The 72,089-nt window shown below is 45.6% G+C and overlaps 2 pseudogenes; both read left to right on the top strand.

Annotated features, from left to right (window-relative positions):
• The first annotated feature begins 23,611 nt into the window (after positions 1-23,611).
• LOC118078136 (GTPase-activating protein and VPS9 domain-containing protein 1-like) lies at positions 23,612-54,826 on the top strand (annotated as a pseudogene).
• LOC132591462 (GTPase-activating protein and VPS9 domain-containing protein 1-like) lies at positions 54,825-69,348 on the top strand (annotated as a pseudogene).
• Positions 69,349-72,089: the final 2,741 nt, after the last annotated feature.

The following is a 72,089-nucleotide window of genomic DNA, read 5'->3' as shown; positions in this document are numbered from 1 at the left end:
GAAAGTGGAAAGTTTAAAAGCACTTTTATACCACTTTTGCACTCATTGCTTTCCCCAAAGAATCCTGGGAGCTGCAGTTTACCACTCATAGAGCTATAATTTCCAAAGCAAATTTCCATCATCCAAAGCAGGATCTGAGCACAAGAGCAACTCCTCTCCCCTCCCGCGGTTTCCAGAAACTGGCATTCAGAAGCATTGGAGGCAGAGGGTCGCCTTGGTGGCTAGCAGCTGTCGATAGTCCTCTCCAACATTAAGCAGCCTGCAAGAATAATAATAATAATAATAATAATAATAATAATAATAATAATAATATTTTTTTATTTATACCCCACCCATCTGGCTGGGTTTCCCCAGCCACTCTGGGCGGCTTCCAACAGAAAAATAAAACACAGTAATCTATTAAACATTAAAAGCCTCCCTGAACAGGGCTGCCTTCAGATGTCTTCTAAAAGTCTGGTAGTTGTTTTCCTCTTTGACATCTGTTGGGAGAGCATTCCACAGGGCAGGTGCCACCACCGAGAAGGCCCTCTGCCTAGTTCCCTGCAACTTGGCTTCTCGCAATGAGGGAACCGCCAGAAGGCCCTCAGTGCTGGACCTCAGTGTCCGGCAGAATGATGGAGGTGGAGACACTTTTTCAGGTATACTGGACCGAGGCCATTTAGGGCTTTAAAGGTCAGCACCAACACTTTGAATTGTGCTCGGAAACGTACTGGGAGCCAATGTAGATCTTTCAAGACCGGTAGACAAGCCTCTTGCAAGCAGCACATTGAAACTCCTCTGATAGTTCAAACGCTGCCTTATCAGCTTTTTTTTTTTTGCAGGGGGGGGGGGGTTGGCTTCGCCTGGAAGTGGCAGTTATGTTTCCTAAGCAGAACAAATATTTATCTTGCTGTGGATGTTTCCAAACTTCATGCTGGTGGATCACCAAAGAGCGCCCAGATGTGGATTCCAGGAAATATGCAAATCCCACCAAACAAAGGAAGGAAGGACAACAATACAATCACGGGTTGGGGGGGGGGCATGGAGAACGAAGGAAAAAAGAGAAGACTAAAAAAAGAAGCCAGAAAAAGTTCCACTTAGGACCACATATTTTAAGACATGATTCAAAGCAAGTGTAACTCTAAACCACTTAACTTTGGATGACTAATCCAGGATCCAATAAAAGGGCTCAATAATTGGTAAAAATTATCCTCTCCTAGAGGATTTTTTTCCGGCATGAACAAACATTGGCCAATTCTGCATTTTCTCTCTCTTTCCGATAGAGTCGCATCATGTAGACCTGCGTGTCTATTTATTTCGTGGCCCTTTTCATGCTAACGAGCGTTTTGCGAAATTAATCAATGACAATGCTCCGCTGACAGGCCCTCCAGATTAATTGCAATGGTTAATCGTCCCCCTCTTGCAGCCCCCGCCCCAAGAAACTCTTGCCTCTTTTCCGGGAAGGCGGGCGATTTTGAAGATTAATGGTATTTTCTTTCCATTATATCTGGCAATCAAGCCATCCTTTTTCCATGCAAGAAAAGAACGTGGAATCGGAACCACCAGGAAAGTGTCATAAATTATGTAAACACCATTCATGTATGATTTACTCTCCAGAAGAAATGCGGACCTTGCAGCCCACAATGTGGGGAGTGAAGGGAAGGATCCGCCCCTGTCTCCATAGGGACTGGGGGCAGGGAGCAGAAAGAGATTGTTTCTGGTGACTGGAAAACATCATTTTGGGAAAGAATCATAGAATTATTGCTGGTGTTTAGTCGTTTAGTCGTGTCCGACTCTTCGTGACCCCATGGACCAGAGCACGCCAGGCACTCCTGTCTTCCACTGCCTCCCGCAGTTTGGTCAAACTCATGTTCGTAGCTTCGAGAACACTGTCCAACCATCTAATCCTCTGCCGTCCCCTTCTCCTTGTGCCCTCAATCTTTCCCAACATCAGGGTCTTTCCCAGGGAGTCTTCTCTTCTCATGAGGTGGCCAAAGTATTGGAGCCTCAGCTTCACGATCTGTCCTTCCAGTGAGCACTCAGGGCTGATTTCCTTCAGAATGAATAGGTTTGATCTTCTTGCAGTCCATGGGACTCTCAAGAGTCTCCTCCAGCACCATAATTCAAAAGCATCAATTCTTCGGCAATCAGCCTTCTTTATGGTCGAGCTCTCACTTCCATACATCACTACTGGGAAAACCAGTTTAATTATCTTCAAATATCTCAAGGGTTGTCACATGGAAGATGGAGCAAGCTTGTTTTCTCCTCTGGAGAGTAGGTCTCAAACCCATAGCTTCAAGTTGCAAGAAAGGAGATTCCAGCTCAACATCAGGAAGAATTTTCTGACAGTAAGATCAGTTTGACAGTGGAACGGTCTCCAATGAGATGTGGTGGACTCTCCTTCCTTGGAGGTTTCGAAGCAGATGTTGGATGACCATCTGGCAGTTATGTTTTAGTTGAGATTCATGCATTGCAGGGGGTTGGAGTGGATGACCCTTGGGGTCCCTTCCAGCTCCACAATTCCCCGATTCTCTTAATCATGCCCAGCATTCATTTCCAGTCGTGTTGCCGGTTTCCCTTCTTGAGAGAAGGATCTAGTGAGTAAATGATGGCCAGGGTCATCCTTTATTTGAGCAGATTTTGTGTAGAAAAACAGGAAGCATGATTAATAGGCGAGTGATTGCTTTAATAAATCAAGTCCCCATTTCCCCATATTGAAATGTGAGTCCAATTCAGACGCAGAAATCACAGAGACACAAGCCGGAGAGGCCTGGCCTTGGGGCGGCCTCCTTGATCTGCAGCTGCACCCGATGTCAGCTGCCTCAAGGAGCCACTCCAGCTCTTCCCCCTTGCGCCGTCACAAAGGGCGTGGGGCAGATGATCGGGGGGGGGGGGGGGGGGACACCTGAGCAAAAGGACCTTCCGTAGCCAAGAGCCAGGAATGGGAGGCTGTGGCAGCCTCCTTTCCCAGGGCCAAAGCAATGCCTTTTGTGGGGGGGGGGGAGGAAAGGTGCCAAAGAGGTCCTCTCCCTGGTTCCCCACATCTTCTGCCATTCTTTCCCTCAATCTAGTGCTGTCTTGCAACCATTTTAATGCTGTGAACCACCCTGAGATCTTTGGTTGAATGGTGGTATGCAAATTTAATTAATAATAATTATGTTTTAAATGGTGCGTCGTCTTGCTAGGAGTACTGTCCTGACTCCCAGCTGCTGAAGAGCAAAGACTGGACAAAGATCTCTTTGCAAAAGCTGCCTTCAACTCTCTGAAGGGCTGTCACAGGGAAGGTGGAGCAGGCTGGTTTTCTGTTGCTCCAGAGGGGACATGGACCCCAACCTGAGGAAGAGCTTTCTGGTGGTAAGAGCTGTTCAGTGGTGAAACAGACTCTCTGGGAGGGGGCTGGCTTCTCCTTCCTTGCAGGTTTCACAGTGGAGGTTTTGCATTGCAGGGGGTTGGACTGGATGACCCTTGGTAATCAAGCCTTTGTTCCTCCCCAGTCTACCTGCAGATTCATCAGTGAGGCGCTCTGAGCTGGTTGCTCCATCTTTGCCTCATGGGCCTCACAGCCTCTTTCCTGTTCCTAGACCAATAGTTCAGAAACTTCTACCACTAAGCTACCTTTTACTGCTTGTGCAACTTTTCTGACTGTTGTATGGAAAATAAAAAAATTCCTTCAGTAGCACCTTAAAGACCAACTAAGTTTTTATTTTGGTATGAGCTTTCGTGTGCATGCACACTAGAACTGTTGTATGGAAGAGGAGGAGGAGGAGGAGGAGGAGGAGGAGGAGGAGGAGGAGGAGGAGGAGGAGGAGTTTGGCTTTGATATCCCGCTTTATCACTACCCGAAGGAGTCTCAAAGCGGCTAACAATCTCCTTTTCCCTTCCTCCCCCACAACAAACACTCTGTGAGGTGAGTGGGGCTGAGAGACTTCAAAGAAGTGTGACTAGCCCAAGGTCACCCAGCAGCTGCATGTGGAGGAGCAGAGATGCGAACCCGGTTCCCCAGATTACGAGACTCTTAACCACTACACCAGCACATGAATCTGACCTTTGGAGAATTTGTAAGTAAACCATTTGTTAACTTGCTTAGCATGTGATCTTTCCCTATGCTGGCAAAAAAAGGAAAACTTTGGAAGGAACTTTTAATGGGGATGATTTTGGAGTTCCCTTGGGCATATATTAATGGTCTAACTTCTATACTTCCTATACTTCCATGCTGTACTTTGCCACCTATTTGGTGATTTTAAATCTTTTCTGGGGTTCTCTCGCCAAAGAGTATTTGCCCCTAAACTTGGATATTGGCACCCAAGGGATCTCTTCTCTCTCGTTTTGAAACCGCATGGGGTCTCTCCCATCTCTCCCATTCTATGGTTCTGTGGAATCTGGCTGGGATTTAGCTGCCTTGTGAAGTCCTCTTCTCCGGGATTTTCTGCCTTCAAGGTTCCTGTCAGGAATTTGTTTTTTACTGGAGGATGTGCTTGGTCACGATCCTGGCTGCTAGGCAGAGAGCAAGGGCAACCTTCCCTTGCCATCTTCCTGGGGAGGGGGCACCTGCCAGCAGTGGGCAGGTCCAGAGGGCAGCAAATGAGAACCTGGGCTCCACCACACTTCTGTCTGTTCCACGATTTCTAGGGTCAGATGTGTTTTTCTTTTGGCCCATTGCTTTCCCCAGGAAAAGTCACATGTTATTGCTGAATTGGAAGAAATGTCAATCAGGTTTGATGCAGATTGTCCATTGTTCTGATTTAGCAGTCAACAGAGGGTTTTCCTGGGGCAAGTGGAAGCACAAAAGAAAAACCTCTCCGACTCACGTCTAGACATGGGCGTAGCCAGGATCAAATCTAGGGGGGGGGGGGGCAGGCCATGGTCGTCCAGGTTGTGACATTTCAGCACGGAAAAGGCAAAATGAAACCAAAATTTTATTATATATAATTGCGTGCCGAGCAGGGTGGATAAAAATCAATTATTATTTTTTTAAGAATCCCAAAAATCGGATTTTTTTTATTTAAATTGGAATTTTTTTAATAAAATGCTTTTTGAGGAAAATATATTGCCATCCAAAGGTTGTTCCATCATGAAATAAAGATTAGTTTTTTAATTATGTAGAATAAGGTTGTATATGTTTAATTTTTGGGGTTAATAAATTCCATTAGCAAGAATGCAAGTAAAATGGAGACGCTGAGATTGTAAGCACAGCACTCACCCTGTCATTGAACAGATTGTTACATACTATTTACCCCAACAACACTCAGCCCCCCCCCAATCACATTGTCTCTCTCACTCTTAGACCCACCCCTTGCGTGCCAAGACCCCCCAGAAAATCCCCCCCAATAACTCAGGCAGACACATTATTTTAGGTTTTGTTTTTTGGCATAATTTTGGCCACAACTTTATTCAAATTACAAATTAATTTGAGTGTTGGCCTTAGACTTTGGTTAATCTTCTGGCCCACGGTGGGACAGGACCAGCTCTGACTTCCTGCAATAGGAAAGTCAAGTAAACACCCCATGGTGGTGGAGATAGCTGAGTCCAGGCCATCTCCCCCACCAGAAATGTTCCCCAAGGCTCGTGCTCCGTATTGGCCCCAGCCCCGCACCATTGCGGCGGTGTAAGGACTAGAGCCCCGAAGCCCCAGGATTCCTTTAACGGAATACTTCTATAAGAGCAACCACTGAGGGGCATGCACCTCCATGCGATACCCCTCCCAAACTCATCAACCAAAACCTAACCTGCCAACCTAACAAGTTGTGACTATTGCTAAGCAGTAGGCAAAAAACCAAATGGCAACAGCCAATCAGCCAAATGGAAAAAATTCCTACTGGCCCCTGAATACAGCGGGCAGCACCATAGCAAGGTCACTCTAAACCTGCAAAGAAAAATGAGGTGGGCGGGAGGGAGATTCAAATCACCTAGCCAGGAGTGACAAGGATCAGGAAGACGCTGACTATTTAAGCAATCACCCTGTCAATCAAGGAATGGATACATACACTTTACCCCAGCAACACTCAGCCCTCCAATCATCTTCTCACTTTAAGTTTAGACCCACCCCTTAACACACACACAGTCTTTTCCGCTGGGTCCTGCCGCAACCCCCATTATTCCCTATGGGGTTAATGAGCTTTAACACACACACACAGGGTTTTTTCTGTATGGCCCACGCCCAGTAAAACGCACAAACTAGGGGGGGGGGTTGACACTTAGAATGCCCCTGCAGCAGAGACTGGGCTAATGCTAAGGTAAGCAGCACTGTTCCACATATTTAGAAAACAAGGGGGGGGGATCATGGAGATCATGGAAGAAGCATTCACAGGAAGTACACAGCCTTGAGATCTATCAGCAAAGGGCAGCATTAAAATTCAATTAGAAAAATTAATGAAATAAAAAGAACAGAAATGATGGGAAATGATATAAGGTGGAGAAGATTTCAATGGGTGGGAATGACTGCAATCCTCAACACAAGTCCTACTGAAGAGGACATAAATAATGTCCTTTTATTTACTGGCAAATCCAACAGTGAATGCTAACTAATGCCTCACATTCAACTAAAATACTGATGAAGCGTCATGCATACATCACTGAAGGGGTGTAGCCCAAGACCACCACCACCCCAGCCACGTCACACCTACAGCATAGAAAGGGGCGGTCTAGTCACACCTACAGCATAGAAAGGGGCGGTCTAGTCACACCTACAGCATAGAAAGGGGCGGTCTACCGCAGAAATCTGAGTACCTTGTTTATCTCAGTTACCTGCTAATGTTGGATTACCAGGGGGCCTGGCCAGTCTTTTGAAATGATAAATACTTAATTCCTGAGCCAGAACACAGACTCACACCCTATTCATATATTAAATCTGCCCTAAAATGTGCCCTTAAGGCAGGATCTGTGAGCAGAGAGACAAAGGGGAGGTTCCCCCCCCCATTTCCTCCCTCCCCATAGGGAAACATTTGGTCAGTTTGGGAGTCAAAATGGTTTCCAGGCCTGTCTTCCTGTACTGTTTGCTTGGTACATTTATGAACATTGATTAGGCTAATCAAGCACCAATATTTCCTGCAACCATCAAATAAATTGCCACCCTATTTGTTATATAATTATTACTTTACTTCAAATCAGGCACCAAACCCTGTCCGCAAATGAACTGAAATAACAAGCCTCTACCACGGATATAAATTCAAATTGCTAACCAACTCAGATTAAATTACCTTATTCTACTAACAAATCAAAGATAATTCACCTCTGCTCACCAGTGCACTAATGTTTTTTTGCTCTGATTAACATGAGCCAAGCTCAGGTCTAAAGGGGGGGGGGGGTGACCAAATTCAGAAAAAAAGAACACTACCGGGCCAAATTATGGGATAATTGATGCCCAAGTTTTTTATCTATGTAAATTATTTAACAGTATCAACTATTTATCTATCAACTTCAAATCCAGACTGGAAAACAGTTTATTTATTTTAAACCCCCGTAGGCCTCTAGAAAGAGTTCAACAGGTAAAACTTCCCACATGGTGCACATGTGGCACCAACAAAATGGTGGCTATCAGGGTGCCCTAGCAACCATAAGCAGCAAGACAAGCAGGCAATGAGGCAGGCAGAAGTACTAAATAAACACAGCCAGGAAATGCACAGAATTAACTCTGCCATAATTAACACAGCCAGCTCACTTCTTTTTATTTATCCTCCTCTTATAGGCTGTTAATGATTCAGGTAAGCAACACTGTTCCACATATTAAGAAAACAAGAAAACAGAAGCCGCACAAGGGGGAGGGGATCATGGAGATCATGGAAGAAGCATTCACATATTATTTACTGGCAAATCCACACTGTGATGAACTCCTGCCTGGAAACCAATGTCCCCACTGTGGAAGGGCATGTGGATCCAGAATTGGCCTCCACAGTCACATACGGACCCATTGTTAAAATCGTGTTTATGGAAGACACTCGGCTACGAGTGATCGCCAAAGAAGAAGAAGATTAACTTATGTCTCTAACCTTGCTCTCCTGCAAGGAGCTCAAGGCGGGCGACATTGCCTCCTCACCCCCAATTCCTCCTCTCAACAACCCTGCAAGGTAGGCCAGTCTGAGAGGAGGGGGTGTCCAAAGGCTGACCACTGAACTTCATGTCTGAGTGGGGCTTTGAACCCAGGTCTCCTCGCTCCTAATTCAACCCTCTAACCAAGACACAGCACTGTTTGGGGGGGACACAGAAACCCTCTTGCAAGGCAACCCTGCAAAAAGAAAAAAATCCACTTGGCTACCTGAGCGCATGGATGGAGCAAGGGTGGATGCGCTTGGCAATTGATTCCTTGGGGCTCAAGTTTCTGGGGGGGGGGCAGCTTCAAAAACACACACACAAACACCCCCCAACCCTCTGCAGCTCCCCCTCCCTCACATCCCCTGGGTCCAGCCCAGGGGCATATGCGGGGGGGGGGCAGACTTCTGGCTCTTGGTTTCAATAGACTCAAGAAGCAAACATTAAGTAGTACAGCATTACATTTCCAGAGATAAGGTTTGTAAATGAAATACAGTATAATCTCAGTGAAATCATAGAATCATAGAGTTGGAAGAGACCACAAGGGCCATCCAGTCCAACCCCCTGCCAAGCAGGAAACACCATCAAAGCATTCCCCCAACCCCCAAATGAACTTCAAGAGCTGGGCATTTTAGGCAATGAGACTTCCTGGACCAGCTCTGCACGGTTCAAGTAAAGCACAATACTTTACTTAAAGGCCAGGGATCCAACAGAAGAGTTTCCTGAACACCATGAACCTCCTTCCTCCCCGGTCCCCCAGAGGCTGCCTGCCTGCCTAGCCTGGGGCTTGTGTCTCAGTCTCAGTTCATGGCCGCAAACGCCCCCTCCTGCAACCCCCTCCCTCCCTCGGCCAGGCTCTGTTTTCCAGGGCTAGCAGCAGTGGCGGCAAAGCCCCCCCCCCAGCACATGTGGCTCAGACTCACCTGGTGGAGGCCGACAAGGCAGGGTCCGGTGAGGTCTGGAGCTCTGGAGGCGCACAGCAAGGCAAGCGCCGCTTTGCCGGTGACCGGTCTGCAAGCGGCAAGGCAGGCAGGGAGCTCTGGAGCTCTGGAGGCAGGGAGCTCTGGAGCTCTGGAGGCGCCCGCAGGCAAGGCAAGGCAGGCAAGGCAAGGAAAAGCGCGAGCGGAAAGGAAGACTCTCCGCTCGCGCGCTAGTTTAAAAGTGGTCCGGCCACGCCCCCCCACCTCCAGCCACCCGATTGGCTGGCTGGCGGTGACGTGGCCGGGATCACCTTTTCTCTCCTCCTCAGCTCCTCCATCTTCTTTTCCCCCTCCGTGTTCGGCAGGGGAAAGCCTAGACTAGAGCATAGGACTGCCCCCTCCCCTTGGGGGGGCGTGGCCAACGTCCACGCTCCCCAAGGGGAGGGGGCAGTCCTATGCTCTAGGCTTTGCTTTCCCCTGCCGAACACGGAGGGGAAAAGAAGACGGAGGCTGCAGTCCTCCGTCTTCTTTTCCCCCTCCGTGTTCGGCAGGGGAAAGCCTACAGCATAGGACTGTCCCCTCCCCTTGGGGGGGCGTGGCCAACATCCACGCTCCCCAAAGGGAGGGGGCAGTCCTATGCTCTAGGCCAGGGGTCTGCAACCTGTGGCTCCGGAGCCGCATGTGGCTCTTTTACACCTTTGCTGCGGCTCTGGAGCGGATACGAGGGGAGGAGGCGTCCGAGCCATGCGCCGCCTGAGCCATGCGGTGGCGCCCGCCACGCCCGCCAGACACTCGCGCGGCGCCCGCCGGAGTCCACATCTCCGCTGTGCGCGTGCGCTGTGCAAAATGGACGCAAGGTGACGTTAGCAGCCCGGGGAGCGTGGTCGGCCCCCTCCCTGCATCAGCCCCTCCCCGCCGCATTTCTGCAGCCAATAGGCTCACGGGGGGGCGAGGGCGGAGTTATTAGTTTTTTAAAACAGGTGCGCTTCTTCCCGCCCAACAGCAGAAAAGGCTTGCGGGCTCGGAGCGCATGTTTGCTGCTGCTGCTCCTGCCTGCGGCCTGCCTGTGGCCTCCTGCCGGCCTGGTCAGGAGATTGAGGTAGATGTATTAATCAATGCGTTGATTCAATATGAGGAAATTTTATAAGTTCACTTGATGGGAGCAACACACATGAAACCATACAGGTGTCCTAATAAGGGAGTCAGAGTTTTGCCCATTCCCAGCAATCAAAGCAGCCCAAACTCATAAGGCAGTGGTTGCTGGTGCCCATTCCCAGTAATCAAGGCAGCCCAAACTCAAAGTTATTTTTATAATGACGAGGATGACGTTGGGCCCTCATTATTAATTATTATTTACATCAGGCACTGATTATGATTTATGGTACACTGGGGCCCTGATTAATTTTCTATGGCATTTTGGGGCATTGATTATTGGGCATAGCAAATTTTGCTATGGGGCCCTTGCTATGGGGCCCTTTCTAATTACGTCCCTGTTTTGCGGCTCCCAGTTTATTTTTTTTCTTCGTAAACGGGTCCAAGTGGCTCTTTTTGTCTTAAAGGTTGCAGACCCCTGCTCTAGGCTTTGCTTTCCCCTGCCGAACACGGAGGGGAAAAGACGACGGAGGAGGCAAGGAGAAGAAAAAAGCGCGCACTCTCCTTTTGGGGGGCCAGGGCGCGGGCGCGTACCGCCCTCCGGTACCCCGCTGCTCTAGGGGGGGGGCAATTGCCCCCCCCTGCCCCCCTGTCTACGCCCTTGCGTCTAGAAATCACAGGAAGCGTGGATAAAGCCCTCTCTGTCCTCCGTATGAACAACCAAGAAGCTTCCTCTGGATGCCCCAGACAAAGCAGCTTGGGGAACAGAAAATCAGGAGGAACTGCCAAGGCAGGCTGGCCCCAGAGAGACTTTGCCAGGAGGAGAAGGCCTCTCTGGGCACGACAAGATCCAGGAGAAGCCAGCAGGGGCTCCCAGGTTCTGTGTGCCCCCCATACCATGGCAGCGGGAGTGCATCTCCCTGGGCAGCTCTTGGCTCTGTTCAAGCCCAGGGGCTTCTGTCTGCAGCTGCCACCTTGGAGGCTGCCAGCCTTAGAATCATAGAATCATAGAGTTGGAAGAGACCACCAGGGCCATCCAGTCCAACCCCATGCCAAGCAGGAAACACCATCAAAGCATTCTTGACATATGCCTGTCAAGCCTCTGCTTAAAGACCTCCAAAGAAGGAGACTCCACCACACTCCTTGGCAGCAAATTCCACTGCCAAACAATCTTTCTCCCTCCTCCATATGACATCCTTTCATATATTTGAACATGGCTATCATATCACCCCTTAACCTTCTCTTCTCCAGGCTAAACATACCCAGCTCCCTAAGCCGTTCCTCATAAGGCATCGTTTCCAGGCCTTTGACCATTTTGGTTGCCCTCTTCTGGACACGTTCCAGCTTGCCAGTATCCTTCTTGAACTGTGGTGCCCAGAACTGGACACAGTACTCCAGGTGAGGTCTGACCAGAGCAGAATACAGTGCTCCTATTACTTCCCTTGATCTAGATGCACAGTACTCCTATCGATGCAGCCCAGAATTGCATTGGCTTTTTTAGCTGCTGCATCACACTGCTTGTCCACCTGGTGATGGGTCCGTTTCAAGGAAATGGATCGCGGCATTCCCAGCCCATCAGTACCGGAGCAGGGAGGCTCTGCTGGCAAATGGAATGGTTGGCAGGCTCAGATGAGTTTGACGGTGCAGATTTGGAGGACGGTGGGGGGATCAGACTCAGGAATAGCAAAGCTATTCAGCCCCTGTGGATATTTTTGCTACAAACGGGCCTGATCTGCACCTTCCTGCCAGGTGAATAGACCATAGCATCCATCCATCAGCTTTTCCCCTTCCCCCATGCACAGACATGTTGGGCCTTTCTCCAAGGGTTGATATACTTCCTGATATCCCGGGAGCTGTTCTCTGCAAAAGAGCTCTTGATAGACTTGCCAGTTCAATGCTGACTGCAGATAAAAAGTGCCCCCCCGGGGGGAGGGGGTTTCATACAACCATTGTCTAAGTTAAGGTGCATCCTTAACTTCTGGGCAGCGAATGGAAATGAGGGGGTGGGATAGAGTGGCTTGCCCTATTTTTGATACAGCTTTTGGCCTTTGCAGCCAGATGACATCAGAAAGCCAGAGAGATCCATGATGGTCCCTTTGAGGTTCTAGGGGACCTCCTGCGTTGCAAGCTTGAGTTGGACCCAGCAGTTGCACAGTGCTCTTGCCTCATGTTCAAGCCAAGCTATGCCCCTAGGAGTGTAGGAAGCTGCTCTTCTACTGTGTCCCATCTTCTGCATTGACTACCAGCAGCTCTCCAGGGTTTCAGGCACAGTTCTCTCCCGGCCCTACCTGGAGGTGTGTGGGTGTGCCAATCATCTACTGTGGCTTCTGTAGCTTGTGGTCTGGTAGACGGAACTCTGACTTAGCTATTCAACGTCTTAGCTCTGATCTCCTATTTGAACAGAACTTACCAAGTGGCTGCATATAAGTGACCCTCTCTTTCTCTGTTCCTCCTCTGAAAAAAAAGAGAATTAGAGAGACACTTACCTGTTTTATTGTGCAGATTAATACCATATAAGCTGTCAGGCAATCCAATGTTACTATGCAGTTACAGACCCATTCAAAAACAAAAGAAACCCCCAAACCATATAACTTCTAGCATAAAATTTGATATAGTTCATACGTGTATATGAAACAGAGAAAAGAAAGCAGCCCAAACAACACTTAACTGTCAATATTTTCATGAAGGTTTGTTGTGGGAAATGAGTATCTATAAACTGTTTCTGTTATTGTTTTATTCATATCAGCCAATAAGCAAGCTAAATAACACTCAAAAGACCTTCCTGGATATTTTAGTGAGACAGGAATAAATCTGCTTTGCTCATCTCTTTAAAAATGGCAAAAAGAATACTTATTAGGATTTATATCGCTCCATCCCCATGGAGGGCAGAATTGTTCATTGTAAGAAAACCCCAATAGGCAGTTAAGGCAATTAAATTTGGTCCTAGAGAAGATCAGCCAATATTTGGGAACAGTAACATGATCCATATATTTGGCACAACCCTTGAAGCAGTCAGTGGACAAATCAAGATAAATTGGGGAGCAGGTTTTATAAGCAGCAGCCATGGAGAAATTTGCCTCAATATCTTGAGCCTGAAGTTTAAGAATACGTTTTGCCCAGTAGTGGTACTGAGTAGGGGAAAAAATCAACAAAGGTCTAATAACAAATTTATTGATTTGTTGTTGCTAGAAATAATATGTGGCAATTATGCGGTAACGTTATCTTATATGGGTTATCCAGTCCCAGCTGATATTTGTCCATACCTCTGAGTTACTTTTAAAAGACAGCTGAAGAAAAATCTAGAGAATTTAGCCACAGGTGCATTTTTCTGGAAGAAAAGTACCATTCTGAAATTTTTATACTTTGAAAACGGGGAAGTGCAACCGAAAAGGAAAAGTTAGCAACCAACCACTTCCCTCTGTTTCTGTGCCCATTCCAGCTCTGTTGCTGTAACTGCTCTTCCTGCCTCTATCATGCTATTTGGTCTCCATGAGCCTGTTCTTTTATACAGCTTTGCCATTTCAGCCAAGGCAGCCCTTTCTCTCAACGTGTTTGGAGAGCACTCATTCTTAAATCTTCCTGTCTGTATTGGAACTAAAACCTAACGGTTTTAACGACAGCCTCTAATCATTCAGGGGTAAAATAAACAGAGTTTGAATCCCTTTGGGGGTTCCCCCCTCCCTTTTAAAGGGTTTGCCTGGTTCTAAAACAACATTAGAGTTCAAGCAATCCCCCCTTGCGGAGGGTCTTACGCAAGTTGGGGCTACTGCAGAGAAGGCCCTTTTACCTGGTGGTCCTCTCACCATAAGTTTGCTGGCAGAGGTTTCCAGAAAAGGCCCTCCAATGATAATCTCATGGCACTTGTGGGTACACAGTGAGATGGTCGGGGGGTGGGGGTGGGGGTCCCCTGTTTTGCTAGTGACCTTTTGCAACCTTGTTGGACTGGTCTTTAGAGTAAGCTGAAACTTACCTCTCTGTAACTGTCCTTCCCTCTTCCCACCCGCTCTAAGGCACAAACACCCCTGGAGCAAGAAATCTTTAATATTCTACACAAAGGAAAGCAGCCAGTGAAGGACCCACTGCTGACACCACAGGAGAAGTCCTCACTGCAGGCCATGAGTCTGGAGGAGGTGAGTCTAGATCTAACTGTTTCTGTCCCATTCTCCATCTCTTCCTCCCCCCACCCTTCCTGGATCCCACACTGCCTTGCTCTTTTACAGTCAGCCCTCCTCTCCATTTGTGTGCATTTCAGGCACAGTTGTGACGTATGCAGCGCCAGAGGGCTCGAGTCCTGCAGTCCTACTACGAGGCTAAGGCACGACGTCAGCGGAAGATCAAGAGCAAAAGGTAAGCAGTTGTTGTAGAGCAGCGGCTGAGAACCTACAGTCCCATTAGTTCTGATAAAGGTAACCTTGACCATTAGGTCCAGTCGCGGAAGACTCTGGGGTTGCGCGCTCATCTCGCTCTATAGACCAAGGGAGCTGACGTTTGTCTGCAGACAGCTTCCAGGTCATGTGGCCAGCATGACTAAGCCGCTTCTGGCAAACCAGAGCAGCGCATGGAAACACCGTTTACCTTCCCGCCGGAGCGGTCCCTATTTATCTACTTGCACTTTGACGTGCTTTCGAACTGCTAGGTTGGCAGGAGCTGGGACCGAGCAACGGGAGCTCACCCCATTGCAGGGATTTGAACCGCCAACCTTCTGATCAGCAAGCCCTAGGCTCAGTGGTTTAGACACAAAACTGTCCCCGCCCCCCAAGCACAGTTACCTGCTCCATACCGGATATCAAATTTTACATTGGGGGTTGGGGCAAATAAAGGCATGGCTGTGGAATAACAATTGGGAAGCTGCAAAGTATGCTCCCAGTTTTTCCTCTTCCAAGAAAGGCTTGCTGTTAGTGCTGATCAGATGATTGGTCACGACAGCAAGGCTTGCAGGGATTGGCTGCACTACAGAGTTCTTGAAGAACTCCTTCGTTCAACTGATCACTGCCCAAAGCAGGCATTGCTGTAAGTGCTGATCAGCTGAATTAAGTTGGAGAAAATTTGTGAACAGCCATCCAACCCACCTTCACCCTTTAAGTTGGCTGCCGAAAAGAAATGATGGATGGGGAAAAAAGTCCTCTTCTCACTTTTGTGGACAAGCCCTGTTCAGTTTCTGCATAGTTCCTTGCAGCCCACAAAGGACTAGGCATCTTGCAACTTGCTACACTGGGCTCCTTTGGGCGGGAAGGGCAAGACATAAATGTAATTTTAAAATAAATAAATAATAAATAACGTTTAGAGTATGTTAGAATGAGGAATTCTAAAACAGATTAAAATCCCTGTGCGTGCAGAATGAAAACATGCAGCCCCATGCATGGTATCTCTGTTCCCCAACAGGTGTGGGCTCTGTTTGTTTATTTTTGACACTTTTCTTCCAATGATCTCTTGAGAAGATGGTGTACATTGCTCTCCCTCCCCCCCCTCTCTCAACGTCCCCATGCCCATTTTATCTTTATCCTGTGAGGTGTGTAAGGCAGAGACAGTAACTCAATCAGGATGACCCATTGAAACGTTTGAAAACCGAGGCACGGCTTCCCATTGGTTTCAAGAGCTTCTTCCACTCAGTGGAAGCTGCGTTGCACATTCGGGTTCCGAAAAACGTTCAAAAACGGAAGCATTTACTTCCAGGTTTTCGGTGTTCAAGAACTGAAACGTACGACAGCAGAGGCATTCGGGAACCGAGGTTCCACTGTATAACCAAAGGGACATTATTATGCTTTCACTTTTGAATTAATCACAGTTCCCTGTTAAGTCCGAACTTGAGGAACTGTGGTTATGTGTCTTCAACATGCTGGTTTATTTTTTAATAAGCAGCAGATAAAACAAATTTCTGTTCCACAAGTACAGACATAACAGGGAACTGTCCAGAGCTTACAAGCAGGTGATTTCAACCTCTTTTCACATAAAAGAAGTGGGAGAGGAAGGGACAGCAGCAGTACACTGACACTAATAGAATCATAGAAATTAAGAGTTTGAAGGAACCATGAGGGTAATCTAGTCCAACCACCTGCAACACAGGACTCTTGCCAAACATGGGGCTTGAACCCACAACCCTGAGATCAAGAGTCTCTTGTTATACAAGTGTATTATTATCTGATCAGCCCTCCAGGTGGTGTTGGACTGTGGCTCCCATTATCTGTAAGCATTGGTTTTGCTAACTGGGGGGTGATGGGAATTGGAGTCCATCAGTATTGGGCGGGGGGAACGTTGGGGTAGGCTGCAATATGACAAAGCATGCTTTGTCATTTAGTTTGAATCATGCCAGCATGTCTCAAGCAGACAGCTTGTGTACTACAGGAATGTATTCAAGGACCAAACTGCTCCAGAGAATTCTTGCAAGCAAGCTGAGTCACATGCTGCTGGGAAAGGGAAGAAAGTGTTTAAAAATCCAAACACCAGAGTTCCTGGACAGTCTTCTGGGCAGAGAAATTCTTTCCTGCTCCAAATCCCTGCACTGAGTCAGACTCCGTAAGCAGAAGCAATTCAGCAATCTCCTCAAATGAGCTTTCATTGGATGCGGTTAAGTGCCACTCAGCAGTATCTTGCTCCTCGTTGGTTAAGGATGCAAAGTGGGGAGGAGACTCATTTGTCTGTTCTCTACGTTCAATGTACACCTGTCTTTTGGCTCCAGCAGGGCCTTCAAGAAAGCTTACAGCACTTTCTGTAAAACAATTGCATTTCCAATTGAACATCACAGTCACTCGTCCTGTGTTAGTTACCTACTGTCTGGAAATCCTGTGAGACTCCTTGTCCACCTCCCTGCTGATCTTTTTCTCCCTTGCAGCTAGAGATGGGCAAAGACCAGCGACAGGTGATCCAGGAGGCCTTTGCAAGTGACAACATCGTTGCCGACTTTATGAAAGAAAAGCGTCGGGCAGAACAGAACAGCAAACCGAAAGTTATCGATCTGGTGCTTCCAGGCTGGGGCGAGTGGGGAGGTGCAGGACTATGGCCGAGTAAGATGAAGAAGAGACGGTATGTTCAGGGCGGAAGCTTAGTGGTCTGTCACTGCCAGCTGTTACCTGCTTCACCTCCCTTCTTCCTTTTCTTTTTTGCCCTCTAGGTTCCTTATCAAACCAGCAGCTGGGCCCCCAAGGAAGGACAGGCACCTGCCCAATGTTATCCTGAGTGAAAAGCGCAATATTTTAGCAGCGGTGCATCAGGTGAGTTTATCACTCTGGCCTGGGAGGCTGCCGTTCACGCTTTCACCTGCAGAAACAATGTGGGGGAAAGAAGATGCAGTATAAATGTTTTTGGATTCATAGAATTCTAAGATGTTAGAACTGACTTATTATTATTATTATTATTACTGCTGCTGCTGCTGCTACTACTACTACTACTATTATAGAGTTGGAAGGGACCTCAAGGGTCGTCTAGTAAAACTCCCTGCAATGCAGGAATGTAATTACAGTCAAACCGCTTCTTACGTCCGCCTCCGCTTGCGTCCATTTCGCCCAACGTCCGCAGCAAACCCGGAAGCAACCGGCAGGTTTGCCACTGTTTGCACATGCGCAGAAGCAGCAGTCGCCATTTGCACATGCGCAAAAGTGGACAATCGCTGCCGGTGCACAACGGCGCCTCTCCCAGCGAGCCCTTTCGATCTCCGGAACGGATTATGGTCGCAGGTAGAGTCCACTTAAACTCTGAATTTAACTGAGGAAAGACCATAGCTCAGTCAGGAGAGCATTTGCTCTGCAGGCAGAAAGTCCCAGCTTCCATCCCCTTCATTGCCAGTTTAAAAGGATGAAGTGATGGTAAAGATGTCTGTGTGGATTGCTGAGAAGTAGACAGTTCTGGGACAGGTGGATAAATAGTCCAACCTGTTGTGAGGCAAATTCCTATGTACTTGATTGGGTATGTACAGGCAACACCCTCTTTGCATGGGGGTTGTGTTCTGGGTTATTGCACGCGTCAGAAGTTGTGCATAAGACCGTTCTGCCCTGTTCTAGGGCCAAAAGCAGCACGCATGTGGCCAGACGACAACCAGATGTGCAGAAAATGGTTACTGCCTGTACTATGTACCTGATAGCAATTATTTTCTTTTGGTATTTTTATAAGGATTGTTTTATCTGCCTGAAGGTTGATAGAGCAGGTTGCAACTACAAGATAATAAAATGCAAGCAGCTCCCCAAGGCTTTGTGCACGTGCCCCCTCACTCCCAGGAAGTGCCTGCTTAGCTGTGTGTTCCTAGCCTTCCAATTTCAGGGTGCCATTAAACTACTTCTTCACTACACTGCAGGTGAACCAGCTGCCCTTCCCCTTTGAGAACAGCAAGCAATTTGAACGCAGCATCCAAGCACCCATGGGCCCCACTTGGAACACTCAGCGTGCTTTTCAGCGTCTGACAGCTCCTCACATTGTCACCCAGCCTGGCCACATCATCCGGCCCATCAGTGCCGAGGACAGTGAGCTGCTCTGCAAAGCGGAAAATGCAAAAGCCATGGGAAGGAAGCCGGATTTGGCACTGTCGTTGTCACCCCACAATCATCACCCACGCCATGCATCCAAGAGGAAGGCTCGGCGGAGCTAAGTCTACAGGGGCTCTGCCATACACACCAGACTCCTTGGGCTAACTGGCGTTGTTGTCTTCTTATTTTCTTCAGTCAGTTTTATTGATTTTCTGTATACACCACAGAAACACATACAACAAATGTCTTCGTTTCCCATCCCTCCCTCCCTCCGTTTATTCCCATGGAACAAATCAGTTTATTAAATTCTGCCAGAGTCCATTGAGTGAATCAGGTGGATGCCATTCATCAGGGTTATCATTTTGAAAACCCGATGAAAGGATGACAAGTTTCAGTAAAGTCATCCATGTCTTCTGTGCTGTTCAGTGTTTGTACTCTCCTTGTTCGTTTTTCCAGTAAGGCAAATTGTCTGTGCATCTTGCTTCCACACAGAATTCTGTAAATGATCCAGTCTCTTCCATTTCTGTGCCACCAAGTGGAAAGTGAATCAATTAACTATTTGTATAAAATCATGGGACAGTAGAGTTTGAAGGGCTCTCTGAGGGTGACCTAGTCTAACCCCCTGCAATGCAGGAATCTTGACAGGTGGTTCCTCGTCCAATTTGAAACCATACCAGACCCTGCTCAGCTTTACAAATGTGTTAGTAGTTTTATTGCTGCAATTGAAATTAAGCTGTTCTTCCCTAGAAATGGTTAACAGTCCTAAACTCGATGTGCATTCTGCATGTTGCCCCTTGATGTGGCTCCCCCCGAACACCTTTTGCCAAAAAGGATGTACATAAGTCACATGTGGAACATTGTACCAATTGTATTGCAAGCTTTAAAACACAAGTATGATAATGATTTATTACCCTGTTTCTCATATTTTAAGACATACCCATAAAATAAGCCATAGCAGAATTTTTAAGCATTCAAGGAATATAAGCCATACCCTGAAAATAAGACATAGTGATAGGCGCAGCAGCAATGCCGGCCGCAGCAGGAGGAGGAGGAAAAAATAAGACATCCCTTGAAAATAAGCCATAGTGTGTTTTTTTGAGGAAAAAATAAATATAAGACATGTCTTATAATATGAGAAACACGGTAATATGGCTGCATGTTTATTAATATGGCTGCATGTTAGTGGTGTCAGATGCCATTTATGTAACACCTTAAATGTAATCACTCATATGAGTTGAGACTGATGCTAAGGGTTTTTTTGGCCCATAAATTATTCCAATTCATGTCTTCACTTTTTATGCTAAATCAGTTTCCCACAGCCATTTTACAGGAACATGCCCAATTGTTAATTTGCTGGGTATTTTGAAGAGCATAGGTTTGTATTGTATATTATCATTCTAATTGCATTTTGTAGATGAGCCACATCATTATTTTTACCAACATTATGGAAGTGTTGGTAAAAAACTGTCAATCTCAGGTCTTTTGCCTTGATGGACAAACCTTACCAATAATTTTAAGAGCTTCCATCAATATACAAATAGGAATAGTCTGAAATGAAAACAATTTTTGTAATACCATCATTTTTACCAATGACGCTCTTACCATTCATGATAGGTTTAACTTGGGCCAATTACTTACGGTCTTTAACAATATTTTTAGTAATGGTAAAAAAAAAAATTAACCAAGAATTCCTAGATATTTTTCATGCTGTGGACGGATTTTAAAACCTGTGATCACTTTGAATGTATCACAATTTACAGGACAAACTAAAACACAACTACTCGTTAAGAGAGAGCCCAGAATTTTACCATATGCTTTCCATCTCCCTGTTGGGCTCTGACAGTGATTATTCTGCATCAGAGATCATCAGTGCAATATAATCAGCAAATAAATTGAGAGGGTAAGTCTGACCGTTGCGCAGATGACGTCGTCACCACCCTATCTTTTTAAATACAGTGGTGCCTCGCTAGACGAATGCCCTGCTAGACGAAAATTCCGCTTAACGAAAGGATTTTCTGATCGGAGGTTGCCTCGCTATACGACGAGGTTTTCTATGGCCACCGCTTTGTCTTGCGAAGCGTGGCCATAAAAACCTCCGATCAGAAAATCAGGGCATTCATCTAGCGAAAGGGGAACCAGCTGTAGCAAGGGAAGAAGGCAAAGGAAGATCAGCTGAGAGGCGCTGACAGCTGTCACCACCTCTCAGCTGATCTCCCTTTGCCTTCTTTCCCTGCTGCAGCTGGTTCCCCTTTGTGTTCAGCTGGCCCCGGCAGAGACCAGCGGAACACAAAGAGGAACTAGCGGGGGAGGAACTACTGTAGGTGTCTGCCCGCTTGCCTTTGCCGAGGCGGCGCTTTCTCGGCGAAGGCAAGCAGCAGGCTAGGTAGGTGTCCCCCGCTTGCCTTCGCCGAGAAAGCCGGGCGCCTTCTCAGGGAAGGCAAGCGCCCTACGATCCCCCGCTGTGTGTCGAGCAGGATGGGGGGGGGGAACGCAGGCCAACCTGAATTCTCAAAGTCTGTATCCAGGGGCAAAAGCAGGGTTTTGCATGGCAGCCCCACTCCCAAGGTGCAGTGTGCCCAGTTCTAGAATTTTTTTAAAAGGCCTATGGACCTTTCTTGCTGCTCTCAAGGGAGGTTGGGGACACAGCAAGGGTGCTGCACAAAAGGATGTTAGAGCATGTCCACACTTGTCTGCTGCCCAGAGTTACATGATTCACATGACCAAGTTAATGCCTGTAGCATTTAGGACTTGGAGAGGAAGATTTACCCTACACATGCCCATGGTCCCAATGGAAATCACCTGCCAGAAGCTATAGGTTGCATGATATGTGAGCTGCTCTCTCTACCAATGGAAGCTTTTATCATGGTGCAGATAGTTTCAGGAACACACACCTTCCCCCCCCCCTTTTTTTTTTGCAGGAACACAAAAGGGATGGTAGGATCCATCTCCTCTCCAATTCCCATGGTCTGGAAGCTGCTATTTGCATATTTAAAAACATGCATGTTGAGAATAGCCCGACTGGATCAGACCTGTGACCCACCTAGCCTACCATCCTGTTCTCATAGTGTCCAAGCAGGACATGAGCACAATAGCACTTTCGCCACCTGCAGCTTCTAGCAACTGGTATTCAGATGCATTTCTGTTTCTGATCATGGCTAGTACCCATTAACAGTCTTCTCCGTGAATTTGCCTAATCCAAGTTGGTGGGCCATCACTGCCTCCTGTGGGAGCCATGCGGCAGACTTGCTAAATATAGTTTCCATCCTCTCAAGTTCCCATTTTTGGAAGAAGGGAAGATGTCTGGTTAGGAATGCAGTTACCACTGTGAATTGCCAATATCAAGTCCACTGGGAGATGTTTGTTCAAACGAGGACTTTCCCCTTCCTTCCTTCCTTCCTTCCTTCCTTCCTTCCTTCCTTCCTTCCTTCCTTCCTTCCTTCCTTCCTTCCTACCTGCTGCTGCTCCTTTTTTTGTTTTAAACTCTCCGTTGCCCCAACAATGGCAAACAAAAACAACCAGATGCAACATAAAAGCAAACTCCATGCTGGGAATCATTAGGAAAGGGGCCACCAATACAGCCACCAATATCCATTTATTGATACAAATCTACGGTGTGATTGCACTTGGGATACTGTACAGAGTTCTGGTCACGGCACCTCGTAAACGTAAAGGATATCGCAGAGCTGGAAAAGTGCAAGGAAAATGATTAAGGAGCTTATAGCAAAGGCAAGGGGCAAACGTGACAAAAGGTATATAAATTTAAGCATGGAATGGAGTTAGTGGACAGAAAGGAACTTGCCTCCCTCTCGTAAATCTAGGACCCACCCAATGACGCTGAATATTGGGAGATTCAGCACAGACAACAAGGAAGGATTTCTTGACACAGCACATAATTAAAATATGGCATTTGCTACCACTATATGCAGTAGTGGCCCAACCCACAACTTGGACAGCTTTGGACATTTTCATGAAGGATAAGGGTAACAATGAGCACTACTAGTTAGGATGGCTGGATACTACCTCCAGGCTTGGCGATAGTATACATGTGAATACAGATTTCTGGAGACTGCAGGACGTGACCATTATTTAATGATACTATATCTGCAGTTTTATTCTCCTTTCCCAAATGATCTGTAGAATTGAATCTGCCTTTTTCACAGCTGCTGAAAACTGGGTCGACATTTTCGGTGAGCTGTCTACTCAAAAGACTTGCTCCTCCTGGTCAATCACCACCAGTTAAGACCCCATGAGCATATATATATATGTGAAATTAAGATTATTTGTCCTGACTTTACACTTGTTTACCTTGATCTGCATTAGCCATTTCTGTCTGATAACCAGCCTCATATAACCAAACCTGCTTAAGTCTACTTAATGCAGTGTTTCCCAACCAGTGTGCCTTCAGATGTTTTGGGACTACAACTCCCATCATCCCTAGCTAGCAAGACCAGTGGTCAGGAATGATGGGAGTTGTAGTCCCAAAACATCTGGAGGCACACTGGTTAGGAAACACTGACTTAATGCATGAAGGGGCTAATAGCATATTATAAGCTGTCCTGTCAGGCTTAGCTCACCTTGGGAGGAACTAGGTCAGGCATAGGCAAACTCGGCTCTCCAGATGTTTTGGGACTACAATTCCCATCATCCCTAGCTAACAGGACCATGGGTCAGGGATGATGGGAGTTGTAGTCCCAAAACATCTGGAGGGCTGAGTTTGTCTATGCCTGAACTAGGTAGACCAGTGTTTCCCAACCAGTGTGCCTCCAGATGTTTTGGGACTACAACTCCCATCATCCCTAGCTAGCAAGACCAGTGGTCAGGAATGATGGGAGTTGTAGTCCCAAAACATCTGGAGGCACACTGGTTGGGAAACACTGAGGTAGACTACCATTGTTCCCATTGACTCTACTAGAGAAGCTCAATGTGTGAGGAAGTCTGAGCTGGCTGCTGCAGCTCAGATCACATGGCCCTTACAAGCCTCTGTTGAGCTCCTATACCAATACTGTAATTGTGAGCTGAGGATAATAGCTCAGCAGTCGTCCTGTATCACAAGGGGCTTGTGACGTGTCGTATAAACAGGAAACAGGAAGTAGTACCTGTTGCTATTGTGTATCTGAAATATATGACACTGTCTGTAAGCAATCTGTCTGTTGCTATGCTGTTGTGTTGAAGCTTCCAGCCGGGATGGATCTGTCCAGTCCGGGCTGGTGTCAATAAATCTCTTTGTTTTAATGAACAAGGGAGTGAAAGTGATTTATTTCACGAGCACTGAAAGCTGGAAAGTTTCCGCTGCTACAAGCTGCGTTTGAACTGTTATCTAAACTTCAGAAGGACGTTTAGAAACAAGGCTTTACTTTCGTGAAGGAAGCGTGCAAGGCAAGGAGTTTTTGCTACGCTGCTACAACTCTGCTAAGAGGTTATGGAGGCAATAAATTCAGCTTTCAAGTGCCCATGGACTGTTTGGGAAAGAAGAGCTGTGGAAAAGTTGCTGCTGTTTTGAAAGCTGTAAAACTTCCAGCTTGGAGATCGTGCCGGCACAGCTGGCATATCTCGCTGGCAACCCGTAAATCTTCTCTTCCGGAGGCTGAGCTGAAGGAATCGTTGGGAAACGTGAGTAAGCTGACAGCCCAGAAGGAGGAGTGTTTGCTTAATGATAGCAGCACAAGCTTCAAAGGTTTTTATTTGCCCTATTTGCACATCGTTGCCAGAGGGCATGCCACCCCAGCACTCCTGCTAAATTCCCGTGGCGCAGCATGGAATGCTGTGGTCACGCCCACTCCCAGGGAAGAGGGAGAAAGGGGGACAAGAGGGGGGTGGCCTGCTGTGGGCAGACAAGAAGCAAATGCTTTGAGAGGCTTTGCTGAAAGGTGGACAAATGGGAATGAAAGCAAGTTTGCTACGCTCCCAAATGGAGACTTGGCAGTCAGCCAGGATCCACGGCCGATCCCTGCATGCCCAACCCTAAAGGTGGGGGTTGTTTTGGCACAACGCAGAGCCAATGAGGCTGAAAATGTCCCGGGTGTCACCCAGTTGTTTGTTGCTGTTTTGGAGCTTTCCTGTGATGCACAGTTTCTCAGAATGGCTAGGCAAGGCTTTGCTGCTGCAAAGGGCTGTTTTGCCACAGCTGAAGGCAAGGCTACTTGCGAAGGCTTTTTTGACCAAGGCATGGAAATTTCCACTGTGCAAGGCTGCTCAGTTCCCAGGAATGCAATGGGGCCCGTGTGCAAAGTCCTGGAAGATTCCATTGTTGATGAGCAGGGGCATTGTTCCATCCTACGTCATCTTGAAGAAGATACAGGCCAAGGTCGCCAGCTGGGCCACCACCAGATAACGTGTTCTCTGGAGGAGCCTGTGAATGGCAAGGGAACCACCAGCTTGGGAACCTTGTGTGCTGGCAATCGGTCAGCAGGTGAGTTCCGTCATCTTGTTGTTGCAGCAAGAGATGAAGCAAGTGGCGTGCCAGTTGCTAAGCAATGCTCTGGACTCCAGATCCCTGGGCAGGCATCCCCAAACTTTGGCCCTCCAGATGTTTTGGACTACAATTCCCAACTTCCCCGACCACTGGTCCTGTTAGCTAGAGATCATAGGAGTTGTAGGCCAAAACATCTGGAGGGCAGCAGTTTGGGGGTGCCTGATTTAGGGACTTTCACCACTTTGCAACTAAACTTTTACTGCCTGTGCAACCTTTTCTGAATGCTATGTGGAAAGCACATGAACCTGACCTTTGGAGAGTGTGTAAGCAAACCATTTTTAGCTTACCAAATGAGTGGTCTTTCTATGCTAGGGGAAGTGGGAAGCTTTGGAAGGAACATGGAAGGGCTTATTTTAAAGGTCTAACAGCCCATATCTCCATGCTTTACTTTGGTGCATTTTTTTGTGATTTTAAATCTCTGCTGGGGTTCTCTCATCAAAGAGTACTTGCCTCAGACTTAGATCTTGGTATCCATGGAATTAGGCTTTCTATATACCTTTTTTAAAAAAATCTTGAACCAACAATTATTAACTCAATTTGCTCAATTTGGAGATACAGTGGTACCTCGGTTTACAAACGCAATTGGTTCCGGAAGTCTGTACTTAACCTGAAGTGAACTTTCCCACCCATTGAAAGTAATGGAAAGTGGATTAATCCGTTCCAGACAGGTCCACAGAGTACTTAAACTGAAAATACTCAAACCAAGGCGTACTTAAACCGAGGTATGACTGTATATTTTAGGAGATCTTTGCAATCCCACTGAATACCCTGAACACCTCAGTATCATAAGCAAACTTGGCTACCTCACTGTTCATCCCTAATATCATTTATGAACAAGTTAAAAAGCACAGGTCCTCTCCAGAAAACCAAAGACTAGTTCCAAAGGTTTCTACTAACTTGTGGACCACTTAATAAGAATGTGTTTTACAGATATATACTGTTAGAAGTTGAAGTGCATGTATGAGAATACTGCTTTTCATAATGTATTTGGGTGGAGTTTCCAGGGAAGTAAAAAGCAAAATAAAATAAGCACAGGTCCCTGTATCAATCCTTGGTGGGCTCCATTTTCTACATCCCGCCATCATCATCATTTGCTCCTATGCTCTACTTTCTGTTACTTAACCAGTTCCTGATCAATACCTCACCTCTCATTCCATGATTGTTTAGTTTACTCAGGTTTTGGTAAGGTACTTCGCTGAAAGCTTTTTGGAAGTCCAACACACTGCATCAATCACATCACCTCTATCAGTATGCTTGTTGACACTCTCTATAGGTTGAGACAGGACTTCCCCTAGCAGAAGCCATGCTTGTTCTGCTTCAACAAGGTTTCTTCTTCCGTACACAGTGCTATTTTCTCTTTAGCAAAAGACATTAACTAACCTATAATTTCCAGAATTCCTCCTGGATCCCTTTTGAAAAATTGGTATTACCGTACACTGGCTACTTTCTAGTCCTCAGATCTAAGATGATACTAGAGATAAGTTACATATTCTTTTTGGAAGACCAGTAAGTTCACCTTTGAGTTCTTAGAGAACTCTCAGGTGGATACCATCTGGACGTGGCAACTCGTTGGTTTTTATTTTGCCTATTAGGTGTAGAACTTATTACTTACCACCACTTTGCCTCAGTTCCTCAAACTGCCTTTCTGCAAAAGTTACTTCAGGCAGAAGGGTTTGTCTTATATCTTCCTCTTAGAAGACAGATGCAAGAAGACAGATTCAGCTTCTCTGCTATAAGTTCCAGGACACCCCAAATGACATGCATAGTCTCCTATAAGGGCTGTTAAATTTAGAAACCTTTATTATGGCAGAACATGAGCTTTTAATAACTAACACAGGCTTTCAGACAGATGTTTATGTTTTATTTTGATGCTGACTTAAATTTCAGTGAGTTATGCAGGCGTGTAGTTGCGGCATTTTGGAAAGCGTAAGGAAGGTGATCATGTTTAAAAAGGACCGAGGTTTTGAACCAAACATCTGGATCGATCAGCTTAGAAGAGTGAAGAAGTTGTGACTCTCCGAGTGTTGCTGAACTCCCAGTTCCCACCCCACCCCCAGCAAGCATGGCCCATAGCCAGGAATGATGCAGGATGCACCTAGCAACATGATGGGTCACATCCCAGGCCTAGTATCTAATGACATGCACACATTAGCAGCTTAAAATACAGGAAGGTAATTTCCCCACACATACACACACTGTGTTTCAAGCTGCGTTTTATGTTGCTGTACACACCATTACCTGCTCCCCGCCCCCACACACATATTACCTGGTTTGTTATCCCAAACCTCCAAGCTCCTATTCAATGAAGCTGTCAACTGCACATGCACTGCCATTTGTGCATGTATAATGGCTTTTTGAAATGTATCAAACAGCAATATTTCTCAAGAAGCTACAGGATGCAGATGGATTGTGGCAAACATCATGTGCACTTGGTTTCAGAAACCAGTGGTGGGAGCAGTGGCGAGCACGAGCCCAGTGCAAGGGCCTTCCTGGCGCTGCAGTGCACCGCACTCTCGCCGCCACCTCCCAGGGCGCCTGCCTCTCTCCTGGCCATGCCATCGGCTCTGGCGCGCCTGCAGGGCTGTGATGTGGAATTCGCGATGCACCAGGCAACGGTGACTATCGGGCGCAACTCATCGCAGGGTGCCGTGGATGTGAACATGGGTGTCTTCGTCAATGGTGCCTTCCAGAGGAGGGGACGCCCAGCCCTGCAGCTGCCCCCGCAGTGAGTCGGGAGTCGTGGGGACGGGTGACACACGGGCAGCCTGCACCATGGGGATCAGGAGTAGGGAGACACACAGGCAAACTGGCGTGTGGGGATTTGGGGCTGGAGGACAGGTATGCAAGCTGGGTGTGTGTGGATGGGGGTTAGGGAGATACGCAGGCAAGTTGGGTCGTGAGGATGGGGCTTAAGGAGACATGGGTGCGGGCTGGGTCGTGGGGAAGGGGGTTAGGGAGACTTGTATAAGCTGGGTTGTGGGGATGGGTGTGTGCGGGCAGACACATCTATAGGCTGGGTTGTGGGGATGGGGGCATGGAAGGCCTGCATGTAGACTGGGCCATGGGGGTGAGGGAGATCCATGTGTAGGCTGGGTTGTAGGGATGAGCATTAGCGATATTGACCATCTCATTAGCCAAAAGCAGGCCCATACTTCCCATTGAAATACTTCTAAGTTTATGTTGATTAAAATAGTTCTTCATTTTAAATATTGTACTGATTTTCCTGTTTTCTGTGCACTACAAACAAAATATGTGCAGTGTGCACATATGTTTTTTTCATATTTTTAAAAAACTATTTTTAAAAAAACTGTCGGCCCCCGACAGTGTCTGAGGGACAGTGAACCAGCCCCCTGTTTAAAAAGTTTAGAGGACCATGCCTTAAGGTCTAATGTTATACCAAATCATTTCTAGTCTTCTGCTTAATTTCAGTAACTTTTCTGTATACAGATCAGGGTTATATTTGCAATGTCCATTGCACAGCACTGCTCTGTAAATTTATTCCTTTTCTTTAACCATACCAGTTTTCTGTATCAAAAACTTAAATAAACAGATAGGATATTTGTGTATCGGTCTTGAATGAATGAAAAGATATGCAAAATCTAACTCAGTTAGGATTGCAGCCAACCAAATTTCACTTAATAGGCATAAGTCAGTCTGTTAATAAACATTAATTTACTCTTCCTAACCAGTTTTACTGATGCTTTTCCTATAACTTGTAAGCTGTGTTGTTGTAAATTTGTAAACTATCTTGCTGTGTTTTTATGAAAAGCACAGTTTATAAAAAAATGCACTTTTTACGTCACCTGCAAGGAGAGATGTTCTACCTGATGCACATCACTGGCCTGCTGTCCATCATTATTGTACTACAACAGTGCAACCCGCATGTATAAATCGTCAGTGAGTTGGTGCCGCCGAGGATAGGTTTTTTGCAGTATGCCTATGCCCCCTTCGTCACCCCCGTTCGTCCAGCCTCACTGAACGTCTGAAGTGGGGACCTAGTAATGTTCGAACCGCGGCTTCTTCCACAGTTAGGACCGACCAGAAAAATGAATGCGTTCCCTAGCCACGGAACTACGGTAGGTACAGTACACCTATCTCTATTCTCTGTGTCCCCACTTTATGTCATAACGCTGCGCACGTCTGTAAAGCTCTTGCGGGAGCATAGTTAAAGGCGACTTTGCCCGCTGTGGTAACGAATGTTTGGCGGGGTGGGGGCGGTTGACAGTCACGAGTGCAATATTCTGTAGCTGCGTAACTAATTCGGCTGAGGCTTCCCTTCCATGTGACGTTCGACACGTGGGTAGCCGTCCCTTTCCCACAACCTGCTTTTTGCGATGGAAATGCAATTATGTGTTTTATTACTCTTCTATGCTGAAGTTGTATCTTAATAGAAAAATGGTATATAAATATTTTAAAGAAAGAGGAAAAACAAACTTTGGTCTTTACTAGAATATAATCAGCTATCCTGGGCCGTTTGAGAATGTATTCTCTGCTTTTGATACTGCAGTTTTCATTGGCAGATTAGAAAAGCCTGCGTGTGTTAAGGGGTGGGTCTAAACTAAAAGGAAGAAGATGGTTGGAGGGCTAAGTGTTGCTGGGCTAAATTGCATGTATCCATTTCTTGATTGCCAGGGGCGAGTGCTTAAGTACTCAGCGTCCCACGTGCAGCGCATCCTGGCTGAAGCTCGCTAACGCTGGTAATTGCTTTCATTTCATTTCCTTGTTTAATTGCTTTGAGTATTGCGCTTGCTTAATTTCCTTCGCCTCAATTTTACTTTCTTACTTTCTTACGGTATTTGTTCTCTTTCCTTTTCCCGGTCTCAGCTGCAGAGGTCTTTGGTGCTTTTAGCTCCGCGCGATCCCAGTTTTGCCTCTTCATTGCCGGGAGCGTTCCCTCCCTCCTCGCGCCCTAATCGCGCTCAACAGCTGACCGGGGGGGGGGTGTTTTAGCGGCAGGAGCGCTTCGCGGGTGTCGCGGGGGTGCTCCGGAGGTTTGTGCCTTCACGCGGCCTACTATTCCGTCCCGGCCGCGGACCCGCCTTGGCTTTTCCGGGCCCGTTTGGTGCGGGCAGTCCTTTACCTCTGCGACCCTCTTTTGAGCCCGGTCTCAGCGGTGGCGGAGGGGGCAATCCAGGCCCCCACCCCACCAGGTTCAGGCGGGCTGCTGCTTGCTCGGCTGGGGAGCTCTTTGGGTCGCGGGGGGGGGGCTGTTTTGGGAGGCCACAGAGGCCTGGTTTTGGGGGTGGTCAGACGTTGGTGCAGGTAGGCCTTAGGCCTGGAGAAGCCCCCCCCCCATCTTCCTTTTGTAAAAATTCAGTTTAACTATTGCAGGCTTGAGTTGCCTTTTTCGCTGGTTTTCAAATATTGCTCTAATTGGTGGAACCAACTGGCCGCCTTTTGCATAGAACTAGTTTCAGGTAGGTAGCCGTGTTGGTCTGAGTGGAAACAAAATTTAAAAATGCCTTCAGTAGCACCTTAAAGACCAACTAAGTTTTTATTTTGGTAGGAGCTTTCGTGTGCATGCACACTTCTTCAGATACACCTGAAACAGAAGTCAGTCCCTTATGTATATACTGTACAGAGGGTGGTGGGTGGGAATGGGTGATGGGCTGATAGGAGTGGTAAACCTGTTGATGACTGTTAACGACTGCAATTGGTCTTGCAGGAAAAAGCATGGGGTGTGAGATGGCCGAAGAAAGCTTTATCATGTCCTTTTCACATGTACTGCTGGCAAGCCAGGTGTCTCTCATCTTTATATTTGTGCAGCTAGTTATTCCTGCCTAAGTATAGAGCCTGACATTAGTCCCTATTGTCTGCAACTCACCTCACCCCCATGCAACGACTTGAGTATTGTTGTAAATGTTAAGGTTATATATATAATAATTGTTCATAAACATGTACATGAATGTACAGGCACATGTCTGAAACAGCACAGGAAGACAGACCTGACTGACACCATTTTGACTCTCTCTGACCAGAATCGCACACACATTTCCACATGACTATCAATTTGGGAGCCATAATCCTGTAAGCCGGAGGCTCTGCCAAGTGGACATTTCCCCATAAATGGTGCCAGACTTCTAGCCATCTCATTCACAATGGAAGCAAAGATAGTGATCAACTTTTGAGAAACTCTTAATTTCTCTTTGTGTTTAGGAATTCACACCTGGGAGGGGTAAGAGGAGGACTAGGAGAGGTGTCAAAGGTGCTCAGATTTCTACCTTGAACCCTCCCTTTTTGTGAGGTATTGATTACGTAGCTGTGATGTAGGAATGATGTATTTTGGGGGTGTTTCTTGGTGATGGGAAAACTGATAAAAGTGGAGGTTCTCTTTTGTTCTGGGTTCCTTCCTTGATCTCTTGTGTGAGGGGAAGGACCCTGTTGCAAAAGCAAAGTTTTATCAGGCAGGCCTTAAAACGAACCCATCAAGAAGGAATCTCCAGAAACAGAGCGCGCTTGCGGAAGTCAGTATTAATAGGGATCAACAGTGGGGTGGGTTAAAAATCCACAGCAACCATTCTCCAAAACCTTTCTCTTTTCTCCTTTCCCCCCCTCTAGCAGTCATCTAAGCCCTTTTCCCCTCACCCTCTCTTGCTCATAGGTCCTAAGCCCTTCGGAGTCTGCCCAGGCTTGGATATGTGAGTGAGTTCACACTTCAACCTATCTTTCACAAGGCCCAAAATCCTTCGGAGTGGCTCAGATTATGGGTGTCTGTGACTTCTTCCTTTCCTTCTAAATTCTATTAAGGTCACGCTTCTTTTATCCACACTGAACTATAACTCCCAAAGTCCTATAATTTCCAGGTGCAGCCGCACTCCTGCCACCGCGATCTTTGTTAGAGATGACCGGTTTACCAGGGGTGGAGGAGTGGCAAATTAAAATGGTGGAATACATGAATTTGGCCAAAATGACGGCAGCAATTAGAAATGTACCTAGACAAAAGACCCAAAAAGAATGGCAATTAGTGGAAGATTATTTTAAAAAAGAAGGTATTAAAACGGAGCTGGTGATTTGCTTAACTTAAAGAATGCATGAAGAGAGCAACTTATTACAGATAAGGAGAGGCTATACCATTATTAGGGAATTAGGCGAAAACAAGTAAAGGAGGAAAAGGATGAATAAGCGTTAAGTCGACAATTGGAAGTTTTTTATAGTTTAATTTTAATTGTTGTCGCTTTTGGTTTTTGTGTGTGTTTTTCTTTTCTTTTCTCCTTTTTTTTCTTTTTCTTTTTCTTTTTTAATACCATTATTACTATTGTTAGTTTCTTTCTTCTCTCTCTCTCCCTTTTTTGCCTCCCCTCTTCCCTGCCTTCCCCATCCGTTTTCCCACTATACCCTATTATTCTTTGATATCCAAGGATACCAAAAGGACAACTTTACATAACTATGTAAAGAGGTGGCTAATTGAGAAAGTATGTTGCTTATGTTCACTTATGTATGTCATGTTATATTATGGGAATGAATGAGTACTTGTATGCATGATTTTTGGTCTGTTTTTTTTAATGTTCTTTTTCTGTATTCTTAATTCCTTTATGATTATGAGTATTTAAGTTGAACTTAAGTTTAGGTTAATTTTTATGTTATATCTTCATTATTATTTCAGTATATATGATTTTGTATGTTTTGATTTACTTATCATTTATATTATTGTTTTTTGAGTGTGTATGTGTATGTGAATATGAATTCTAATAAAGCTTATTTTAAAACTTTTAATTAAAAAAAAAAGATGACCGGTGAATGGGAAAAGCAAGGGCACCTACTATTTTCCTCCTTTTCCTTCTTCTGAGTCCGACCTGGCATTGCACTGTGCAAGCGTCCAGTAGAACTCAGAAACATTAGCATTGTAAGAGGCAGGGAGGTTGCTGTGGATCCTTTGGAAAAAAATTGTGTGGGAGGAGTGTCCCTTTCCCTTTCGGAGAGTGTCCATTTCCCCATTTGGAGAGTGACCAGATTTCCATTGGTAGATTTACCCAAAGCCCAATTGCTGTGATAGAAAAATGGGTGCACCCCTGCCTGCCCCTCAGTCTCCCTGTGGGAAGGAAGCCCAGGTGGTGCTTACTTCCCACCTGGATGCTTTTTTGTGTGTGTTTAAATTGGCATGGTGCCATCTTAAATTAATAAAAATTGCAAGCTTGCTTCAAAAAAAATTGTGTAAAAGAACCAGGTTTGCAGTCTGATCAACTCAAACATGGGGATCAACTCAAATATTGGGAGGAAAGAGTTGTAACTTTGAAAATGTTTGCTCAAACTTTGAAAATAGTTTGAAACCTGAAAAATGTTCACTTCATAAACTCCAGCTACAAGTGGATAAGAGATGTGTTTAAATTGGCCACAACATCCACAGACTGCCTTCTTAAGTGTGCATAGTTAAAACTGAAAACTTGTTTCAAATTTCTAGTATAAAGAAACCATGTTGAACCTGATCAATCTTAAACATGACAAATATGAGAATGAGGTGCGCAAATGTTTGTTATTTGAGAGAGGCTCAAAAGGGGAGTCTTTCTCCAAGTGACTAGAGGAATATTGACTAAAGGAAAATTGAACAGCTATTCCAGGGGTGGCCAACTCCCAAGACCAGGCATCCCCAAACTTTGGCCTCCCCCCCCCCCCCCGAACGTAGCTGCGACCTCGGCCTGGACCGGGCCGCGTGGGGGGGGGGTGTTCCGCCGCTTCGGGCCCGCCTCCCCCCGCCGAACGTTGTCCTTTCGCCAGGAGGCCTCGGCTGGCAAGCCAGGTGTCTCTCATCTTTATATTTGTGCAGCTAGTTATTCCTGCCTAAGTGTAGAGCCTGACATTTGTCCCTATTGAAAATCCTTTTGTTAGTTTTGGCCAAGTTCTCCAGTCTGTTAAGGTCTTCTTGATTCCCGATTCTGTCTTCTGTGGCCCCCCACAAGGTCTGAGGGACAGTGGACCGGCCCCCTGCTAAAAGTTTCCTGACCCCTGCCCTATAGATCTTGTTGCAGACCAAGCATGGCCAATGGCAGTGACCACTGGGAGGGGTAGCCACGGAAGCCCATCATTTTTTTGGGGGGGGGGGGTAAATCAATGAACCAATTCCTATGCCCCACAAATAACCCATAGATGCATTTTAAATAAAAGCACACATTCTACTCTTGTAAAAACACCAGGCAGGGCCCACAAATAACCCAGAGATGCATATTAAATAAAAGGACACATTGTACTCATGTAAAAACACGCTGATTCCTGGACTGTCTGCAGGCCGGATTGAGAAGGCAATTGGGCCGCATCCGGCCCCCGGGCATTGGTTTGCCTACCCATGCTATAGTATAGGGCAGTGATGGGCAACCTTTTGAGCTTGGTGTGTCAAAATTTGCTAAAAAACCGAGCATAACTCGGGTGGTGTGTCACTTTGAGAAAGAAAACATAATTTTGCGATATTTATAGTTTAAATAACAAAAATGTATAATTGTAATATATAACTGCATTTAATAAACCAAAAACTAATTATTTAACCAAACCAAACCAAAAAACCCTTATTTATCACAAAGTGCCCAGAGCTGTTGAGGTTGTTGGGGGAAGCTGCTGACCAAAGTTTTGGAGGTTTTTTTTGGGGGGTGCAAAAGTTGCTTTGCTTTGGGGGGATGCCCCAAAGCTGCTGCACTTTTTGGGGGGAGAAAGAGAACAGAAATAAATGACGAATAATACCTTCGATGGAACTAACATGCACCACCAACATAGTCTGCCAAAGCGCCAAAAAACCCAGCACAGAACGGGTTAAAAAACCAATCTCTGGCTACCAGCAGCAGCAACAACAACAACAAAAGGATCCGGGTTTTAACAGTGGAGACAAGCTCTAGCGGAGACAAGCTGTAGGAGGAGCAGGCGAACAAACGGGGGGAAAACAACAACAACAACAGCGCGAATGGGCCGATGGGGCGTGTGCCAGCAGTGAGCGCTCTGCGTGTCACATCTGACACGCGTGTCATAGGTTCGCCATCACTGGTATAGGGCATCATATTGGCCATCCTTTTTATGCCCTTGGGATCACTTTAGAAAGTAATCTGTAGCACTTAACATATTGTTAGAATGCAATCTCTGATTCTTACATTTGGGACATGTAGCAGGCACCTTATCGTAAGTACAGATTTATTTGCACAATGTACGGTAGTGGTTTTCAAACCTTTCTTCAGGAACAAGGGGCAATTTTTTGAGCTTATTGAAGAGGAACCTCCCTGGAGGTTGGAGGTTTTGAATGTATTGTCCTAGTGCATCACATAATTGTGCTTGAAATGTTAGTCTACCATACTCTAGTCAAGAAGACTTCAGTGAGGTAATTCTGAAGAAAACTTGTTGAGAACCACAAGTGGTAGAAATCCATTACACTGTCAGTTGCGAAGAGCAAAAGCTCTTTATGCATGTGGCCTAATGTACTTACGGCCTTCTGGATCGTGTGATTTAAAATAATTAATCTTGGGTTGTCTTTTTGGTGCTGAGGTCGTCTGACAGTGCTATAGTGCAGGGGGTGGTTGTTTTCGCCTTTTGAACGCAAAATATGAACAATGCAAAAGCAAATTATTTCAGATTTTCATGCAGAATTGCCAAATAGATATTTCCCCCCTTTTAGTTGAACTCCTTAACTGATACTGCGGTTGTACTATGTTCTTTTTTTTAAAGAATCTGCCAACACATTTCATGCCACTCTCTGTTTAAAAACAAGTGTATAGTCAACTATTTTTCTAGCATAACACAAGTGCAGCATGTAAAACCATTTGTAATATTTGTTTTGGAAACCTGATGAGAGAAGGAACTGCCATGGACTGCAGCGATTATTCTTACTTAGCGAGAGGATTTTCCAGAGCAGACTGTTCTCTCAATATCTACTTAGGCAACAGTGAAAGTGAGACCAAAGCACACAGTCATCTTGACAGTATTTTTTTTTAAAATTCCCCTTGGGCTTCCCATTTCACTGAATTCAAGTATCACTTTTATTCACACAGCCAACTTTTAAACACTTCCAAAACAACATAGGGTTGATGTCTTGTTCTGGTCTGTAACTGGCAGACGTACAGGTGAACATGGGAGATGGGGAATGTTTTTTTTTTTTAAAGCTGGGGAGTGGGAGAACGTTTAGCTTATGGAGCCCAGGGCTCAGTTTTTTGTCTTTCAAATATTGAGGCCCCACCAGAAGTGGTCTTACAGTGAGGCAAGGCAGAGGTGGTCATCTCAGATGGGTGAGTTTTGAGCACTTAGAAGGGTTTGGAGTGAAAGACTCCTACCTCATCTGGGGTAGAAAAATAAATCCTTGCTCCCATAAGTTTCAGCGGGGCTTGAACAGGAAGATAGTATCCTTTGAAATGAATAATGGCACAGTAGAGCTTTAGCACAGTTCCCACACCATTTCAGTGGAGAACCTGCTGTCGTCTTCCCAGTATGTTATCCTGTGTGTTTATTGGTGGAGTGGGGCTAGGCAGATTTTGGATTTTCAGCTTCAAGCAGCCAGACATTTTGATCCAGCTGAGGCCCCCAGGATCAAACATGTTTGTACCCACTGTTAGTCCTACTCACTACCTACCCATTGGAAAAAATGGACATTTGACTATCTTAGACCCATTAATTTTAGAGGGTCTTCTCTTAGTACAACTCAGTTGGATAGAAAATCTGATCTCTTATAGTTGGATGCGGTAAAACATTTCACCTTCTGGTCAGCTTGAAATGTTTTATGTGGCTGGTTGATATGTTGGATTTTGGGGGGGTGGGGTGGGGGGTCTTGGTTGAGACAGTGGAGAGTGCACAGTGTCTTACTTTTCTCAAAGGCTAACGCTTCCACGAGGATCATGTAATTACCTGAAAGCCAGCAAGCCATGCCAGCGTTGTGCCCATTTTTCTTCTTTCTGCTCTCCCTTGAAGAAAACGCTGAACTGCCTAATTTGTGTACAGTGGTACCTCGGGTTACAAACGTTTCGGGTTACAAATGCTTCAGGTTACAGATTCCGCTAACCTGGAAGAAGTACCTTGGGTTAAGAACTTATCACATGGTGGCGGTGTGGCAACAGTGGAAGGCTCCATTAGCTAAAGTGGTACCTCAGGTTGAGAACAGTTTCAGGTTAAGAACAGACCTCCGGAATGAATTAAGTTCTTAACCAGAGGTACCACTGTAATTATTTCTGAGGTATGTTCAGTTTTGGAGCTGTGTTCCCTGATGCATACTTGCAAAAACTGCTGCTTCATTCCATATATTTCACACTCAACTTGATACTTGGGCTGCTTCAGACTTTCATTTTTATTCTCTTCACTTTTTAATTTCCGGAGAAGCCAGGTATTAAATCATTATGTTGCTGTTGCTGCCTAGATTTGATAAACTGAACATGACAGGTTCCCTAGTGTCAGAGGGCCTGATGTGGCTACTCTAGAGTAACGACTCCAGCATAGTCTTTTTAGGCTTTTATTAAGTGCTGATTATTTACAGTGGTCAGAACGATCTATATACATGCTTAAGGTGAGGTGTCAGAACCTCCGAATGGCGATTGGCGCGTTTTCTTCCAGCATAGAAGCTTTGGGAGACCCAACCTCTTCCCCCTATGTTTGCATCGCAATTCGGGAGTTGGGGGGATTGGCCTTCCCCCCGTGCGCCCAACATCCTGTCCCACCTGGGGCATGGGCTCCGCAACCTTGCCTGAGCCTCGGACACCACTTCCTGACTCTCCGCTGGAGGCAGAGCTCTCCCTACTCTCTCCAGCGCTTGGGGATGGGCTGGAACTTAAGATGGGAGGGACTTCCCTGTATCCCTTGTCCCTCACACCTAGCTTTTAAGTTAAAGGGGTAAGAGGGTGCTTGGGGTTGGCATATCCCAGCTATTTCTGCCAAATCATGCTAGCCACTGGTGGTCCCAGGTTCATTCAATCAGTGTACCGTGGATTGACTGAACCCTTCCTTGTCCATGGATCTCATTCTGTTTCTCCTTCACAGCAAGTCACCCAACATCCTGCTGCCCCCCTTTGAAGATGGTGAAGCTAGACATTCACACATTTGCTCATCACCTCAAGCAGGAACGGCTTCATGTGAACTCCGAAAAGCAGCTGATTCAGAGACTGAATGCTGAGGTGCTGAAGACTGCTGAAAAGCTGTATCGCACGGCATGGATTTCCAAACAGCAGAGGATTAACTTGGACCGGCTAATCATAACTAGGTAACTGCTGGTACATACAGAAATAGAAATGCTAATATCTGAAATTGGACAGTGCTTTATGCACTGAAACACTGCAGAAACCACACATTGCAAATGTAAGCTTTCAAGTTGCACAGAACTTTTGAGCAATCATAAAGAAAACGTAGCTTTGAGCTGAGTCAAAGGGATGCAGTTGGGTGTGTATCTTATAGCCCTCTTGCAACCACTGAGAAGACTTACCTGTGTCTTGAGTTGGTGGCCATCTCTTCATAGATGGGACTTTGAGATCTTAATATTTAGGAGATTCTCTCTAAGGGTGTGTGTGTCTTTCCATTGACTGTCACATGACTATTCGTAGACGTTGAGAAATTAAGATTTTGGGTGATCTAAATGGTTTCTATATATATTTATATTTTTCCTAGTGCTGAAGCTTCACCTGCTGAATGCTGCCAGCATGCCAAGGTCTTGGAGGACACAATGTTTGTGGATGGGTACAAGCAGTTGGGCTTTCAAGAGACAGCCTATGGAGAATTCCTTAACAGGCTGCACGAAAACCCTCGCCTTATTGCACCGTGCCTGGTTGCTGGAGAGAAGCTCAACCAGGAGAACACACAGAGTGTCATTCACACCGTCTTCACCTCCATCTATGGCAACTGCATTATGCCAGAAGACGAAAGCTACCTCCTCCAAGTCTTGTGCTACTTGATTGAGTTTGAACTCAAGGAAAGTGATAATCCCAGACGGCTCCTAAAGAGAGGCACCTGTGCCTTCAGCATTCTGTTCAAACTCTTTTCCGAGGGGCTCTTTTCAGCCAAGCTCTTCCTCACTGCCACTTTGCATGAGCCCATCATGCAGCTGTTGGTTGAAGATGAAGACCACCTGGAAACCGACCCCAGCAAATTGATTGACCGCTTCTCGCCCACCCAGCAGGAGAAGCTCTTTGGGGAAAAGGGCACAGAAAAGTTCAGGCAGAAAGTTCAGGAGATGGTAGAATCCAACGAGGCCAAGCTGGTGGACAGGCTTGATGTTGGAGAAGTGAGAGCCATGTGCACGGACCTTCTCTTGACTTGCTTCATTTGTCCTGCCGTGGTCAACCCAGAGCAGTATGGGATTATTTCTGATGCCCCAATCAATGAAGTGGCAAGGTTCAACCTAATGCAGGTATAACAGTCTTCAAAAATATATATTGTCTCTCTCTCTCATCGTGTTGCTATATTAGTCTGTAGTACCAAGAAAATAGAGAAAGGTGCTGTGTCGTCTAAGAAACAAAGTGTACTTTAAGGTTTCTTGGGGTGCGGGGGTGGTGGGTTCAGGCATTCTTGATCCTCTTTAGCTCAGAAAGAAGACTTGTAGATGAATGTTGTCAAGAGGAATAGTGCAGTAAAAATGCCAAGGTAATCCAGAAACATAGCTGCCAAGTTTTCGCTTTTCTCGCGAGGAAGCCTATTCAGCATAAGAGAAAATCCCTGTAAAAAAGGGATAACTTGGCAGCTATGTCCAGAAACCTTTGCCCCCCCCCCAAAAAAACCCTATACCAACCTGGTGCTATACCTTCCATCAGCATAGTTGTGCTGATAGAAATGGTAACACAGAACACCTGTAGGGCACAGGGGTGGGGAAGGCTGCCCTGCATACTTTTTAAATCCCATCTTTTTCCATCCTTGGTGCTGCATCCACCTTTTCTGCTTGCAAGTGGTGAGACCAGTTGTTTGCAGGCAGCCTCTTCAGCCTTCCTGTTAGCTGGTGGTTCACAGTTTTCTCTGGGCAAATTTTATTTAGTGAGCTGTTAACTGTTCTGGACTTCGTCTGTGGGTCTAGAGGAAAAGCTATGTCAGATGACTAGGAGCCAGAGAAGCAAATGCTACACAAACTTGAGGAAATAACTTTATTTTGCAGTGTAATTCCTTATTTAACAATCACATTCACATACAACATACAACATAAATACAACAGTATAATACAGAAATAAAACATACGGCCAAAATCTTGCAATATTCCCAATAAAGTAGAAAGTTTCTTTTACTTTACTGTACAAGTAGATGGGTTTCTAACTTTTTCATACGAATGGCAAGGCTGGAGGGGAACTCCCACTGCTTAAAGCCACGCCAGAAGTGTGAAGAATGGCTGTCCTCATTTGTTGCAAGAATTAATGCTTACAAACCCTTACCCTAGGCAAGGGGTCAGCAAAGTTTTTCAGCAGGGGGCCAGTCCACTGTCCCTCAGACCTTGTGGTGGGCCGGACTATATATTTTTTTTTGGGGGGGGGGATGAACGAATTCCTATGCCCCACAAATGACTCAGAGATGCATTTTAAATAAAAGGACACATTCTATTCATGTAAAAACATGCTGATTCCCGGATTGTCCGCAGGCCGGATTTAGAAGGTGATTGGTCCGGATCCGACCCCGGGGCCTTAGTTTGCCTACCCATGCCCTAGGCTGTTTTCAGATTCCTACAGTTAGGTTGTTATTCATCAACCCTATATAGACCAGGACAAAAGTAAAATAAATTTTCTAACTGCCATTATATATATTTTTAGGGACCCAGGTGCTTGGAGTGGCCTTTCCAGCCCTGCTTATATTGCAGATAACTCAACTGTCATAGTGTGCGTCTTTCTTCTTTGCTTAAAAGAACTGGGACAGCATCCAAGTTGCTTTATTTTATTGCCAGTTGTGCTACCAAGAGTATTTTTCATTTGTTGAGATAAGGTGGTGTTGACTGTTATTTCTCCTAGCACTACCTACCCCTGAGCATTTGAGCTCAAATAACCACTTTATTGTAAAAAAGGTGTTTTTTAAAGAGGGATGTGGGTTTTTTTTTTTAAAAAAGGGGGATGTGGTTTTACAGTATCCTTTACAAGGAAAGTGTGTGTATACAGTAGAAGTGATAGGTCTGTGTTTACAAGACAATATAGCACTAGATCTTTACAAGGAGGATACTTTTAAATACACGCCTGAGCACTGAAAAGCATTTGTTGTTTTGATGTTTTTGTAAGCTAGGAGAGAACAACTTCATTGTACCCTTTGGGCAAAATCAAGAGATCCACCAATAGCCCTGCTACTTGGAATACCCTTCAGTGAAATTTACTGGTACATTTTCTGGGTTGCCTTCCAAGGACAGTTAGTGTGCCAGTCTAATTTGTGCCATGCTGACCAGCTTTAAAATGCTGGTGTTCATACAGCAACATCAATGTAGATGGCACCTTGTGGAGAGTTCCTTAGACAGCATAGAATAGATCTCTGCTCCCAAGGAACAAGGTGGAAATGAGAGACAGAGCGGAGCTGTGAAGGGAAAGTTACAAGTGCCTAAAACTTTACCGTATTGCAGTTTTGAATGATGTTAAGAGGGAGAGGTGGTGTGTATGTTATATGTTTAGAGTGGTAGTTCTAGGCATGTGAAGACTGTTGAAAGACACATAGACATTTCTCCTTTAGCTGGCAACTAGGCTAGTGATCTATTTGCTTATTTGTTTTGTGACTCTGGCCATACTTGAGATAGTTTCTGGAGGTAATAACTTTTTTTGTTTTGTTACACCTAGCACAAAACACCTTTAAGAAACTTCATGAATATTCAGGGTAAGCCTAGTTCTACAGAGCACACATCACACAACATATAAGCGTGTGTTACTTTTGCATTACCCATCCTGCTTTTGTGGGGGAGGGGATTAGCATGGGTGTTGCAGTGTAGAATGCATGAAGGCATAAGATCAGATTTTGGTGGTCAGGTGTCCAGTATTCAGAGAAGAGCAGGAATGGAAGAAGGAGGGACTTGTGTACGGAGCGATGCCAACCTGCTGCAGCTGGCCCACTAGTTTCTAAGCACTCATTAGATAAGCAGTCTTATCCCTGCAGCTGTCAGAGGCCTGTCCTTTATTTTTGGAGTAGCTGGATGACCATTGTTATACCAATGGGCATCCAGCTACTCCAAAAATAAAGGACAGGCCTCTGACAGCTGCAGGGATAAGACTGCTTATCTAATGAGTGCTTAGAAGTCTCTGTGTGTTTTCTTCTCCCCCCACCAAGAGTTTCTTGCTTCTTTACTCATGTGAAGGCCTGCAGTTGAAAAACGAATTGTGCTACAATCTTTACACCTGCTTCAATTGCAGCCTTCTGCTTTGTACTGTAGAATTCAAGGCCTCCTATAGGCACACAAATGGACACTTTTTGATATCGACCTGTTATCTTCCTGCTCCTGCAAGGTCCTTGTCATACTACATTCCCTGTGTGTGAATGCCCTCTACAGAAGAAGCTGACACCCTGCAGTTCAGCAAGTTCAGCAAGACCCAAAAGACAAACTGGGATTTTGTGTGTTTATATAAAGATGTTTATGGGTTCAGTGCAGGTTGATGGATAGATGCCTGCTTGGTTTTGATGGACTTTTGGTTCATCCCAACTCTAGATGATAAAAGCTGGATGTCATATTTATTGCCAGATGATTATTCTGTGTTTATGTGAAAACCACACATAAAACACTTGGCCATAATCTTTTGGCACCTGTTAAGTATGGATGGAAATAGAATGAACAAGTTTCATTCAGGCTGGGAACTGTGGCTTAGCGGGAAAATTAGTTTGCAAACATTCCAGGTTCCCACAACTGTTCTTGCCACTGAGGACTCAGTTATACATCTGCAAATGAAACATTTTAAGTGGAATGTATAGTGTGACACTAGATGGTGAGCTTTATGGGAAATTCAATGTATTTTTAAAAACGCCTTTATAAAGCATTTTCAGAACAGTTTTTATACGTGTGTAGGTTCCACTTGAGATGAAGCAAAGCTGATGTGAGGTAGCCAAAGTTTTTGTAAGGGAAATTGAAGTTCTGTACAGGCATTTTGCTGTGGAACTTTTCAATGTAATTGTTTTTAATTTTTGGAAAGAAAATACGGTTGTAATGTCTCAGACTTTGTGCAAGCTGAGTATGAATAGTTATTTTTCATCCAGTTTCAACAGAGGGTGGCGGCGGCTTTCTTTCTTTGTGGTAGTATTGCAATCCTGTCTTTAACTTGTTTCCCATTGTTAGGTTGGGAGACTTTTGCAGCAGCTGGCCATGACCAGTTCTGAAGAAGGAGACCCCCCGCACAAAGAGTTACCTGGGTAAATTCGACAAAGTAAGAGCAAAAGCTTTGTTGTTTAGTCGTTTAGTCGTGTCCGACTCTTCGTGACCCCATGGACCATAGCACGCCAGGCACTCCTGTCTTGCACTGCCTCCCGCAGTTTGGTCAAACTCATGTTTGTAGCTTCGAGAACACTGTCCAACCATCTTGTCCTCTGTCGTCCCCTTCTCCTAGTGCCCTCAATCTTTCCCAACATCAGGGTCTTTTCCAAGGATTCTTCTCTTCTCATGAGGTGGCCAAAGTATTGGAGCCTCAGCTTCACGATCTGTCCTTCCAGGGAGCACTCAGGGCTCATTTCCTTAAGAATGGATGGGTTTGATCTTCTAGCAGTCCATGGGACTCTCAAGAGTCTCCTCCAGCACCATAATTCAAAAGCATCAATTCTTCGGCGATCAGCCTTCTTTATGGTCCAGCTCTCACTTCCATACATCACTACTGGGAAAACCATAGCTTTAACTATACGGACCTTTGACAGCAAGGTGATGTCTCTGCTTTTTAAGATGCTGTCTAGGTTTGTCATTGCTTTTCTCCCAAGAAGCAGGCGTCTTTTAATTTCGTGACTGCTGTCACCATCTGCAGTGATCAAGGAGCCCAAGAAAGTAAAATCTCTCACTGCCTCCATTTCTTCCCCTTCTATTTGCCAGGAGGTGATGGGACCAGTGGCCATGATCTTGGTTTTTTTGATGTTGAGCTTCAGACCATATTTTGCGCTCTCCTCTTTCACCCTCATTAAAAGGTTCTTTAATTCCTCCAAACTTAATTGAACTTATATCTCTGTGCATGCCAGTGTTTTTCTCCTTCTGTATAATTTTGGTGTTGGAAAACCAGCCGGCAATGGTGCGAAATAAGTTGAGACAGAGAGGGATCCGCAGATGCAAAAAGTATGCCGAGAAGTGCTGAGAGTGCTGAGATTTCTCTCAACCCCAGCTTCTTTATTAAGCATTCTCCCCAACGTCAGTATACATTAACCTTTGACTTATACATCACTCATGCCAACAAGGAAGATGTGTAAACAGACAGACTGGCGCCAGTGGTCCTGTGGTAAATCACTTGATGGATTACCCCCCAATAAACCGTGCCTTGTACAGATAACTTCATTTGTACACTCCCACATCACCTCTTTCTATTTATTTTTAAGCAACAGGGTTAATCAACTCATCGGAAGCCTCGATAGGGAGTCGCTGATACCTCGCAATGAAGGCTCCACGTGAAATTCCAGTGGAGGGGCGTGCAGCCTGAAACCAGGTCATACATTGACCAAAGAGGGAGGGTAAACATTGAATGCAGCAACATAACAAAACCAAGCCACAGGCTAATCCTATAACCGTCAAAAGTGTTTTCCTGATCCAGGCACCGTTAGGCAACCAAGACAGCAGCCATTCCCATGGATCAAAACCCACGGCAGGTTGCAAGGGCCGTGCAGCCACCAAGTTTTCCATTGCTTGTATAGTATGAGTAATGTTAGGACCATTATCTTGCACATACATGCAACAATGACTATGTATTAAGGCACATACGCCTCTTTTCGAGGCTAAAATTACATCCTGTAATTCTGTATTGATCAATTTCATGCCTTTAATTGTGTCGTTGAACAAAGCCTCTGTCCAATTAGCTAAGTGATGCAAATCCCTATAATTCATTGCTACTCCTAATAATGGCAAAATACTACGAGCTATCTGAGTATCAGTATATTGTGTTATAGGGGCATTGACTTCGCGTTTATTGCGCAAGCGGGTGCGAGGAAGGGCATCCAACTTATACGCCAGTGGTATCACTACCCCTAAAGTGCAAGTCCCTGAAAAAGCAGAGGGAATCTCTTTGTATGCTTTCTTACCACACAAAAGCCACAGATTTCGTTGTAATACGCATGTGGGTCTCCAACTCTTCTTCATCCAATCAAACCATGAATGAAAATCATGGCATGTAGCCTGTTGGTAATATGTCATGTATCTGGTAACATTATTAATTGTTACCTTGTAATCTGCTACTATCGTGATTAAAACGAAAACATCGTGGAGCTACTTCTAATAATGATAATATAACAGGGGGTGAACTAATACGATTATCTCTCATATTATTACTAATTCTAAAAGAGTCATTGATAGGAATACCATGCAATAATATACCCGAGTGTCTTGACTGCGGGGGAATATGTAAGCAAATCCAACAATCGGAATAGTTAAGCAATTTCGCAAACTGAGAAATATCCTGTACATAGGTATTATTATTCCATATGGAATGATAAGAGTCAGGTCTTTGATACTTCTGTAAAATGGCAGCACGCCTAGAGCGATTATGGCTTGCAGATCGAATAGATGGAAGGTGATCTTGACGGAGTGCAGCCATATTTAGAGCACGATGCCGCCAGGTGCAATGGTGGTTCAGACCGGGTGACAGGCGCTGTCCTCCAGAAAGAGTGTAGAAAGGTCTGTCTCCGCTAGGCAAGGCGAGGCAACTGCAGAAGGTGAACGCCAGGGCCGTACACAACGCGCTGGTACCCACAGGGGGTCCCCATCGATGTCTACCGCGGCGTGTCCGCGTCCCCAGGTAATCAGCGGTACAGGTCCACGCCATGCTGGATCCGGAAGTTTCCTGAAAGACACAAGGGGGCGAGGCAGCTCCTCCTCTTTTCTAAAATGTAATTCTGCAGGAGTATGCTGCTTATTATATGGGTACAAGAGAGTAAAAAGCACTTGATGCACAATGTTAGGTATTTCAGCAATAGGAGCGTTCTTTCCACTCAGTTGTTAAAAAAGCAGAGATTTAAAAGTTGAGTGCTCAACAATTGCTTGTCCTGTAGAATTAAAAGGAATACCATGAGTTAACTTCACATTCCACAATTTACAGAAATCAGAAAATCGCTTAGAAATATACGCGGGGCCATTATCCGTTTTGATGCTGCTTGGCTTTCCCATAACCGAAAAACAGCGGAGAGTGTGCTGTATTACATGCCTGGCTGTCTCCCCTTTTAAGGGCGTCGCCCAGATGAAGCCCGAAGACGTGTCCACTGTGAGGTGCAGCTTCGAAAAAGGGGCTAACAACGGGGTGAGAGTGACATCCATTTGCCAAATTGAGAGAGGGGCAATCCCTCTGGGATTGACAGCATCAAAAGGAATCATGGTAGGGGCTTTAGAACAAGAAGAACATTGCGAGACAATGTCCCGTGCCTGAGAAATTGGTATTTGAAAAGACTTGGCTAGAACCTTGGCGGATTGATGAAAGGTGGCATGGCTCAGCAGAGGGTCAGAAAACAAAGAAAAGACCTGCTCTTGCTTCAAAGCAGCATCTGCTACAGCATTTCCATGTGCCAGAAATCCTGGCAGGTTAGAATGAGAGCGCAGGTGGGCCACGAAAAAGGAGTGGCTTCGAGCTTGTAGCAGACGCTGCAGAGAGAGAGACAATTGCAACAAAATCATCATCCAGAGCAGGGTAATGTATGCCACTGACAAGGATGTTAAAAGTCTGGAGACATACTGAGTATCAACATTCAGGTTAAACTTCACATCCTGGAACAGATCAAATGCCAAAATCACCACAGCCAATTCAGAACGCTGAGCGGATTTCTGCTCCGTAGTAAATCTTGTTTTCCACGCCCCCTCCTCCCGCCACACAACCACCCCCCTCGTCTTGGTCCCATCTGTGAAGAGGGTGAGAGCAGAGGGGATGGGGGTGGGGGAGCACAGGGAACGGAGGGAATAGGAGACAGAGGAAAGAAAAGTAAGTCGTGAGTCAGTAGGTGGATTGTGTAAAATCCTTCCAACAAAGTCTGCTAATGCCACCTGAGTACAAGTGGACATGGTTAGCAAATGCTGAACCTCGTCTTGTGAAAAAGGTAGGAAAATAGCTTCCACATCCATTCCTGTCAATGCCACAGCACGTTGTCTTCCCTTGATAACAATGTCCATAACAGCAGCTGGAGAAGTATATACGTTTCGCGGTGGTGTATGGGGCAAGTGTAGCCATTCAACTAGGCAGACGCGAGATTGGGAAAAGTCTGATGGCCTGTAAAGAACTGCTGTAGGCAGTAGTTTGGTGGCAAAGACTGCCAATGACAAAGGTCCTGTGGAATCCAGGCGGTCCACCATAGATTTTTGCAAATGGTGATTAATCGTTGCCAGGGCTGATTCCATATCCTGGGTTACCGGTATGATGTCTGCCGGTTGCTTGTGTCCTTTCAGGGCATTGTACAAAGGTGATAATACACATGTTGGCAGGTCTATGTATGATTTTGCCCAATTCAAATGTCCTAATAGCTGCTGTAGATCCACCAGCCAGAGTACCGCTGGAAAATGCAACTGCGGTATCAGAGGGGATGCTGCTTGTTGCGTAACCTTGTGTCCCAAGTATGTGATAGGCAGGGTGTGTTGAATTTTTTCCGGGGCGATTTTAAGCCCTGCAGAGGTGAGATCCTCTGTCAGTTGTTGCACCCATGTTTCAGGAATGTCTTTAGCGGCAAGCAATTTTGCCTTATGGCTCTCGGTGCCCACGGACTAGCAAGCTTTCAGCATATCCGCTATTGCCACGTTAGGTGTAGCCACCAGCGGGCGCAGAGCTTGTTGACAGTCATCATTGACATTATCAAAGGCTAATTGTCTGATGATTACTTCTTGTGCTGCTACATCCTGTACTTGGCGCTTGAGGGTATTGTACAGTCTATCTATGAAAGCGCCATAAGGTTCAGTGGGTCCTTGCCGCACACTCCCCCATCGCCCCCCCTTTTCTAACTTCTCATCAGGAACAGACATCAAAGCTTCCTGGGCTGCTGAAGTTGTGGCGTCCCAGTACTGAGGATCCAGAGCCAACTGCTGCGCAGTTGTTAAAAAATTCCCAGCTCCTGTGAGACCATCCAGGACGTCTGCAGGATTTAACATGACAGGGGGAGGGGGGGGAGGTGCGCCTGCTGCCAAAGCTGCAATGGCAGCGGCATGTGCTGCCTGAGCAGCATTATTCAAGTTTGTTTGGATATCATGGACTCGGCGTTGACAAGCCCAGGTCCAACTTTGCATAAAAATTATCATTTGATTTGGTTTAAGCACTGTTCGAGCCAGTAGTTTAATATCCTCTGGCAATAATTGCTGTTGAAAAATAGTGCCAAAGAGACCAAGAGTATACGGGGAATGCAATCCATTGTCTCTTACTGACTGATACAATTCTTTGATGTAGCGAAGTTCAAATTGCTCATGCTGTGGGGCCCCACCCCCGGGTCCTGCAGGCACGATCACAGGAAAAACAGCTGACATTTCAGTAGAATCAAACGCCAACAAAGGAGCTGCTGCTTTAAGAGATTCCTGGAGCCTTGTAGTATCCCCCCCCCCCTGCTTCACAGTGGGCATGGTACTTTGAAATGCAGGCAAAACCTGAGAGACATAAGCTGGAGGGTGTGGGGTGGCAGACAAAGAAAGTTGCTGTTTTCCTGGCGGAGTTAAATTAGGTGGGTCCGGTGGCGGACCAGGAGGCATGGGGGCAGGCAATGCCGGATAAACAGAAGGCTTTGGTGGGGGAGGCGTGGATGCGGGCGGTGCAGAGGGGAGCCTTGGAGCAGCTGCCAGAAAGATATTCTTTGGCGTGACTAGTGCCAAGCATGCTCTTATTTTTCCCCACGTAGTTAAGACACACACCCCAATGCTGGGATGACCATGGAAATGTTCACCTAGTTTGTCCCAAAAATCTAATTCCCAAGTTCCATCCTCCGGAAACCATGGGCAATGCTCATTAACGGTGTGAATGAAAGCAATAAGATCGTCTTCTGAGGCATGCTGATTGTTAGAAGTCAGCAGGTATTTTAAGTCTTTAAGAAAACGTTTCTGTGGCACGGAAAGCGAAGTGCCCATTGTAATGCAGGAAGAGAAAGATAAGCAGTAGCGGGAGCTACTCACCGGGGATCCGAAGATGAGATAGGCGCCTGAAGCCCTTGCCGGGCGGGTGAGTAGCTGATGCAGGACCACGACGTGCGTCCTTTCAACAATGGCGTAGAACTTTGCCTCACACAGGGGCACCACTTGTCGGAAAACCAGCCAGCAATGGTGCGAAATAAGTTGAGACAGAGAGGGATCCGCAGATGCAAAAAGTATGCCGAGAAGTGCTGAGAGTGCTGAGATTTCTCTCAACCCCAGCTTCTTTATTAAGCATTCTCCCCAACGTCAGTATACATTAACCTTTGACTTATACATCACTCATGCCAACAAGGAAGATGTGTAAACAGACAGACTGGCGCCTGTGGTCCTGTGGTAAATCACTTGATGGATTATCCCCCAATAAACCGTGCCTTGTACAGATAACTCCATTTGTACACTCCCACATTTTGGAAAAGGCATCTGCAAATAGACTTTTGTTATGACTGTGAAGAGATTCAAGTGAGCAAATTACAACCTTAAGAGGAAGTAGCAAATGGCACTTCCCCTCAATAGAATATGTAATGTGCAAGAGCCACTATTAAACGTAAATGAGTAGCAAGGAACCTGTATGAAGAAGTGTGCATTGGCATATATTGGTGGTCCCCCCCCTCTTAACTATTAAAAATGTAGACCTGCTTCTATTCTTGCTGCATGTTTAAAATAATAATGTAACAGTTTCACTTTCTTACCTGCCTTTCACCATAAGTGAAGAACCAGTGTAGTGTAGGGATCAAGAGTGTTGGACTAGGACCTGGGTTTAAATTCCCACACAGCCATGTAGCTGACTGGGTGTGATCTTGAGCCAGTCACTACCTCTCAGCCCAACCTACATCTCTGGGTTGCTTTGGGGATTAAATGTGGAGATGTAGAACTATATATGCCACCTTAAGTTCCTTGGAGAAGAAGGTGGGATATAAATGAAATAAATAAAACAATAAAATAAACAAAGGTCCCAGCGTGGGACCTTGTGTGGCTGCATTCTTGGACGTTGTCATTGGCGGACGGGCAGTAGAGACTCCACCCATGTCCTCGGTGAACCTTTTGGAAGGGCTGAGTAGAACTGTGGTTTACATGACCCATAGCCAGCTCACTGGCCTGGTAAATATCCAACTCCTTTTGGGCTGCAGGAGGAGACAAATCAGAGTGTCTGTGGTGGGGGCCTGCTTTGCTGCCTTCTTTTAACACTGCACACATTTTTTAGGTCAGTTTTATGCGGAACGTCATGTCGGGCAACCAGCTGAAGGAGGACCGCATGGCTTTGGAAAACTTGCCCCAGAACAAGCCAGGGAAAAGCAGCAGCCTGGAGATGACCCCATACAACACCCCACAGCTATCCCCTGCCACCACACCAGCCAACAAGAAAAATTGGCTGCCTATAGGTGAGGAAGGCTGAGGATCAGGCTTTTGCATGATAGCTTTTACCAGCTCTGTTTTCGGATGCTTTTCTCTGCCTCTTTTGCTTTAGGACAGTGGAGTCCCCTTGACTAGTGTCAGTCACTTGGGTTTTAAGGTATGCACCAACCTTTTCCAACCCAGAGCCCTCCTGACATGTTGAACTATAACACCCTTCTTCCCTGACCAATAAGATTTATTTCTTAAAGTTTTTTTATATATAAAAAATTCATTTATCCAATTCTTTCTTAGTATACCCAATCCAATCCAAATGGCTTTATTATACAGTGGTGCCTCTGGTTGCGGACACAATCTGTTCTGGGGTGCTGTTCACACCCCAAAAAGTCTGCAACCAGAGTGGCGCTTCTGCGCATGCACAAAGCGCAATAGAGCACTTCTGCACGTGTGCATGCGGCGAAACCTGGAAGTAAACACTTCCGGGTTTGCCGCATTCGCAAGCTGAAAAGACGCAACCTGAAGCAGACGCAACCTGAGGTATGACTGTACTTGCCATTGGCCATGACAAATCTGAATCAGAAATGAATACAAGCAAAAGGGATCTCTGCATCTCTCTTACAGTTCACTGCTATATTGTCCAGGGTCTTCTTTCTGATCTTTTTGGCCGCCAAAGCAAAAAGGACAAAATCCATTTATGAATTCCTGCACACAAAATATCTCAAAGTGATGTCAGCAATAAAAATAATTTTAAGGAAAAAATCTCTATATAACACAAGACCCACATGTTGACAAAATAAAAATTGTTATTCATTATACATGTATTATCAACTTTCTTCAAAAAACTGAGCTCAAAACAACCTATAAAAGCAAATGTTAGAAGTAGATAGAAAACATGAATAAAAGGCAACCTAAAATTCAATAATATGTATTCAGGAGCAAATCCAACACAAACCCACTAAAAATATATGCAGAGAATTAAACTCCAAAGAGTAACAATGTTTTAACTGGGCACCAAAGAACTATTTCATATGTAAAATACCCAATTTCAAATCTAATAGAGATACAGACTGGGGTAAAGATCCACCTAAAATACTTGTTGGAAAAAGGGAGGCCTTCAATAAATTCCAGCAAGACAAACAGGGTGATACCTTTCTTTAGTGTAAGAGGATTGCACTGTCGGGAGCTGATGGGAGTTGCAGTCCAAAACATCTGGAGGAAAGCAGGTTGTGAAAGGCTTGCATATGTACTTGTTTCGTTCCTAAGCAGCAAATGCACATCATTCCAACTCTCTGTTCCTGTTGATTTGCTTACTTAAAAAATGCCTCTCTTCAGCCCATTGATGGCACAGTCTGTCATAGTAAGTGGCCCATTTTTAAATAGGAAATTAAGCATTTTTTGTGGTGGGCTGCATTAATCCTGTTCCTGCTATAAGTTCAAGGCAGCTACATTGTGCAGTTGACAGGAGGGTAGGGGTAAAGTTCAGAATTGCCTACTTGCACAACTTTTACATAATTTATTCCATTGTTGTAAGTTGTTTGAGTTACTTTTGTACAAAAAGCAACATAACTTTAAATAATAATAGTCAAGGAGAAGGGCAAAAAACTAAAAGGGGAACTGGATTCCACTTGTTACATCTGCTAGTCATTTAGCAGCTCTTCTGGCTTCTGAGATCTCTTCAGACATGTTTGCAAGTATGTCTTCACAATCATGAAGTATAGTAACTTACCTTAAAAATATCTCTATATATACTCAATATGACCATTTCTGCTCCCAATATTGCACTCATTGGATTTTCTGCATCCATGCCAAATTGCAGTTGACACACGGCCTTACACAAAGCTGCACTTGAATTGTTGTAAAGCCAAGAACCTCACTGTATTAAATAATGATTGACTCCTCCACCTCACTCCAAATGAGGCATTTGTATTATGTGCTTATTTTACAACTGAACCATGTTTTTTCTCCTCTCAACGGTTTGACCTGTGTTTCTTTTTTAACACTGTCCACTCAGGACAACAGTTGGCAGCCATCACTGCCTGGGATACGTCTGCCACCAACTTGACAGCTCACATAAACCCTGTAACCCCATTTGGTGGGTAACTGAATCCTTCCTCTTTCTCAGTGTTGCTGCAAAGCCATGCTCTTGCCTTGCACGTCTGTGTCCACACCGGCTGCTTTTTTTTTATTTTAAAGAAAGGCATCTTTCTTTTGTTCTGTTCAGAAGCTTGCTTTCTATTTTTAAAGCTTTTTATAGCTAGAAAAAGTGTTGGAAAAGTTGGGTCAGCTTTGTGCATGAATGAAACTCTGACTTAGGATCTTGACTTTTAAGATTTCTGCAAGGGGGCGGTGGAAAGGAGTCCGCTGGTTCTGAATATTGGGTCAGAATCCTGCATGGACTTTTTGTGGTGGGAATTATATTATATGCTTTGATAGTCTACATGTGAAGAGATGTAAAAAGAATGTGTCAAAAATTCTTGTGGTCTATCATCCTCATAATTTTCCAAGATCAACATTCCTGGTGACAACCTTCTTTCATGTAAACTCCATTTGTGCCTAGCTGGTTCTGAATCATGTGCATTTTTTTCTTTTAAGTCTTTCTAAATAACAGCAACCTATTCTCTAGATGCCTTTCTATTATTATTATTATTATTATTATTATTATTATTATTATTATTAAATGTATTATCCTCGGCTTTCAAAAACATCCTCAAGGCAGAGTGCTTTGACAAAAATGGTTTAACTTCTCAGTTGTGATGACCAGCTACCCTTTGGGATAGTTTATGCAGTTGGCAAATTCAAGTGTTAATGTTGCAGATGGAATGGGGTGGTGTTTTTTCTTCATATTTACATGTCACCCTGTAAAAAAAAACCAAACGCCCTGTACCTTGAAAATTGGCATGTGAGGTGGAAGAGTTGAGTCTAACCTTGCAGGTGTATTATCTTTCAATAGATAGATACTTTTTAAAAAATTGAGGGGAATGTTCAAATATATAACTCTCTGCTGCTTGATTTGGTTCTGTTCAAGCAAAAAGAATACCACTTAATTTTGCTGGTCTGTGTAAACTTGCCATCTTGCAAGAATTGGAGAGTCACCCTTGTCTGGAACGGAACTCCAGCAGGGATGTAGACTTGAAATTCCATCATGTATTTTGTTCTGTGTTGTGTATGTAGAAGTCTGTCTTAATGTAGTAAAAGTTTTGAAAGTTTCTGTGTTTCTGTTTGAAGCATTCTATGCTATATTCCAATATTATGCATTTTATTTTGTGAAAAGAGCTTGATTTCTTTTCTCTTTTTTTGGATGGGGGCAGAGGAAACCTAAGATTGGCTGTTTGGGACTCTTTCTGGTGCTATGTCTGCATTTAGATCTTACCCAAGATACAGGGCCCTCATTCTTGGTAATGCTGTGGTTTTTGGCATGGAGTTGTTCAAGCAGCTGTCTAAATAGCAGGACCTGAATTGTTGCCAGTGTGACTTTTCCCCCTTGCTGTGAGAGGAAGGCCCTTTCCTTTCTCATACATTTGCTGCAAGTTGTGAAGAGACACGGGCTATTTCATTACTTGTATCTAGGAACTAATTATCTCTCATTGAGATAACTCCATTAAAGATATTTAACCCTCCCATTTTTATGGGGGATCCTGATGATTTTCTCCCTACCAGCAGTCCAAACACTGGGGGGATATTTCTTCTTTAACCACTGCAAGGCAGCTATTTCCCCACTAACCTGGTGCCCTCTGGACATTTTACCAGAGAATGTGTTGCACTGGGGCAGAGGAGATGTAACGACAGACACTTTGTCTTTCCAGAGAATAAAGCATGAACAAAAACCAGGGAACTAGGAGTAACTGAATTCCTACTTAGGCCTCCCTAGTGATTTTACAAAAGGGAGTAGTAAACAATGCAAGAAGAGCTCCCCCCCCCTCTTTGGATGGTTAGACAAGATGCCCCTGTGCCTTGAGTAATTACACAGAAGCAGGGATTTTTCCTCTTGCTCCCTGCAGCACGCAGATGTGGCAAAACCCACCTGCCAGTAAAGCATCTTCTGCACAATTAATGTATAAAGCTTCTGTCCACAGGACTGTTGGAAGATCTATGAGACATATAAACTACCGTGGTTAATGTCTGGTAGCCAGAGGGCAGGTGTACACGTGAGGTTTTCCTTGACCCTTCCTGAAGCCTCATAGTGTGCTGGCTTGATGCTTGCAAGGCAACCCTCCCTTGCACATACTTTTCTTAACAGCTGGAGGGTGGCATCATATAGCACCGCTTGGTGCCAGTCTTTCAAAGCCATTTTTGCCTTTTGCTCAGCATGCTTGTATTAAGCACCACCCTGTTGTATGGATCTTGCATTTGCCTCTTTTTTAAAAAAAGGTCAAAAATCCTTTATAAAACAATCCCCCTAAAATGTTCCAGCTACCCAAAGCCGGAGCCGAACGAATATTCAAGCGGACCAGCATGCAGACCATGATGGATTCTCCCAGGAAACGATACAAGAAGTTCAACCAGAAGAAGTATTGGTTATTTCTCTCGGGACTGGGCCCCAAATAACTCCAGGAATGATGTCAGAAAATGAGGTATTGACCCAGCGAGGCTTTGAGATCTGTGTAGGTGGAAGTACCGGTAGGTGCTGTGCAACACAGGATGCTACCTTAAATTCAGATAGTACTAGGTGCTGTGGAACTATGAAAACCTTAACTGCTGTTTTCCAACAGCAAACAAGCATCTGTCCCTCCTTGATCCAGCTTTCAGCAAACACGAAGTCATACTTCCTTCACATATGGGTTTGGTTAACTGCAGTTAGTATAAATTATCTGGACCCACAAACCATGGTCAGCATTACCAATGTTTAGTTTAAGCAAGCCAGTTTCAGAAATTGCACTTTGAAGTTGACTTTAAAAAAAGAAGAAGTTCATAATAACTTGTTATTTGAACCCAAAAGTTTTGGGTTAAACACAACAATCTGTGGGTAACCAGAAGCAAAAGCTTATGAGCTCCTTCCCTCAGCCATATGAGAGGGCTCATTCATGTCACAGTAAACCATGATTTCATGTGACATCTGAACAGTAGTTGGATGTGGGCTTTCTGGGTGAGGTGCCTATCACTTCTATATTCAGGACAATAAATGTTAAGACAGACGCATGGCAACTTGATAATTCACCTCCTCATTTCCCAACCCCCGGTGTGAAGGTGAAGAAGATGTAAAGGATCCTGTGATGTAAGTGTTAGATTTATTATGGGCTTCACAAGCACTTAACAAAAACAATGATAGCTCTGTATTTGCCATTGTTAATGAATATATATATCCATTATTTCTTAAATATAGACAGTTTAATTTACCGGGTAGTATGTGATTTCTGCTATGTTCTAATGACTCCAAACAAATTGGAGAAGCACTTCTGATACCAAATCGCTACACTACAAAAGTTTGATGGCACTAGAAGCCAGAGAGACTCTAAGTTAAAAATTCTGGCTTAAAGGTATTTGACATACAATAATTCTTTCTTGACTGTCAATCCATGACCAAAATACTCATCAGCCCACCCCCCTTTTCCTAGGTTTTAAACATGCAGCTTGCTGACGGAGGGCAAGGAGATGTCCCTGTTGATGAAACCAAACTCCACGGTAAACCTGATGAAACCTTGCGCTTTTCCCTCTGCAGTGATAATCTGGAAGGAATATCTGAAGGTGATGAGTCACTTTGGCCTCTTGTCTGTCAGCCAATATTTAATAGGAGCTTCTGTTCATTGTAGTTGGTGTGTGCTTTGTATCTCAGCCACTGTTGTGAATGCTGTGATACAGGGGCGTACCCAGGATCAAAACTAGGGGGGGGGCAAGGGGGGGGGCCAAGGCATGGGAGGGGAGGGGCCACAAAGTGGGAATGTGGGTGGGGCTACAGAGCCCAGGTGAAATCAAAATAAACAGTAAAAACTACAGCAAACTGATCACATATTTTAGGAAGGGGTCCCCAGAGTTGTTGACCTTAGGGAACTGACACCACACTTGCGTATTATACCCCAGAGGACAGGATCACACTTCAAAATGACCTTAACAGATTAGACAACTGGGCCAAAGCAAACAAGATGAATTTTAACAAGGAGAAATGTAAAGTACTACACTTGGGCAAAAAAAAAAATGAAAGGCACAAATACAGGATGGGGGACACCTGGCTTGAGAGTAGTACATGTGAAAATGATCTAGGAGTCCTGGTAGACCACAAACTTGACATGAGTCAACAGTGTGATGCAGCAGCTAATAAAGCCAATGCAATTCTGGGCTGTATCAATAGGAGTATAGCGTCTAGATCAAGGGAAGTAATAGTACCACTGTATTCTGCTCTGGTCAGACCTCACCTGGAGTACTGTGTCCAGTTTTGGGCACCACAGTTCAAGAAGGATACTGACAAGCTGGAACGTGTCCAGAAGAGGGCAACCAAAATGGTCAAAGGCTTGGAAACAATGCCTTATGAGGAACGGCTTAGGGAGCTGGGTATGTTTAGCCTGGAGAAGAGAAGGTTAAGGGGTGATATGATAGTCATGTTCAAATATATAAAAGGATATCATATAGAGGAGGGTGAAAGGTTGTTTTCTGTTGCTCCAGAGAAGCGGACACGGAGCAGTGGATTAAAACTACAAGAAAGAAGATTCCACCTAAACATTAGGAAGAACTTCCTGACAGTAAGAGCTGTTCGGCAGTGGAATTTGCTGCCAAGGAGTGTGGTGGAGTCTCCTCCTTTGGATGTTTTTAAGCGGAGGCTTGACAGCCATATGTCAAGAATGCTTTGATGGTGTTTCCTGCTTGGCAGGGGGTTGGACTGGATGGCCCTTGTGGTCTCTTCCAACTCTATGATTCTACATCAACTAAGAATGTGTTATCCCTTTGGTTGATATTTTCCTTCGATGGTCTTGAGTATTTCTTAAGTTGTCCTATTATTTTATTTTTTCCTTTTTTACTGTAATTCAAATCTCAAATGTTTAAGATGAGTAGAAAACATTTAAATACATTTTAAAAAACCTTTTCAGTATCCAGAATATACTCTCTTTACGTGCTTGCTCAAAAGTTAAGTTCCAACTTATGTTTGAATGAGATGGAAATAAATTGTTGGTTCTGGGTCACTATCACTTTTTGAAGGTACACATTAAAAGTGGATTATACATAAAAAGTCTTTAAAAAGCCTAAGGGAATGTGTGCACACGCACATGCATATATATAACATATATATGCCACCACTCAATTCACCCTACCACTTGAGCAAGAAAAACTTAAAGAACTGTAGGTTAATTTTGAATAGGGAGCTACTACTAGCTAACTCAATCACTATAGAGCAAGTTTTCAGCCTGTTTTCCACTTCCTCACCCCAACTCCTACCAAAGCATGTAGTATGACAGTGTAGTCTGGCCCATAGGATGAGCCCTGAGTTGTTAAATATATATAATCAACCCCCAGTTTCCAAATTAAATTTTACTAAGATTACAGCTGGAAATATAAATTATGAAGGAGAAAACAGATTGGTAGCATAAAAAAGAAACAGAACACATTACTATCTATGGTAATATTCCAATTCTACAGCAATTTACCTACAGCAATTTACAGCCCACTGAATTTGGCAGACTTACTTCTGAGTAGACATGTAGAGGATTGCCTAACATAGGCTACTTACAGCATAATCTTAAAAAGGATTCTCAAACTTTTTTTGTAGAAAGGAATGATCACACATGATGTTCAACAGGTGATATTATTTCCTAAGAAATACTGGTAATCCCCATGTTTAACTTGTGGAATCAGGGGAGAGGATTGATGGGAAGAAGGATTTTCAAATTGGGGGGGGGGGGGCAGACGTGAACCTGAAGCGACGGCGGCGAAGGGGAGAAAACCAGCGGCCGCCTAGAGGAGAAGAGGGAAGTCTGGGGGTGGGCGGGGGGGGGGGGAGAGAAGGGAACCAGGCTTGGATCGGGGCCTCCGCGGAGGTCTGGAGCGAAGCCCCGGCCTCCGCGAAGCGATCCGAGGCTCCGTTGCTGCAGCGGTCTGGCAGGCGCCGAACGACTCCCGACGTTCGGGAGACCTTTGAGCACAGCCGCGCTGTGCGCATGCGCCCTGCACTGCGGCCGCCAGAGTCCACAGCCGCGCTGTGCGCATGCGCCCCGCTTTGCGCGTGCGCAAAGGTCTCCCGAACGTCGGGAGCGTCAGCCCTTGCCCCCTCCCACACAGCGCGGCTATGGTGGACTCCGGCGGGCGCCTCAGCCGCCACACGGCTCGGGCACAAGAGACTGCTGCGGGCGCCGAACTCGCGCTCCGCTGGGCTGTCCTCCGCCTCTGCCCACCAGCCCCGCTGGCAGCGCCACTCTTGCCCGCAGCTGCCCGACCGGCCCTGCCTCTAGAGTAGGGCAGCGGCCCCCCCCTGCCCCGCGGTGGGTACGCCCTTGCTGTGATATCTGCTCATTCAATCGGCCAATAATGTTTTGGTTGCTGTTGTTTTTGTAAACTTTTTGGTGCAGTTTTCTTTTTGATCACCTTGTCTAATGACTTCTGTTTGGTTCCTGGTTGCATTTACTTGGGTGTATATTTCCTCTTACTGGGTGCGGGGAGATCAGGCTAAATAGCACCATCTCCTTCCAACAGGCCCTTCAAATCGCTCCAATTCTGTGTCATCATTGGACTTGGAGGGGGAATCTGTGTCCGAACTTGGTGCAGGCGGCCCATCAGGGAGCAATGGGGTGGAAGCCCTGCAACTGCTGGAGCATGAGCAAGGTTAGTGCTGACAATGAATACAGCCCAAGTTGTAGCTCGCAGATGCTGAACTCGCTGCCTTTTTTGGTTTATGCCTATTTGGTTAGTTTAAAAGATTTTTTAATCCCACTCTTCACACACACAAAAAGTCTTACAAATGCCAATGGCAAAAAAATGACTTGCTAATACCAGTGATCAGTTCCTGCTCTCAAATTTACCAAGGTCAAACCTTGGTTTTCAAACGTCTCGGCTGCTGAACATCTCGGCTGCCGGATGCCAAAAACCCGGAAGTGAATGTTTCCATTTTTGAACTCTCCTTGGAAGTTGAAGGGCTTCCGAGGCACGTTTCTCAATTTTCCCCATTGAACTTGCTGACAGCCCTTTAATCCTCGGTTTTTGAACATTTTGGAAGTCAAATGGAATGGATAACATTCAAAAACCAAGGTTCCACTGTACATTATCTAAAAAGACACAATGCAAAATAAAAGGGGGTGGGAAAGCATTAGGAAAATAAGCAAACTTGGAACCTATTCCCGCTATTACTCTAAGAAGCCTAGGGCAGTGTACATTGTCCTCCTCCCCTACCCCCCCAACTCCCCATATTGCAGGACATGATTAAAGAGGAAAACTTAAAGCACAGTTTCAGTATTTGGACAACCTGCAATAGAGGGCTGCATATACATTGCCCTTAGCATTCTATAGGAAGAGCAGGGTGTAATTGTAATAAGCAGGAGCTTAAAAGAAAGTATTTCCTCATGCACTGCAGAGTTAAACTTTGGAACTAATTCTCAGAGAAGCAGTGAAGGCCACCAACTTGGATGATGTTAAAGAGGATTAGACAAATCCATGGAGGAGAGGGCTGTAAATGGCTGCTAGCCATGATGGCTATATTCTGCCTCCACAGTTGGAGGCAGTAATACTTCTGAATTCCAGTTAGCTGGAAACAGCAGGAGGGGAGAGTGCTCTTGTGCTTGGATCCTCCTTGCAAGTTTCCGACAGGCATCTGGCTTGCCACTGTGAGACCGGAATGCTGTGCTAGATGGGCCATTTGCCTGATCCAGCAGGGCACTTCTTAACATTCTTAAAAGATTGTAAGCAACTTAATGTTTTCCAGGTGGATAAGGTTTCTGCCTCTTGCACATTCACTACTGGACAGCCGGGAAATGGATGCTTTCTGAGCTAACATGAGGGATAAAGGGTAGATGTAATTGCCTTTGGGTACCTCCCCGCCGTTAACAATTTGGGGGTTGCTTCCTCAGGTGCCGCAGCTGAGAATATGCTGGGAAGCTTGCTGTGTTTGCCTGGTTCAGGATCAGTGCTTTTTGACCCCTGCACAGGCTCAACCATCTCGGAAACCACCAGTGAAGCTTGGAGCGTTGAAGTGCTACCAAGTGATTCAGGTTAGACTCCTCAGTTTCCCTCTTTCCCTTTCCCTTCCTTCCTCTCCTGGTCGGCGCAGGGGCTCTGTGACCCTGTCAGACCCCTGCCCTCTGCTTCCTGTTTCTCCGCTGGAATCATCTCCCTCCCCACTCCCGCTGGTGCTTGGAGAGGAACTCGTTGTCACGATGGGAGGGGGTAGTCTATAGTTCCTGTCCCTCACACATTTAAAACAAGGCTAAAATAATGACAAGTGGACACTCATAGTAAACGATCATTTATTCACCTGGGGAAGTCCATCAGAACAAAAATAACTTCCGTTATTTCTGGAAAGGGCAGAATGTGGGTGCTTTTTATTCCACGGAATGGGGCAGCCACACTAAAAACCCTGCTCTGCGTTACTGTGGAGTGAGCTTTTGAGATCTTTGTAACTTGCAGGAGAGATTCTCCTGCGGACTGCAGTGATCTGTGGGTGTATAAGGGATAAGGCAGTGTTTTAAGTATCCTGGTCTCAAGCTGTGTAGGGATGGATGGGTTAGTACCAACACCTGAACTTGGCTTAGTAGCAAATAGACACCCAGTGCAAATCCCACAAGCAAGGTGCTGCTGATGCTGCTGATAGTTTTCCCCCACAAGCACACAAGCCACCTTGTTCTACATTGGCTGTAGCCTCCAGATCAACCCCAAGGAGTAGCCACAAAGAGAGTACACTGCAGTGCTTCAACCGTGAGGTTACCAATGCATGGACAACTGTAGTCAACTAGTAGAAGTAGTGCCTTTTCTCACCAGTTAACTCACCCATGCACACACTTTCTGTTTCTTTATGGTGGAGGAAGATATCCTTTGTTGGGTTGCTCCTCTCACTCATTCCAGACAGTGGGGGCATTCAAATGAGGCAACCTAGAAGCCTTCTCATGCAAATGTTTCCTTAGTTCTCTACACAAACCTTGTATTCTGGGGCCGTGGATTGATCCCAAACTATTTTCCTTATGCACCACTTGAAAACTGCTGAGAGTCTTAGTGATTTTTCTTGTTGATTTTTATTCCTGTTGTAGCGATTGTAATGCGCTGTGGTAGATTCCACGTGATTTTTAATTGCATATGTATTGCTTCTTTTGTTCTTACGTATTTTGAATTCCATAGAATCAAATTGTCATATAGTAAAAGACCAATACAGAAGAAATAAAAGTGGCAATAAATCAGTATGAATATTTAATGTGGACATGCTATAGACCACCTGAATGAAGCTTGTGGACCACTGGCAATGCACATACCAAAATTTGGGAATCCTTGCTCTGGGGAATTCTGAGGTTCTTCAGTGAGGAGATTTTCCACAATGGGGAGATGATTAACACCAGGGGAGCTTCTCTGAAAGGCAGCTTGCCTGCTACTGTAGATCTCCAACATGCACAGCTGCAAGGAGCCCTGTTTAGGGAAGCTTTTAATCTTTAAGAAATTAGTGTATTTTATAGGAAGAGATTAAAAAAAAACGGAAGTCGATCTCTTCCTAATGGGGAATCAAGAGGCGCATTAAATATTCCAAAGCCGAAAGGGAAATTGTCTGATTGTGGAACCCGAGAGTAAAGCTGTCAAAGCGGTCAAAAGACAAGGAAAATTTATTAAAGATTTGCTGAATGGTATAATTTGCTACAAGAAGAAGTTAAAGTTAAGACAATTTGAACTACGATTTGATTTATGGAGAAGTTAAAGACAATGAAAAGGGACAGCCAAGATGGAGGCGATTGTTCGGCAGGAAGGAAATTTCCAGTGCCTTTTGTCTCCTAATCTCCTGTCTGCTTGTGGTTAAGAGGAAAAAAATGAAAACATCTTATTCACCAGCCTTCCAGGAAGCTGTGCTGAACTACTTGCAAATACTGAAAGACATCCACAAGGGACTGCAACATTCCAGTTTACCATGTACAGAGACTGTGGTTCAAGATCAGGACTTAGAGGACAATTTTGAATGTGAGACTAAGATCAAGGAGCAAGATACAGAGGACATTGTTGAATCTGAGAGGGATTATAAAAAACATGTTCTGGATGATGCACAACAAGGATTTGAAAAGAAAGAAGATGAGGCCAATGAGCAACAAAGTAAAATGAAGATTCAAGAAAAGGGGGAGGCTGGAGAGATTAAAATCTGGAGACGTGAGACTGAGGGGTGGGAAATGCAGAAGGAGGGGGGGACAGAGGCCTGGATTTGGAAATGGGAAAGATGTGGTGTGGGGTGAGAATTTTAGTTAAGAGGTACTCAGGTGGGTTGAATAACGGTTTCTGAAATCTTGGCGTGTTAAAGGAAATGCTGGACCAATTGGGGGAAAGACACCGGGGGAGAGGAAGGAGAGTGTGTAAAAGTATAATGTTAAGATTTTGGTTAGAGAAATGATTGTATGTAATAATTGAATTTTCTTGAGGGAGGGAGAGGAATGGCTGGGGAAAGAAATTTTAGATTTGTATTAAATATTTTTATGTTTAGATAGGTGGCTGGGCAGATGGCTGCCTATCTTCCTCTCTTTGCTCAGAAGCCCCTGGTGGCAGGGGGGGCTCTGGGGGGGGGAAGGAGGGGGGGGAAACCCAGCCACCAAAGATCGATCTCCTTTGGAAGGCCGCACCTCACGGGTTCCTCTTGTGGCAGGAGGGGGCCCGTGGGGAGGCGGCACGAAGAAGGAGGATAAAGTGAATATTTTAAGGAAAAGATTTTGAATTAAGAATAGAAAACCCGCTATAATTATATTAAGAAACCAAGAAAACCAGGAAGAAGAGATTCGAGGAAGTCACAAATACAATGTTAAGAAATTGAGAATTGGAGAATTTTTAAACTATTTGTTTGTTTGTGTGTTTATGTTGAAGGACTAGCTGGGGGAAATCCAAACCTCAGTACTCTCCACCTCTGGCCTCCTGGTGGCAGGGGGGAGGGGGGGAGGACAAACTCAGCTTTAAAATGGACTGCCTTTGGCTCTCAACGCCCACGGGGCCTACTGGTGGCAGAAGTGGACTTGTGGGGGGAGGGAGGGAAGAAGGATGGAGTATATATATTATGTTTTGTCTCGTTTTGTTTATATTAAAATCAATAAAAATTATTATTAAAAAAAAGAAATTAGTGTATATTAATATTTCTGTTGGAAGCCGCCCAGAGTGGCTGGGGAAACCCAGCCAGATGGGCGGGGTATAAATAAATTATTATTATTATTATTATTATTATTATTATTATTATTATTATTATTAAGGAAGGGTGATGAGTACATTATGGAGCAGCCCTTCCCCAAGCTGATGCTCTCCAGATGTTGTTGGATACCCTGGACTCTTGACTATGGTGTTTGCAGCTGATGCCCCCAAACACCTGGAGGGCCACATATTCGCCTTCCCTGTTCTAGGGGGTTCATGTGGGGGTGATAATAAGGCCAAGAGATCCAGGTCAATGTACCATGTGAATTGAACATGACTCTGTGGCATCTGCACTGGGGTTCCAACTTAACAGTTTGGGAAGCGTTCACGGAAGGTAGGAAGTTTGTGGAAACGGGATGTAAAATTACAAGACTACAGTATCTAGAAGGTGACCTGTGTGTTGTATTTCTCCCCACCCACAATTTAGAGGCCCCAGATCTAAAGCAAGAGGAGAGGCTGCAGGAGCTTGAGAGCTGCTCTGGAGTGGGGAGCACCTCTGATGATACAGATGTGAGGGAGGTCAGTTCCCGCCCCAGCACACCAGGCCTCAGTGTCGTATCATGTGAGACATCACACATTATGTGAACAGTTGAAGCTGTGCTATGTCTGCTTGTCCGCCTAACCTGGTATTGTCTACCCTGAATGGCAGCTGCCGTCCAAGATCTCAGACAGGCAACTTCCTTAGCCCTGCTGCTGGAGATGACAGGGATTTGAGAACTGGCGAAGTGACCTTAGCTCAGGGGTCAGCAAACTTTTTCAGCAGGGGGCCGGTCCACTGTCCCTCAGACCTTGTGGGGGGCCGGACTATATTTTGAGGAAAAATATGAATGAATTCCTATGCCCCACAAATAACCCAGAGATGCCTTTTAAATAAAAGGACACATTCTACTCATGTAAAAAATGCTGATTCCAGGACCGTCCGTGGGCCGGATTTAGAAGACGATTGGGCCGCATCCGACCCCCGGGTCTTAGTTTTGGGACCCCTGCCTTAGCTCATATGGCCAGAGCATGCACTTTGCATGTGAAAAGATCCCAGGTTCAATCAATAGTATCTCTAGTCAAAAGGGTTAGGGAGCAGGTGAAAAGGAGGGAAGCATTCTTGGCCTGTGAGACTGGAGAGCCACTGCCAGTCAGAGATGGATCAATATGATCTGGGATGAAAAGCACTTTCCTGTGTTCCTTTTTGTGTGTCTCTTGTGTGTTTGTGACATCTTTGTAAAACTTGTAGAGTATATGAGATTGTCATCCATAAGAAGGCCAAGTCCTTTTTCAGTGTATGCTCTAGCTTCTCAAAATTGCTTCTCTCCTCTTGGCTCCGTGCTAAGATGGCTCTTGTGAGAGTTGTTTTGCTGCCTCCCCACAAATGGCAGCCTTTCAAAGCCAGACAAATACTCACCACCATCAGAAGAAATTTAGCTGGTCTAAGATTCCTGACAGGGTTAGTGTCTGAGTAAAGGAAAAGTCAATAAACACTGCAGGAGGGTGGTCTGTCTGTGTGTGTGTTTCTTGCTGAAAAGAGACAGAGAGTTCCTGCTCTAAGTGGTGAGAGTTGGCAGAGGGGTGTGGAGGTTGATAACATGGTATGAAGGCAAGGAAATGCAATTATATATTCCTCCTCAAAGTTTTAATTGGGGATGAGAATTAAAGAGTTAAGCCCAAAGCATACATTGTCGTCATTCTGCTTTCTGGACTAGTCAAATTCCCATAGAATAATTGAAGCAGGAGGAGTTCATAATCCAGCTGTAAAATAAAGGAGGGGAAATTGCATGGCTTGGATTGCTTCCTCAAGGTTACAGGGTTTGGTCTTGCTGGACAGGGTTCTAGATGTGGAGAGCAGAAGGAGGCTCTTGGCCTATAAATCTCATGCACTCATTGCTGGAATGGATATCCACTGCAATGGCCTAGTTACTATTGTGCTGAATGTCTTCCCTTTCAGCGAGGTCTCTTGTTCTCTCCTAAGGCATTAGCGCAACCTCTGAAGACATCCCAAACAAGATTGAGGACCTCCGATCCGAGTGTAGCTCTGACTTTGGCGGGAAGGATTCAGTAACCAGCCCCGACATGGACGAAACAGCTCATGGTAAGGGGACCCCACGGGTGAGTTTCCTGGCATCTTAAACATCAATCCTGAAAGCATTTGAATTTACCAGATGGAGGGTGATGACACTCCTGATAGGGATGACCCCCCTGCTGGAGGCAGTCAAGGTCTTCAGATTATTGTGTCCTATCCAGGGGAGAGGAGTCATCCTGTCTCTCCAGACTGGCCTTTCATGTTGCTAGGGATAGTTGGGTCTTCACATCTCTCCCTGTGTATGGAGGGAAACGCTTGTCTGAGTACTTGTTTTTTTGTGGATTTTTCTTTCTGTGTACAATCTCAGTCCTCTCTTTACTTTCTGCTCTTCCTTGGTTGTTTCTGAATGAGTCTTGCATGTTTTCCCTTCCCTGACTCCCCCACCCTCCAGCACCATCACACCTTCCATTTTGTTTTCCGTTATACACACTTATCTGGTTTTCAACATTGCGGTATATCACCAGTTAAACATTGCAATTTAGTGATATATCACAATGTCTGAAACATGGAACTATGTAGGGTGGAGCAGGGGAGATTGGACAGAGCAGCAGTCATGGAGATTAATAGTATGTGCTATGTGCACTGCGGATTCTCCTCCCAGAGGCAGGCGAGCCCTCGTGTTTGGAGGGTGAACTCCTTCCACTCCTCCCTAGACAGAGGGAGAAGGAAGAGTCAGACAGAATTGTAGAGTTGGAAGGGACCCTGAGGATCATCTAGTCCAACCCCCTGCAATGCAGCAATATGCAGCTATGCAGGAATATGCAGCTGCCCCATATGGGGATTGAACCTACAACCTTGGTGTTATCAGCACCACACTTTAACCAACAGAACTATCCAGCCCAGCTGTGATTCCTGCATCAGGTAGAGACACCATGGTTATAGGGGGGCACCGAGGCGGAGTGGGAGTGTTCTGCCATTGGAGGGGAAAGGGAGCAGAAAGGGCAGGCAGGCAGGCAGCCACCAGAGGACTCAAAGTTATTCTGCCCCTTGTAGTTTTGAAGGTTGTGCTTTGCAATACATAATAATAATAATAATAATAATAATAATAATAATAATAATAATAATAATAATTTTATACCCAGCCCATCTGGCTGGGTTTCCCCAGCCACTCTGGGCGGCTTCCAACAGAAAAATAAAATAAAATAATCTATTAAACATTAAAAGCCTCAATCATTGAGGGCAGCTCAATCATTCTGTAATGGTTCTCATGATGTGATCCACAAACCAGTGTTGGACGATGTATCGATACATCGCCCAGCCCTAACACACACCTTTAGTTTTTCATTGTGTTCCCCCCCCCCCTGCTGTTCTCGTACAGGGGAGTGTGTAATAGGGGATTTGACCCAGTTTTTTCAGGCACCTCGCAATTCTCTAAATCACAACCTTCCTCTTCATTTCAGAACAGATGGGGTAGACACCTTCTGTTGTTTATGAAACAGAAAGGAAACTAATTGTTAAAGTGTCTAAAGCAAAGTGGAAAAGCTTGATTTATGGTGGACAAGAAAGATTAAAATGGACGATAGGAACTCGTATTTGAAAAACATTTAATGCTTTTTTTGTTTCCTGCCATTAAAGAACTGGTGAAACTGAAAGTCAAATGGCCATATTAGCTGTGAGAAAGGAATTTGCTTTGAGATGACATAGTCACAACTGTGATTTTAAAGGGAAAACATTAAGGTGGATTAATAACATTAAAAGCTTCCAGTATGGAAAAGGTAGTTTTGTTTCAAACAGTGACTGTTGGTATTGTTAAACAGTTAATGACTGAACTATTAAAAATGATCAGATCAATGTTTGATGAAGATGAAGAAAATGAGCCAGAGGATTATGAGGTGGAAAATGGAAAGAGGGAATACCCAGAGGTTACAATCGCTTGCATGGGAAGGAGTTTGGTGGGGGCTACCTTTGAGTTTCTGCCTAATGTCTTGTGGTGTGTATGAGTGTTTTCATTCCTAGTGCTGAGTTCCTGTGGGTTCTCCTTAACTGCTTGGGGGTTGAGATGTTCTTCTGCTCTGACAATCAGTCTGGAGAGACAGGATGACTCCACCCGGAGTGGACATGAGACCCAGCAGGGGGAGTCATCCCTATCAGGAATGTTGCCCTCCCTCACCCAAATCTGGAAACTGAAATTCACTGTAAGGGGAAAAAATGTGCTGAAGTAGAAACCCAAAATTCTCTGATGAGTAATGGAGATGCCAAGTTTAAAGGAGGAGCATGTCACTTACCCAGAGGTCTGAGCAGATTACTTGTAGGGAGGACTTCTTGAAGCCAGGCCATCCTTGCATTAGGGCTTTCAGAGCAGGAGCCAATGAAGGTGATTATTGAATCTGGCAAGATTACCCCCACCAGGAATGAGGAAAAGATTGCAACTTGTCCCAAGTACTTGAGAGATGAATAATGTCTGGTAACATTGATTTAAAGCAGGCACCCCCAAACTTCGGCCCTCCAGATGTTTTGGACTACAATTCCCATCACTCCTGACCACTGGTCCTGTTAGCTAGGGATCATGGGAGTTGTAGGCTAAAACATCTGGAGGGCCGCAGTTTGGGGATGCCTGATTTAAAGTATCCATAGTGAAAGGCAAATGCTTTTGAATGTCAGGGTGCTGTAGGCATGTTGGAGTAGGTGACCTCAGGGGATATCTCTGGCTTCTTAGGGTCTACGCAGCCTGTTAGTGAAGATCCTCCTGGTACTTTCTTAAACCCACTTCTCCATCTTTTAGGAACCAGCCAGGTGGCCTCTACTTTGTCTCACGCAGAATCCTTGCTTGCCAGGTTCGATCCCTTGTCTTCTCACGAAGGTAATCCTGCAGCGTGTGGGCCACATGCATGTTAACAGTAGTGTTACTGCATTTGTTCCTCTTTCCATAGCTGCAACGCTTCCATGTGTTACCTGTAACTGTAAAGGGATGTGAAAGAACAGCGTTGGTATAATGCTTTGCTTGGTCTGACACTGGTGTTTTTTCCCAGCAGTGGTGAGGCCCAAAGTGCACTATGCAAGACCTTCACACACACCGCCAGCCCCCCCGACCCTGGAAGGGACCCTAGGAGGCAACGAGGCAAGGCTGCCCAATTTCAGCTCCCACACTGCCATACTCATTGACTCCGAAGTGTTCAGGCAGCAGTATTCCTATCCTGAGAGGCTCGTGCGGAGCAGGAGCTCTGATATAGTGTAATCCGCCCGGAGGCCAATGAGTGACCCTGGTTGGAACAGGCGAGCCGGCAACGAGGAGAGGGAGCTTTCTGTGCTTGGCTGTGTAGGGGGAACTCCTTTGATGACAGCCTTTCAGTCTTCTTCCTCATCTCCTAGCAGAGATTCCTGCAGAGGAGAGGTAAGAGAAGACAAACTAAGCCTCTCAATGGCTTTCTCGAATCAAGGCTTTATAGCTAAATAATGCATTAAGTTTTACCTCTATCTAAAAGCATTTTGTGTGTATTATGTGTTAGCTTGGTTGCTACCTCAATTCTTTCTTGAGCTAGAACTCCCTTGAACTGGAGCGTAGTTAAACTATGAAACTTGCTTCCACAGGAGGCAGTGATGGCCACCAACTTGGATGGCTTTAAAAGAGGATTAGATTAATTCACGGAAGGCAAGGATATCAGTAGTTACTAGCCATGATGGCTATGTTTTGCCTCCACTGACAGAGGCATGGTTTCTCTGAATACCAGTTTCTGGGAATCCCAGGTTGGCAAAGTGCTGTTGCACTCATATCCAGCTTGAATGCTTCCCACAGGCATCTATCTGCTCAGCCACTGTGAGGACAAGATGCTGAACTAGTTGGGCATTGGCCTGATCCCGCAGACTTAATTTTACAGTCCTTTGTTAACTCCATGCACATTACAGTTTGGTGGGAGTACTGAAAAGCCACAAAATGTGGTGTTGGCTGCAGAATTCTTAAGAATCCCAAGGGTTTCTTTCCCCTTTGAAGCAAGTTTTTAGTCCTTACAAAGGTTTAAGAAGCAAGCTTCTAGCCCTTATGTATATATGTTTGAAAGTGCGTGACTAATGTGGGATTTCAGTCTCTTGTATAGATCCTTTCTACTTTTCATAAGTAGCTCAAAGCAGAATGCACCAGGCAGAAACTGGTTGGCAATTTTTACATAAGTCACAGAATTCAGTGTTTTAGATTTTGTAGCATAGAGGCCACACTGCCCTGTCTTTTAATCTGCCAGTTTTCTCCTGTGGAAAGAGGGGAAAGCTGATGAGGCTGTGAGAGGCTAAACAGTCAATCACCCTTGACCTCAGAGGAGTGTCCCCCCCCCACCCATTAGCTTTTGTGATTGAGCAAGTGGGGGGGGAGTCACTCACATCCCTTTTAGTCCTGCATAAAGGGGTGGAAGTGTCCACTTTGCCCCCTCCCTCTCCTGCACACGGAGCAAAGAACTGAACGCTCTAGTCTCTCGGTGGATCAAAGGAGACAGGTTCTTCTTATCAGATGTAGGTCCATGTGTCAACAGCCTCTTTGTATGATTAAAAAGAGATGGATTCATGCAGAGGTGGCTGCTACTGCCACATGTCTTGAAGCAGTAGGGGGAAGGGTATATTCACAGTTGCCAAAACTCTCAAGCAAGGATGGGAAGCCTGTGACCATCCATGGCTGGACTACAGTTCCCATTTTCTCTGGCCATTGACCATGCTGGCTGCTGGGGCTGGTGGAAGTCCAGCGACATCTAGAGGGTCATAGGTCTCCCCTGATCTCAAGTATTGAATTTAAATATGCTAGTATTCAATTCATATTTGAATGGTCAAGGAGGACAGGCAAAACCTTGCTGAACAGGTGAGAGCGCTACAGGAAAAAGAGCAGCAGTTAAGGGCGGTAGCGGTAGACCTCCAGAACAAGTTGGATGCCGAGAGAAACAAGGGAGGAGGGGGGCCCCAACTCCAAGTGCTGCCAGGAAGGAGAGCGGGGACCCTAGTAAGCAAGTTCAACGGAGATCCGAGGGAGTATCATGGCTTTGAGACTGAGATCTTGTATGCCCTCGAACTGCACCATGATGAATTCCCTGATGATGTGCACAGAGTAGCGTTTATAGTGGAACACCTTACCGGGGCAGCCAGGGAGTGGCTTAGACCGTTAATAGCGGCAAAAAATCCTTGCATGAAGAATGTCAAACTGTTTCTAGAAGCTTTAAAAGTAATGTATGCGTCTGATAGCCATATGGACCATACCAAAGAAGAACTGCATAATTTACGCCAGGGAAAAATGACAGTTTGCGAGTATTGGTCTAAATTCACCATGCTGGTGCACAGACTGGGGTGGGAACTGCACTCGCCTCCGATGGAAGCTGCGTTCTATTTGGGGTTGCATGAGGATGTCAAGGATGAGCTCTCAAGAGGTCCAAAGCCCAATAATATGGATGAGCTTAGCAAAGCGGCTCTGGCGGTGGGGGTGAGACAGGAATCCCGGTGGAACGACAAGCAGGCAATGCGCGCAAAGCGGGCTTGGTTCCCACGGTCGCAGGAGAAGCCACTCCCCCAACAGCCCTCCCAAGCCACGCCTGGGGCCAGCCCAGACCAAGAACCCATGCAAATTGATAGCGCGCGGGGGGGGGGGGCTTTTCAAACCCCGGCGGCGCCAAGACGCAAGGAGGGAAGGGGCGGAAACTGCTTTCTCTGCAACTCCCCTCAGCATCTCGTCAGAGACTGCCCACATCGCAGGGAGTGGCAAGGAAAGGCGGGAACGGTTGTGCCCTCCCCCACTGACGCAGCACCACAGCAGGGAAACGAGACAGCCTGGCTGCAGGAGACAAGGGGCAGCAGCCAGGCGCAATCGGCAGACAACAGCCCCAACCCACCCACCCGCACAGCGAGGAGCAGCGCCAGCCCACCCCCCCCAGAGCAGGGGTGGTTCTAGAAGTGACGCTAACGCTCCCTAATGGATATCCCCTGACAGTCTTAGCTTTAATCGACTCGGGGGCTTCAGCGAACTTCTTTTCGAGAAACTCTGCAGAAGAGCACCAGATCCAACTTCTGCAGCTGGATTTTCCCCTGCACGTCGCCACCATTGACGGCAGGGAGTTACTGGGAGGGGCCATCACCCATCAGACCCCCCCCCCCATGAGAATGACGGTGGGACGGCACTCAGAGACACTGGCATTCAACGTCACCACCATCTCAGACCCCCCCATCGTCTTGGGCGTGAGCTGGCTGGCGCGCCATGACCCCTCCATCAGTTGGCACCAGAGATGCATCACGTTTGGATCAGACTTTTGTCTGGAACATTGCATGCAGCACCAACCAGGGGAGGGGCCTCCAATAGCCACGGTGGCCACCATGCACGTCAAGGGGGGTGGGGCAATACCCAAGCCGTACTGGGACCTGCAGGAAGTCT

This window comes from Zootoca vivipara, chromosome W, assembly GCF_963506605.1.
Source record: "Zootoca vivipara chromosome W, rZooViv1.1, whole genome shotgun sequence".
NCBI classification, from domain to species: Eukaryota; Metazoa; Chordata; class Lepidosauria; order Squamata; family Lacertidae; genus Zootoca; species Zootoca vivipara.
Note: the sequence above shows the minus strand (reverse complement) of the source record. Positions and strands in the feature narration are given on the sequence as shown.